This window comes from Hydra vulgaris, chromosome 14 (genome assembly GCF_038396675.1).
Source record: "Hydra vulgaris chromosome 14, alternate assembly HydraT2T_AEP".
Lineage (NCBI taxonomy): Eukaryota > Metazoa > Cnidaria > Hydrozoa > Anthoathecata > Hydridae > Hydra > Hydra vulgaris.
In genome coordinates, this window is record NC_088933.1 from 5964112 (window position 1) to 6036200 (window position 72089).

At 26.1% G+C, this 72089-nt stretch overlaps 4 protein-coding genes and 1 long non-coding RNA gene across 6 annotated transcripts; 3 read left to right on the forward strand and 2 right to left on the reverse strand.

The window, feature by feature from the left end:
* Nucleotides 1–5339: 5339 nt before the first annotated feature.
* Nucleotides 5340–6004, reverse strand: LOC136091177 (uncharacterized). The gene is made up of 2 exons (XM_065818177.1): nt 5569–6004; nt 5340–5485 (listed from the first exon to the last, which is right to left on the reverse strand). The coding sequence occupies exons 1-2, from the start codon at nt 5917–5919 to the stop codon at nt 5363–5365; spliced, it is 474 nt and encodes a 157-aa protein (XP_065674249.1). The 5' UTR covers nt 5920–6004; the 3' UTR covers nt 5340–5362.
* Nucleotides 6005–6068: 64 nt separating this feature from the next.
* LOC136090860 (uncharacterized) lies at nt 6069–17444 on the forward strand. The gene is made up of 8 exons (XM_065817836.1): nt 6069–6075; nt 6776–6843; nt 9009–9069; nt 10167–10285; nt 11156–11382; nt 11513–12436; nt 14635–14761; nt 17163–17444. Exons 1-8 carry the CDS (start codon nt 6069–6071, stop codon nt 17442–17444), a joined length of 1815 nt encoding a protein of 604 aa, XP_065673908.1.
* On the forward strand, nt 17432–24119 carry LOC136090429 (uncharacterized). 2 transcript variants are annotated; one of them, XM_065817047.1, is made up of 9 exons: nt 17433–17568; nt 17663–17713; nt 19159–19218; nt 19323–19382; nt 19513–19560; nt 19667–19738; nt 23029–23124; nt 23653–23802; nt 23893–24116. In XM_065817047.1, exons 1-8 carry the CDS (start codon nt 17469–17471, stop codon nt 23787–23789), a joined length of 624 nt encoding a protein of 207 aa, XP_065673119.1. In that variant the 5' UTR covers nt 17433–17468; the 3' UTR covers nt 23790–23802; nt 23893–24116. The 2 variants fall into 2 exon arrangements, with proteins under 2 accessions (XP_065673120.1, XP_065673119.1); XM_065817048.1 differs by lacking the exons at nt 19513–19560; nt 19667–19738 and having other exon boundaries at nt 17432–17568; nt 23893–24119.
* A 17096-nt stretch (nt 24120–41215) lies between these two features.
* LOC136090686 (uncharacterized) lies at nt 41216–44228 on the forward strand. Its single transcript, XM_065817527.1, has 3 exons — nt 41216–41468; nt 42177–42228; nt 42333–44228. The coding sequence occupies exons 2-3, from the start codon at nt 42179–42181 to the stop codon at nt 44200–44202; spliced, it is 1920 nt and encodes a 639-aa protein (XP_065673599.1). The 5' UTR covers nt 41216–41468; nt 42177–42178; the 3' UTR covers nt 44203–44228.
* A 9236-nt stretch (nt 44229–53464) lies between these two features.
* Nucleotides 53465–59940, reverse strand: LOC136090604 (uncharacterized). The gene is made up of 3 exons (XR_010643557.1): nt 59675–59940; nt 53852–57458; nt 53465–53751 (listed from the first exon to the last, which is right to left on the reverse strand). It is a non-coding gene; the product is annotated as an uncharacterized LOC136090604 (long non-coding RNA).
* Nucleotides 59941–72089: the final 12149 nt, after the last annotated feature.

Below are 72089 nucleotides of genomic sequence, written 5' to 3' on the forward strand. Positions count from 1 at the left end.
AGTCCTTTTTCAGCTCGGTAGCTGATTTAAAAGGTTCCTTTTTAGGAACCTTTTAAATGTTGTTTTAAATGTTGCAAGTGTTGGGTTTTTTTAGCTCGGTAGCTGATTTAAAAGGTTCCTTTTTAGGAACCTTTTAAATCAGCTACCGAGCTAAAAAAACCCAACACTTGCTATTTTCACAATTATTCTTACCGTTATCAGAGTATTTTACAACAAAAGAGTGTGTGGTGCTATTTTAATTTTCAATCAGAATTGGCATTTTTGATTAAAATTGAGCAACACCAAGCAGTTTTTTTTCCAAAATGAATTGCTTTAGAAAATAAACATGTTAGCTAATATTTTAAACAGCAAAGCTATAAAAAAGTTGGCTCGGTTTTTCCTCTATGAGCTCTGTAGCCATAACAGTACATCTTTTTAAAAATGTTAAAATGTAGTCTTAAAGAGTATGGATTAGGGTATCTTATAAAATTTGCATTCATTTACAAAAAAAAATTTTGGGGCCTTTCCGGACCCTCAAAAAAAAAAAATTAATAGAAATTTTTTTAAAATTAATTTTTGCAACAATTTTATCCCAAAATTTAATATTACTTTTAGCTGGTACCAAATATTAGTCGTATAAAAGCGAAACAGTAGCCCACCTTTTATTTGTGGAAAAAAAAACTAAAAAAAAAATTTTTTTCAATTTTTTTGCAAGAATAAATATTTTTAATATTGTTAAAAATTAAAAAAAAAAAATAATAATTTTATAAAAATAAATATTTTTTCCATAGTAAATGCTATGAGCCAACATACCCCGTGAAAAATTTGTCAACTTACCCCGAAAGCTTTTTTTTTAATAAACAGTCTATAAATCCTGAATAACGGCAGCTTTGAAAAAAAAGTCTGACTGGATATAGTAAACCAATTGGAACTTTTAAAATAATTTTTTTTTCATACGACTTAATATTTTCTATAATTGCTATACACAATTACTGGACATTTGGATTATAGACAACCTTCGGAATGGCCGTTTCTACCATTAGGTGAGACTAGGCAGCTGCCTAGGGCGGCAAGATTTTAGGGGCGGCATGTTTTATAATCAATTAAAATTTAGCGTTGGTAATCAAAATATATAGTAATCAAAATCATTTGAGATTTTTAAAACCTAATAAGTTAAAAACAATTTTTTTTATGCATTACTATGCGCAATAAAGTTGATTTTAGAGATCTTAAAAAACTCATAATTAGGGATTGCAAATTTACCGAACTAATTTATTACCGGTAGTTCGGTAAAAAAAAATCATTACCGGTTAACCGGTAAAATTTCAATAATTTTGCACATATTCTAATATTACTCTAAAATGCACAATACTAATTAAAATTGCAGACCATTTTAATTCAAAATTCAAAGTTGTAGAAATATTATTACAAATTTTTTTAAATTTATTTAACTAAAAAATACAACAAGAAAAAAAATAACATAAATTTTATTAAGTAATTGTATAAAAATATCAAATAAGTTATTTCTTTTTAAATTCAATTTTTAATATAAAGTATATGAAAATTAAAATGATATCTATGTGAATATGCTTGCAAGAAGCGTCTTTTATGCTCTGGTAACTTAGTAGCGATATACTTGTCATGATTAACTCGGTAGAGGAGAAAGTTTCTGATTCTACACTAATAAAAAAATAAAATAATTTGGAGCACTATATCATTTATTTTTGGTAAAAGGCAAATTATTATAACAATTATTGAAATCGTTCGACTAGCAGATCTATATTTGTGTTTTTAATAATGGAATCAACGTTTGACGCTAGGCGCAGAGCAAAGTTTGCGTTTAGTTTAAAAAGGTTTGAATCGTATATAGAGTTTTTGATTATTTGTATAATCCTGAGCACTTAACAATGTTCTGTTTGTACAAAAAGTAACAAGTGACAAACCATCTTTGGATGTTAATAGCACAACAACTACATCAATCAATTGATTAATTTAATGAAGTATTTTGATATTGTCAATGAATTATTCAAATTCGACTGAAAATGAATAATTCATCAGCATCTAGCTGTATTTTTTTTCCCAGCATGAATACGCAACATATTAGTTATTTTAGTACCTCTTCGACTGGTTTTTAGAAACTTATGTTTTTAAGATGGTCTACTTCCAAAACTATGTTTATAAACATAAAACATACGTATATACATATACGTGAACGAAACGAAAATAACTAAAAAATCCGTAAATAAATAAAAGGGACATAATATATCTCCATTTCTATTATTTATTAAATTGATGTATTATAGTTTTTTATTGAATGAATTTATGTAGTTTTCTTGTATATTTTAAACTTTTTTACCGGTCGACGGTATATTTTAAATTTTTTTACGTAGTCGACGAAATTACCGGTAAAAGAATCTTCATTTTTATTTGATTTATCGGTAAACCGGTTAACCGGTATTGCAAACTCTACCCAGAATTATATTATATCGGGGTACTTATTATTCAAAATCGCAGCACAAAAATAAGATGAGGTAGATTAAAACTAAAATTTTGCAATATTTTAAAATCTTCCGATGTAAAAATTTTTGTTACTTTTGTCGTGAAAGTTTTATTTTTATATTTGAAAAATGAAGAAAAAATGGAGTTTTTTATATTGACTGAATAGAATGAAAACACATTTTTTATTATTTAAAATATAATTTGTACTTTTATGATTTTTAATATAATTTATTATACGTGTTATAATAAATTATATTAAAAAATTAATATAATTTATTATACGTGTTATTTTACTCCCTTTCAATTCTTTGTTTGTTAAGTTAACTAACAAAGAATTGAAAAGGAGTAAACTACGCTACAAAAAAGTAGGTCAGGTGCCTTGGCTGCCTTTGGCTGCCATTACTCTCTGGAAAAAATTAAAATTTATACGTTTATCGCTAAAAAATTGTTTAAAATTATTGGGGTACAACCCCCAGCGTCTCATCTCCTTAGTCCATTGGGTTAACGGTCCTAAAAATAATTTTAACGTGCATCTTTATCTGGGCTACACAAAAGCTGAAAGTTTCAGAGCTCTAGTTAGTCTGGTAGGTAGTGAAAATTCCTTTGACAGAAGAGAAATTTATATTCTATATTTAAATTATATTTATATCGACAGGGTATAAAAAATTACAGGGAATTAACTCTAATTTTCTTTGGATTTTAGTCATTAAGATGTTTTTGTTGTTGTTGTTGTTTACTGAAGGTGTTAAGTATGCTAACATTATGATTTCTATTACGTATCACACATTTATATAACTAAATAAAAACGTCCTTGTTTTTATATTTTTCCTACTTCCTCTCTTAGTTATAAAACATATAATAGAAAAATGATTGTTATTACAAAAATAGCAAACCAAGGATTTTTTAGTATCTATTTGAAACGTTAGCAGGGCCGTTTCTACCATTAGGCGAGACTATGCGACCGCCTAGTCTCGCCTAATAGTAGTTTTAAAATCAATTTTTGTTCTAGTACTATTATTTATTCTCTACTTAGCATAAGAAATCAAAATATATAAGTATCAAAATCATTGATAACTGTAAAACTTATGGAAGGGGGAAGCTAAATTAAGTAAAGAGAATTATTTTATGAAGACAATACTTATCCTCGCACCTGTCACTTGAATATGTTGCTATTTGATTAGAAATGGACAAACTAGACGTTTTTTTTGTTTTTTATGACAAAATGGAAACATCTGGATAAAAAGTTGTAAGACTTTCCTGACCACATTTTTAAAAAGTGGTGAACTTTATGTTATTTATTATATAGAATATTTTGTTCTATCTACAATGAAGCAGCACATTTTATTACAGCACATAAAATACTATCTGGTTTACATAAATAGTCATTTACTTTCTAAGACGCTATTGGGGCAATTTTGAAAAAATATGAGAAGAGAAAAAAACGAAACCTTTGAATTTTTGTTTAAAAAGCGGCTGAAGTAAAACTTATTATTACAAAACAAGAAATTTCGAAAATTTAAGCGAAACCCTAAAAAAAAAAGCCAAACTGGTAAGAAAATAATTTAATAGATGCTGATTTTACTTTTACAAATATAATGTTCTTAAATAATAATTATGTTGATTTAAGAACATTTCTACAGTTTTTACACATTGAACTACCAATTTGACAAGAGAGAATGACTGATGTTGTGGCGCACATATAGGATGTAATGGGCGCATTACAAAAAAATAATCTGAGAATTAAAATAGTATCAAGCTAATTTAAAATAAATAAAAAATAAAATAATAAACCGGGATTACGATTTGAACTCTCGTCAACCAGGTTTTGAGACTAATTAGTTAGTCTATTAGTTAGTGAGTTAACCCACCGAGCTTACTTGCCGCTGTGTTAACAAAGAAAAATTAAGATATTTTAGCAAAGTGCTTAAACACTGAAAATAGGAAACAGAAAATAAGTTTTTTCGATAGGGTGTAAAAAATGGTTTGACTTAACAAATTATGAGTTATCCGAGGTTTTAAAAGACCAGAAAGTAAACAGTTCGAGATAAAAAAAGTTTAAGTAACCCTTTTTTTAACTTAAAAATTAAAAATGCCTAGTTTCTATTCTGTAAGCTTATACTTATGTATTTGAACTCTAATATGTATCAGTGCCGGATTAAGGAAACCTAGGGCCCGAGGCACTAATACTTTTAAGAGGCTCATTTTTGCATTAAAAAGGTTATTTACCGGGGATTATTGAGTAATCAAGTACGTACATTTAATAATGTAAATATTTACCAATGCACATTAGGGCATCCCGTACTTTTCAACATTTATTAAAAATGTCGGCCATTAGGATTTTTTTGCCATTAGGTACATACATTGAGAAAAGACAAATAAAAATTTTTACCAGAATAAATGCATCATTTGCAAAAACAGACCTTGATTTTTCAAAATTTGATTGAAATGGGGAGGGGGACCAAAAATCACATATGTCTAAGAACATCCCATAAGGACAACGAAATTTTTTTTTTTAATGTTTTAACGTTTTTTTTCATTAAAGTAAATAGAGAACAGTTTTAAAATTTAGTAAAACGCCCCCCTTCCTTTTCCTATTTATAAAAATTTCTTAAATGCTTGTTTTACACTAAAAAAGCTATACAAGTTGAAATTGGCAAAAATGAAACTCATGTCTCTATCTTTCTAATTTATTATATATATATATATATATACATATATATATATATATATATATATATATATATATATATATATATATATATATATATATATATATATATATATATATATATATATATATATATATTTATATATATATATATTAGATTTACTAAAATATATTATATTAGAGATACTAAAAATATATATAAGATAAAAATATATGCTAAACTAAAATGAGGTCCTGCTTGCTGTTAAAACGAGGAATTATTGCCCTACTTTCTGCTCTTGCACGAATAAATCCATCTTGCCTCTCAAAACCAAACACTGTTTCAGAAGCTGCAGTTACCTTAAAAAAAACATATTTTAAGAAAATTTTTTGAAAGTTTCTATTAATTAACATATTATTAAGTATAAGGAAAAGCCCTTTACCTCTTTAACTGCCCTCTTAACTCCTTGTGTGTGAACAGGGAAATATGGAACTACCATGGGACAATCCACAATCATTTCTAGCTCACTTATGTTCATTTGACTGGTTAAGATGGGTTCATAAGCCTCTTCCCATGTTATAAGCTCAGTTAATTTGGTTGCATCAAAGTTTAAATACGGAAGCTTGCATGTTCTGGAAGCTAGATTTTCCATTTCTAAATTTTTTCTATTTTCCAGAATATTATTAACAGCAAATTCTCTTTCAATTTTATTTTCGCTGCAGAGTAATGTTTGCAATAAAATTTTGAAATGAGAATTCCATGCAGAAGATCTCACATACTTTTCAATAATCATTTGTGTATTTTCATCTTGAAGTTTTATTTGGGTGAGTTGGTTCAAGATGTGTCGTGGCCCTTCTATCCAACTGTGCTTCACTTTAATTTGGATCTTTTAATTTTAATCTGTTAATCCAAGATTATAAAATTGCTTTTTTAGTAATCAGAATGGCTTGTTTTATCACGCTTACAATTTTTTCCATAAAACAATTCATTGATATTATTGGGTCCCAAATTTACATATTGTATAACTTTTAACAAACAAAAAAATGCATACTTATTTATTATATTAAGGATTGTTCTCCTACAATAAAAAACATTGCATCATATAACGAAGCTGCAGAAGGTATACTTCATTTTTCAAACAAAACTTATATAGAAAAAAAGATTAGAAAATCATACGTTTGCTACATCATAAGAAAATATTGTGTTCTAAAATTGATTTATAAGTTTAGACATTGATTTTGGTGTGGAATGCACGATATCTAACTCACCATTTCACAATTCAAGTCTTGAGGTTTGCATTTATTATGATTGAAATATGATCGGCATATGCCAAGTGCCAAAGTTAATTTTGAACCCTGTGTATATATATATATATAAATATATATAAATATATATATATATATATATATATATATATATATATATATATATATATATATATATATATATATATATAAATATATATATATATATACACACACATATATTAAGGCTTGTTCTCCTACTATCAAAAACATTCCATCAGATGGTCAAGCTGCAGAAGGTACATTTTTTTTTAAAAAAGAAAAAGCTTTCATAGAAAATAAGATAATAAAATCACACATTTATTATATCTTGGGAAAATATTGTGTTCTGAATTTGTTTTATAGATTTAGACATTGATTTTGGTGTGGAATGCACGATATCTAACTCACCATTTCACAATTCAAGTCTTGAGGTTTGCATTTATTATGATTGAAATATGATCGGCATATGCCAAGTTACAAGGTTAATTTTGAACCCTGTATATATATATATATATACATATATTAAGGCTTGTTCTCCTACTATCAAAAACATTCCATCAGATGGTCAAGCTGCAGAAGGTACATTTTTTTGTTAAAAAGAAAAAGCTTTCATAGAAAATAAGATAATAAAATCACACATTAATTATATCGTGGGAAAATATTGTGTTCTGAAACTGTTTTATAGATTTAGACATTGATTTTGGTGTGGAATGCACGATATCTAACTCACCATTTCACAATTCAAGTCTTGAGGTTTGCATTTATTATGATTGAAATATGATCGGCATATGCCAAGTTACAAGGTTAATTTTGAACCCTGTATATATATATATATATACATATATTAAGGCTTGTTCTCCTACTATCAAAAACATTCCATCAGATGGTCAAGCTGCAGAAGGTACATTTTTTTGTTAAATAGAAAAAGCTTTCATAGAAAATAAGATAATAAAATCACACATTAATTATATCGTGGGAAAATATTGTGTTCTGAAACTGTTTTATAGATTTAGACATTAATTTTGGTGTGGAATGCACAATATCTAACTCACCATTTCACAATTCAAGTTTTGAGGTTTGCATTTATTATGATTGAAATATGAAAACATTGTACTAATTTTTTTTTTAGAAAATTTTTACATGAATGATTTTATATGTTATAGTGTAATGGTTGAGCGAGAAGCTTGAACTTCTTGATCGTAAATGACCAGGGTTGATATTTGACCAAGGCCGGGTGTGATAAAAGCAATCAAATCGGAAATCCATAAAATATTTAATATAAGATAAAAACATATTTAACATTAAACATTACTAATCAGGGTGTTAACTAGTCCTGTGGAGTTCTGTTAAGCCCAGAATTCCCAAATGCTCATAAAATCAAAATTCTTAATTTGAAGTTAAAAAGTCTTATTCTCCAAATAAAGTTTCCAATATTAAATCATAAATTAAAGTTTAATCATAATTCTGAAAATTATTGAAATTAATTATTACTCCCTCCGTTCTGAAATACTGTTCTGATTTCCTGTTTTTTTTTTTGTTCCAACATATTCCGATTTGATTTTATTACTAGTTTGATGAGAAAAAAATCAAATTTTTAAATAAATTGAATTTTTTGAGAAAATAAAAATTATTTGAAAACTTGTATTATGGGTTTACATTGATAAGGGTTCGATGGGGCCATGTCCTCCTCCTCAGACTTTTTTTTGATAATGCTTTTTTTATTTTTTTTAAGTAGGTTTCTGGTAGAACATTATTTATAAATTTAGGTTTTTTTGGTGCATTGCCGCCCCCCTCTCTAAAATGTCAAGCCGTGGTGTATGTGCATACACACAATTGCCTAGCTATATACCACAATAAACCTAAACTAGGCTGTCCTTCTCTCTTATTTTTTATATATTTATTTATCTACACTTGCTTATATAATGTGCTTAAATAATGAAAAGGAAACAAATTAAACAACTGACTTTATTTGTTACAGAATAAAAAACAAAAAAGTCATCTATTGAGCATAAAGTATTTAAACTAAATGGTTTTAAGCACTATTAAATAATTTAATACTTGTTAGTAACTTTTAAAAAGCTGTTACTTATACTAATTAAGAACTTTTAAAAAGCTTTTACTATTTTTTTTTCTGACTAAAAACAATAAAATATTGTTATATTTTTAAGTTTATAGTTCATTTTTAACAAATCAGAACAGTAAATTGAATAAATTATCAAGTCTGTAGATTGCGATGTATATTGTACAGACGAAGAAAAACACCTAAAACAGAGAAAACAAGCTTAGAGTAAAATAACAAATTTAGTTTTTCTTTTGAAATTAGAACAACACTTTATTAAAAAAAAAAAAGCAACCAATAATAACAATTAAAAAAACCAGACAATAAAAAAATTTATTATTGTGATTTAATATTGGAATAGATTGAATAAAGATCAATTAAAAACTTTATAGAGATTGATTGGTCACTTAAGACCTATCAATCTCTCTGAACAATTTGTTCCTGGTTAATATCCTGCTAATGTAAACAAATCTAAATATAGAAACTATACTTATATATTTCAATACAATAAACAAATTTAGACTTACGCCTATTTAGGTTCAAGCTTGTTCTTCCATTGAAAATGAAAGAGATTTGGAAGAAGACACAGATTTGGAAGGTATTGCTTAAATATAATAAAAAATACTAACCACTAGGATTAAAATAACAAATAACCATTTTAAATGTAGAATGGATATCCGAAATACTTTTTATAAACTGACATTTGTTAAAATGGGGTGTAACTCTAACTACTTTTGATCCAAACATTTTTAGCATTTGTAAAAATCGTCTAATATATGTAAAAAACCATCTTATTTATCATAGATTGTTTCTTGACAGCAGAACCTTTGATTCGTATTTATCCACATGTTTTGAAAAAGGTTTCGAAAAATAATAAACTTTATATATTTTTAAAACTAATTTATATAAAATATTAAGATTTTAGAATCTAAAATACAAATTTCACTTGGAATGTAACTTTTTAAAAATTGTTATTGAATTTTAAAATTTTTTGAAAGAAAACAATAATTTCGATAGAAATTTATGAATTTCGTTATAAGCAAAAATATTTTGATGCAATTTTTAGAATTTAAATAACCTAAAAATATTAAAAAACAGTTTCAGTATTACTTTCAGAATTTTGATGATTAAATATATTAAGAATTTCAAAAGTGAAAAATTGTTTCTGCTCTATTTTTAGTACTGATGTAAAAATATTTTTAAAATTTGAAATGTTAAGTTTTGTGATACTTTCGAAATTTTTAACGTTGAAACTTAAAAAAACATATATATATTTTTAAAAATGAAAATATATATTTTAAAAATTCCAGGAATTTTCCATAAAAATTTTGAAATTCCAAAACATTCCAAAACACTAATCAAAATCCAGGACTGTGCAAAAAATTGTTGAAAAAGGTTTTTTTTTTAAAAAAAACACTAAATTAATTCAAAAAAAAATTAATGACAAAACAAAAAAAAATAAATATTAAAAAATTCATTTAAAATGCATGATCAGAAAAGCGCTTTATGGAAGAACTAAAGCGCATTTATTGAATTAATATTTAGTTTGATTTAAATTAATATAATATTTATTTAAAAATAGAAAAGCCGAAAGTTTATTTAAAAGTATATTAAACTGGGTCTCAAAAGAAACAAAACATTTTTATAAAAATTGACGCCATGTTGTTACATGTTTTTAAATGATATTATTTGCAGATTTCAATAAGGAGTTGGAAAATAAGGAGTTGGAAAATAAGGAGTTGGAAAATCAGGAGCTGGAAAAATCATTACAATCAATTCAATCAATTCAAGTGTCAACACATTTTCATGCAAAGGTTTGTTTCATCTTTTAAATTTTGCATTTTGCACAAACAAATATATGTTATGCGTTTACTTTCAAAATACATATACAAATATAAGAAATAAAACAATATCAAATATCTATGTTTTTTTTCATTAAGTATATAGAGAAAGTTTAAAAATAAATTAACAATTTTAAATGGGTAATTGCACATCAAATCACCCAATTTAGAAAGTGAACTCTTAAAAAAATGACACTTCAGATGAAAAAAATAAATATATAAATATATAAGTGACCTTTTTTAAAGAAAAGTTTTTTTTTTTTAGTTTCATAAACAAATGAATACTTTTTAATAAATCATTAAAATGTTAGAAAAAAACGAAAACATTAGTAATATAATATTATATTGTATATTCATATATATAAATATAAATATATATATAGGTTTCAGCAGGAGTAAACGAGTGCACCTGTGTGAAATTGAGGCGAACAGACTACGCGGGCCGCCTGGCTCAATTGTCTTGCAACGGCTTTTTTGAGAAATTAAAATTCTTTTGTTTTGATGATAATTTTTTAAATTAATTTTTATATATTTTTTTATTAATAACTAATTAATTTATTAAATAATTAATAATATAAAAACGTTATAATATAATATCATTTTAATAATATAATATCATTTTAATAATATAATATCATTTTAATAATATAATATCGTTTTAACAATATAATATAATTTTAATAATATATTATCATTTTAATAATATAATATCATTTTAATAATTTAATACCGTTATAGTATTAATCATTTTATGGATATGATAACATTTTAATAACTTTTGAAACCTCACCTTTAATAGGTTAATACTTATGTCATTAAATTATTTATTGCTAATTGGTTTAGGCCAAGTCACTGAAAAAAAAACCAAGTAGGTATTGCATATTTTGTAACAAGAAACAAACAAGACTATCAAGGCATATCCTAAAAAGACATAAAGATTTAGAGATTGTCAAAACAGCGATTAAACTTCCGGAAGGAGAAAAACATAAGATGTTTAATAAATTTAAAAAGGAAGGAATTAAAAAATATAATATAGATCAAACACAAGAAAAAAATCCTAACTTTCAAAGGTAAAATTGTTTTTATTTTATGAACTTATTTTTCATATTTGATTTTCTAAAAATTGAGTAACTAAATTAATAAAACTTCAACATTTAAAAATATAATTACATATATAAATATACATTTACAAATTAATAGAGAAAGAGAGGCAAAAAAAATTCTTAACGAGGAAGAAATTATAAATAATCTTGAAATGTGCGGATATTGCAATGGTTTTTTTTCAAAACGTTTTTTAAGCAGACACATTAAAAACTGTGATCTAAACACATTCAAACCAATCATTCATGTTCCAATCAGCTTAATTAAAAACAATTCGTCTTCATTATTTCCAAATGAATTCGTAATCAATGTCCTTAGAAATATGAGAAATGATGAAGTGGGTAAAATTTGCAAACAAGACATTATCATTTTGACTGTTGGTCTAAGATTATATGACAAAATGAAAAGAAAACTAGATAAACAATCAGAAGTTCTAAAATCTGTACGAAATGATATGAGGCGCATTGGACATTTATATTCTATATTTAAGATAAATAAAAAAGTTAAACATGTATATAATAATGCAATGGACATGTTTAACAGAATAAACTTTGATGCATTTAGAACAGCAATCGATGAATACACTATTGCAGGAGATTATTTAAAATCAGGTTTGAAAATAGTTTTATCATCATTAATTAAAAAAGCAGCAAAAATTATCAAAGGAACAGTACTGACTGAAAATGATGATAAGCTAACTTTTAAAGAAAATGACACGGTTGCAAAGAAAAAGGCACAAGAAATAGATATGTTTGTGTCCGTGTTTGAGACTTGGAAAGGTTATATATTTGGAGACGCAGAATATGACATCAACAAAAGGCGTCAACAAAAACTGAGAAAACCAAATATGTTGCCTGATGAAGAAGATGTTGAAATTCTCCAAAACTACATAATTCAACGATTAGAGAGTATAATGAAAGATAATTTTATTTTTTGGGATAACCACATATATATCGAAGTTAGAGACTTAATTTGCACTCGCCTAACATTGCTTAATGCCAGACGTGGTGGGGAACCAGCAAGGTATTTATTATTTATTTTGTATAAAACCAAAATATCTTTCAGCTTTTAATATAACTTTGATTAAAAAAAAATTAACCAAACAAATTAGCCCCAACGTAATTTTTTTAATATCTTCTTTAATATGAACACAACTTGTTTATATTAAAGTTAATCACATTGGACCTAAGGATTTCTAAGAAACCTTTTAAAGATTATATTTTTTGAAAACTTTATGAAATTTTGATTCTTTTGAAAAAAGCAATAATATACTTTGAAGAAATAGATTATACATAATACATATCACATGTAAATTACTTATAAAGGATAAAATATTGAATGTATTTAAAAAATAAGAAACTTCAGAATAAAATTTTTATTCAAGGTCATTAAATGAATGGGTCATTTTATAAAAAACCATAACAATCTTTGTTAAAAGATTTCTCTGTGCAATGAAAGTGCTGAACAGTTCAACTCAAATCAGCCTATATTTTAATAAGTCTTTTATAAAAAGTTTTTTAATAAAGTCTTATGAAAAAAAGATTTTTGCTTTGAAACCTCTGAATTCTATTGTTGCAAAAAATGCAATCGGTGACTTTAAAGCAAAACATTTTAACTTTTAAAGTGACTTCAAATTGAAACAATTAAATTGTTTCAATTTAATTGTTTCAATTTGAATTGAAATTGATAAAGTCGTTGTTGTTAATAAAATTATTCATAGTTCTAAACAATTTAAATTAGTAAAAACAATTAGGATTTAGTAAAAAATTAAAAAAAAGATATAAATATATGATTTACTGAAAAAAAGTTGTTGTTAAGGATTGACAAATTTTTTTCATGGTGCTAAATATTTAGATAAAAAAGGTAGCATAAAATAAAATAGGTTAAACATAATAGTTACAAAAAGTTACAATGATTATTTTTAAACAAACTTTTATACATAATAGCTATTCAAACTTTTAAGTGGTTTTTAAAACGTTAACTATTTCTTTTATCAAACAAAACAAGAATTCTATAAACTTGTTCAAATTAAAAAAAAAAAAATCGCCTTAACAAAATTGCTTACTGCTTATGTAAAATCGCTTACAGCTTAGGTAAATCGCTTTAACCGTAATGCTTTTAATCAAGGCCTGATATACAAAACAATTGTGGCCAAGTTGTCAATAAAAAAAACTATATGTGTGGCCTGGTGTTTGTACATATCCCCTCCCAATATCTTTACTTTTATCCCACAACCTCAATGAGTACTCAAGGAAGGAAAGATCGACATATAAAATTACAAAAAAATTTTGCAATTAGTTTAATGCTAATTCGAGCCCAGTATATTTTAAAAACACTTTAGAATAAAGTAACAAATTAATTCCACTGATTGATAATAATAAATACATTTTATTTAAATAATGTTACATATATTCATATTTTAGGTAATATAAAATTTTTTGTTTATTAAATAAATCTTTTAAGCTATTCTTATCAATTGTTAAGTGAAAAACAAATGTTAAGTAACATAACTTAAAGTAATTGTTGTTAATAAAACTGGTTTTTATCAGCATTAAAATAACTTTTAGATTAAAATCACTATAAAATTAAATTTAAAAATGTTTTAAAGGCTAAATTAATAAAATTATAATTAAATGATATAAGACAATGATAAGAAATAAAATAAATAATAAAATATTAACTTGAATTAAATATAAAAGTTTGTTACTTTATCTAGTTACTTCTGAAGTTACTGTTTTAATAGCAAAAATAAAATCAGGCTGTGTAATTAAATGATAGTTTCTGCTTTAAAGATAAGTGAAGAAAAAAAAAAAAAAAAAAAAAAAAAAGGACTCCAAAATAAAATTATTAAAATTTTTAATTTTATTATTAAGAAAGAAAATAAAGCAAAATTATTAATATATAAATAGAATAACTCAATTTAAAAAATGACAAAAAAAGCGTTTTGATTGAATTTAATTAAAATTCAGGGCGATAAACAGGGATTTAGCGTATCACGATCTTGATTACTTTTCACAACTTCACAATGAGTTTTTTCCAAAAATAATGATTTTCGAGATTTAATTATTTTTCTTATACGTATTCAAAGGAGATTTTACAAAAATGACAAAGAGGTGTTTCTGAAATGACCCGTTCAAATATTGTTTATTAGTATTTATTAAATAAAAATGAAATAATATTTGAGATTAAATTATATAAAAAACCTGAAATAATATTACTAGGTTACTTTTAATTGACTGGAAAGTTGCAGAAGAAGGTGGTTGGATCAACTCACAACACATTAAAGAACTTGATGAACTTGATGAAAAACTAGCTAACGCAATACAAGTTGCATATATGACTGGGAAGGTATATATTTGCCATATTTATGAGTTGCTACTGGTATGCTGAATGATTTAGCAGATTTGTATAGTGAAAATTCACCGCTTTGTACTTTGGCCACCACAAGCTTTTTGGTTTATAGTTTTTCTTTTTTCTTTGCATGCAAGTTGTTTTGCGTATTTCATTCAACCCACAACACTTCGTTTCCGTTTTTAACTCATAACTCTTTTTCCTAAATAGTTAATTTAATTTTGAAAAAAAGATTCTTAATCAGCTTAAAAAGTTGTATCAGTAAACATTTTAAGTTCAATGATAACGAATTTAATTTCCAAGAGTTTTAAGTTCCCTTTTCAAACAGATAAAAAAAATCTTGGTACGCATATGAAAACTTATAAATTTATAACAACATTTTTTTTATTAAAAAAAATATATATATCTTGCTCAGAAAAATATTACGATATAATCAAAAAGGTTGTCATAACTATTTCATTCTACCCGGTATTTCATTTTACCCCGTTTTATTCTATACTTTATTTTGGAATTTTATCTAAAGGGACCACCAAGTCCATGTTGTGTTTATATTAATGAGAATCATCATCATCATCATCATCATCATCATCATCATCATCATCATCATCATCATCATCATCATCATCATCATCATCATCATCATCATTATCATCATCATCATCATTCTTTTATAGTCCTTGTTTCCATGCTTGCACGGATTGGACATTACTCATAATGCTTTTTCTCAAAAATACACGGTCTTGAACATCTTCTTTCCTTAAATATAGCCTTTTTAAATCATCTGAAACACACTCTTTTAACGTTTTTCTGCTTCTCTCTACCTTTTTCTCCTGAAACTTTTAACTATCTACATGCTGATAACCAATAATCTGCGTCCTTGCGCTCTACATGCCAAAACCATTTTAATCTTCCTTGACACACTCTATCAGATATACTCACTATGTCTAATTTAATCTTGAATGAAAGTTATAAATGAATGTTATAAAAAAATATTTTTTTAAATAAAACTAAAAAATAAATGAGTACCAAGAAAAATTAATCTTCAGTCATTGCTCACCTTCACCATTTTCTGCAGTATCTAAAGTCTTTAAAATAAATACATTTTTCCAGACGAAATTTACAGACTTGATAATTTAATCAAGTTCATTTAATTGCTATAAACTTTAGTACATGACTTCATTAAAGTTTTTTTTATTGTATTTTTTTTAAATCTACAAGCAGTAAATTATATAAATTTAATTTATTACTACTTAAATCTTTTAAAACTATTTCTCTGGTTAATTTTAAAAGACTGCTTTAATCGACAAGCTGTCTTCAAACTTCAAGTTAAGTGAAACATTAATTTTCTCGCGAACGTTTCGCATTAAAGAGAGAGCAGAGCTATAGCAATGGGTGTGCGAGAGAATTTTTTACATAATGTGAAAACTATATTTGTATCTGTACATATATAATATAAATTATATATGAATATGAATAAAACTTAAAATGACATGAATAAAATAATTTAATATGACATGAATATGAATGAATATAACTTAAAATGACATTTGAAAAACGTTGAAATATTGCTATTATTAAAGTTTAATAAAAATGAAAAGTAGTTTGACCTTATATACTTTTTTTGGGGAAGAACACTAAATTTTAGTCTCGCACCTGGCGCTACAACACAGTAATTTAGTACATTAATTATATAACTTATGGATCCAAACTTTGCAAAGAAAGAAGTTCAAAATCAAAAAATTAAAAAAAAAAAAAAAACATAAAGTATAACATATGTAAAACATAATAGAACAAAATGTGTTATGTTAGAAATTTCCATTCCAGTATACATTTCCAATATATATAATATAATAATAATTTGTTTTTAGGGCCGATGCATTGGCATCCGCCTGTACCCATTGGCGTCAGTGCACCCCTAATAATAATTATAATAATAAACGTTTTAATATATAATAAAAACTGTGTAATTAAAAATAAAACTCACTCCAACATCTTAAAAAAAAGACTTCAGTTTTTCAAGTTTAATTTTTTATTTATATATTTATAAAATAAAATAAATTAATTTTTTTTTTCTATGTAAGAAGAAAAAAATTTATAAAATCTTAAGTTCTTTTGTAAAAAGTCCATAATGACATCATGTACTAAAACTTATTGGAATTAAATGCACTTGAATAAACTTTTTAAAGACTTCACATACGCAAAAAATAAAGAAAGTGAGCTTCAACTAAAACAACAAGATTAGTTTTCCTTGGTATACATTTATTATTTAGTTTTAATCAAAAAAATTGTAATCAGTTTTTATATAACACTCTCTTAAATATGAACACAACATATCTTGGGACAAGGTGATACCTTTAAGTTTTAGCCTATAGTTTAATTTATTTAGTTTATCTTTTAGGGAAACAATCATTTAGTACCAGTTTTAATACCATTAGATTCAATTCCAGTACTTAAAAAATTGTCTAATTTGAACATCAGAATCGAAGCAGGTATTTTAGAAAATAACCAATATCTTTTCCCCAGCACTCAAAAAAGTAAAAACCATGTATCAGGTTGGCATGCACTACATTTTATATGCACAAAAATTAAAGATAAATTAAAATATCCTAACAAACTTACCGCAACAGCTAACCGCAAAAGAGTAAGTACATTATTTGCAATTATGGATTTACCTCCTTAAGACAGAGAGCTGTTTTACCAACATATGGGCCATAGCAAAGATTTTAATCAAAATGTTTATCAAGTTCCACCAGCTTTACTTGAAATAACTAAAGTTGGCCGACATTTGATTGATATTGAAAAAGGTAAAGCTTCTTTATTTTCTTGATTCTAAAATAATTAAAGTCATTAAATGATTTTTTTTTGCAGATTTGAATTTAGTTTTTATATTTATTTAAGGTAAACATAAGGTTGTTAACAGAACTGTGCTTCAAGCTCCAACTTCTGATGGTTTTAATTTTTTTTTATTACATTTTTAAATTTCATTATTATAGTTTTATTAAATCAAAAAAAAATTGTTTATGATTTAAATGAACAATAACAACAAAATGAAACTGGAATGTATACTTAAATACAAGGTTATTTCATATGAAATCACTTTGCTTTTAAAAGATTTTATGGGCATCATCTCGGATCTTGCAGATTTTATGTAAAAAACAGAACCCAAAAAATTCAACTTGATTGAACAACCCATTCAAAAATTAGAATTAAATCTCAAAATCATTGAAAAGGAAATCTTCCCAAAATTCAGTTACAAAAATTAGCTCAAAATAGCTTCTTGTTACTTATTTAATATCAGAAAATATAAATAAGCTTTAAACAATTAATTGCGACACATTTCTGTATCCAAAAATTAAAATAAGAAACTTAACAAACCAAACCTATAATTGTATTTTAAACAGACATTAACTTGACCAAATCCTGGTCCAACCCATACCAACAGCTGATGTGTCTACTATTCTTTATGTGCTCTCTAATTTAGTCATGATTTTTATATTTAAAATTTTTTTGTTTAAAAAACAATTGTTTCGTTTTTAGAGATAACTTCTAGATAAGTCTCCTTATTGCCGTGTGCCTCTTTTTGAGATTATTAGATAAAGGAGATTTAATAAATTAGGATAAATTTGATTATAAAATAAAATATATAAACAACCTTTTGTAGAATGTAAGTAGTCATTTTTTTAGATTTACTCTCAAAAGCCTACAAGCCACAAAAAGCATACATCAAATACTAAAAATGGAGATTGGGTCTATAAAAGAGCATATATTATACAGACTTTGATACAATACTAAAATGGAAACTGAGAAAAAAACCTTAATGAGAAAAATGCCACAAACTAAAACTCTTAGGAATTAAATGTGCTTGAATTAATTATTATTTATAATAATTATTAATAATTATTTATAATATTTATTAATAATTATTGAATTAATTAAGTCAATTGCGTCTGTATATATTATAATATATTATAACGACTAAAATACTGTGCTAAAATGGAGAAGACGAGCTTTGACTAAAACAATGGAGTTTTAATATACATTTATTATTTATTTTTAATTTGCTATAAAACATTGCTAACATTCTCTTCAATATGAACGCAACATTTTTTACAACATGGGTTGGCAATATCTACGAAATTGCTTGTAAGCGGTCAAAAAAAAAAAAAAAAATTAAATAATGGATTATTTAGGTGAAAAACTATATATTAAATACAATTTCAAAGTTTAATATTGATTCGATTTGAATAGATTGATCAATCAAGCTAAGATTTTCAGGGTTGAGTTTTTTTTTAAATTTAATTGTTAACCCATAACACCTTGATCCATTAAATGATATAAAATGATCAATGATAGAGAATGGTTGAATTATATTTTTGTGAAATTTTATTTCAAAGGTAAACAAAAGGTTGCTAACAGCAATGTGCTTCAAACATCAACAGCAAATAATAATGATGGTTAATATTAAAAATTATTTTTATTATAATAGTTTACTGTTTTATTTGAGTATTTTACAACTATAAATAGTTTAATGAAATAAAAAATCTAAATTTAAAAATAGACTTGAAGGAAAACACAAACGACTCAATTGAGAATGGAAAAAATACTGATACTTTAAGCAGTAAGTATAATAAAAATTAAGTTCTTTCCAGATTTGTATAATATGAATAAAAAGCCTAAGAATCCTGCTCACTCTATTTTCTCTAATCCTTCTCAATCTATTTAATAAAAGTATTATTTTGCAATCTCAGGGTGGAAAACAAACAAAAGAGTCAATTTAGACGAGGAAAATGAATCGGGTAAATTAATAAATAAATAGTAACAATGGCAGTAACATTCTTGTGACTATAGAATCCCTTAAAAAATTTTTTTAACTTAATTGTATATCTTTTTTTTAAATAACAGGCTTAGATGAAAAAAAGAAAAAAAGAAAAAAAACAGATTTCCAACACAATAAAGAAGCTGAAAGCAACACTGGTATCTATAATATAACCTAAATATACTATTAAATTTATATTTTAACTTATACATTAATTTAAGTTAGTTAATATTAAAAAAAGTATTTATGTTTTTTAAAACTGCCCTAAATAATATGATTTAAATAAATTATTTAGTATATTATATTATTAAAAAATATTGTATTATAAATATTAAAAAAAAAATCATGGCATGGATAAAACATGGATTTTAATTTTATCAAAATTTTTCTATAGTTAAATAAAAAGAATATTTTGAAAAAATAAGTTAAAAACACTCTAATAATTTTTAAAATATAGATTGCAAGTAAAATTGTATATAAAAAACACACTTTTGAACATGTATATTTTAAAATGCACCAAAAACAGACACTCGGCTGGAATAAACTAACAGGAATAAACTGAAAAAAAGTTTTTTACAGCAAGTGACCTCCACCCGCATAGAGGGAGGGGTATAAAAACAGATAGAGGGAGGGTTTATTTACCAAAACTAATGTTAATACAGGCTTGGTCAGGAAAGGTGCGCAATCGCACTCTGTTCCTGACCACCATCGCACTCTGTTCCTGTTTTGTTATATTTATCAACTACTAAAGTCCAGTAAAACTGTTGGTAATGAGAGTTTTCTATACTTTGCAGCAAACTTTTTCAATAAAAGAAAAAGACTTGTTCAGCAATAACTAATATCACTAATTTATAAATATTATCACGGCATAGTCAAGCATTTGAAAAAGGGTCGGTTTTTTGTCCAACGACAAAAAGTTCTTTGATTTTAAAAAATTTAATGTATTGTAGTAAATATATTTTGATTTTACTGACACGGCATAGTTGCCCAAGTGTATATTGACTTTAAAAAAGATTAAATAATAATAATAAAAAAGTATAATAAATTTATTTTAATTTATATACTCGTGTTTTATTTCAACAATATTCTAATTAAACAAATGCTAGTTGAGTTATGTAATAGATAAAAAAAGTTGCTTTTTTTAACAATTTCATGCTTTGCGTAGCTCGCAAAATTTTTTATTAACTTATTCAAAAAAATTCTTAATAGTAAGATGAAAAAAGAAACAATTAAATTATTCAGTTACTTTGGTAATATCAAAACATTCTTTTCTTTTAGCAGTATCTTTAAAATGTTAAAAAAATACTATAAAAAACTAATATATTTTAGTTTTTTATAGGATTTTTTTTTTAACAATTTAGTATATACTAATAAAATAAAAATGTATAATAAAAACTTAACAAAACTAATAGTTTGTTTGATAATATATTTTATAACCATTTACACTAAAAATCACAACAAAAACAAAACTCATTTATAATGAAACGAATGAAACGAAATGTAAATTTAAAGATAATTTATTTACTTTAAACCATGTTTAGATTCTCAAAGTCATTGTTCACAGATTTAAAATGATTTTCAATTGATGCTCATAAATAAAACAAATTTGTGTCATCAGCAAACATTATTGCATCAAAATTTTTTAGTGATTATTGAAGATCATTAATATAAATTAAAAATAAAAGAGGACCAAGAATGGAACCTTGGGGAACTCCGCATTTAACTTTTAGTAAATTTGAATATATATTATTGTTCGAACACATTGATGTCTGTTGCACAGATAATTTTTAAACCAATCCAGGGTAATACTTTTTATTCCATATTTTTCCTTTTTTTTTTAGTATGATATCACGATTAATGACGTCAAACTCTTTTGACTTTTTTTAAGAAAGTTTCTACAGAATATTCTAGAACCTTATTTCGTTGATTTGACTGGTTTTAATGTTTGAGAATATTCTTTATACTTTTCCTTTGCACCAAGATGTTTTGAGAACATTCAAGTTTATGAATGTAGTTTATCTATGTACGAAAAGTTTTTAAATACAGGCTAAAAGAATTACCTTTAAGTTTAATCATTTTTAATCAAATATTTTTACATTAGCGAATGCTTTTAAAATATAAAATCATTTTTACATAAGCAAATGCTTTTAAAGCATTTGATAATATAAAAACATTATATTAGAAAAGATTTAAGTTATGAAGTTAATAGCGGAACTTATTTAGAACTCATCATTTTCTGGACCAACATGGAAACATACATAAACTTGAATGTTCTCAAAAAATCTAAAAAACTGTGGCCAAGTGGTACCAACTGAATATTATATGCATGGCCAGGAATAGAGTGCAATTGCATGCCTTAACTAAAAAGCCTGATTAAATACGCTTACTTTTACATAATATTTAATATCAGGTCTTATCATAAAGTGGGAAATAAAAATCATAAAAAGTCTTAGTTCAATTTCAAATAAAATGTCATATTTTTTTAACAGTTTAAACTAAAAAAAATGAAAAAATAATATTGCGGTCTAAATTAACTTTTAATGTTTTAAAGATCTTTAAAAGAAAACTGAAAGATCAGCGATGTTATTTTCAAGACCTAGTATGAACATAAAACAATTAAAATTAATTTCTTTACCTAGTCAAAGAAAGTCTGACGCAGTGAAATATAGAGTAAAATGAAATAGTTAAGGATTTTAATATATTCTTTTTTACAAGAAAAATATTTGTAGAAGTTGTAGAGAATATCAATTCTACCCTGACATTGGGGGAGATTAAAATATGCAGATCTATGTGTAATTAAAACACAATAACAATTAAAAAAACAATCAATACAAACAATTAAAAAAGCAACCAAATAAAAACACTTTTTCCTTCTTGTGATGATAGATTTAATATTAGAATAAATTGAACAAAGATTGATTTAAAATGTATACAAAAAGTCTATAGAGATTGATTGGTCACTTGAGACTTAAATAATAAAAGCAGCTTTTAAAAGTGAGCAATTTCTTCACTTATTATTGGCGTATTTCATTCAAACCCATATTCCTTTTTAACTCATAACTTTTTTTCTTAAATAGCAAATTTAATTTTGAAAAAAGATTCTTGTTTGCATAAAAAGTTGTACCAGTTAAGTTTTTAAGTTCAATAATATCAAATTTAATTTCTAAGAATTTTTTTTTAACTCTTGGAAATTCAACTTTATAACTTAAAAAAATTCACTTTTTAAAAAAATTATAAAAATCTTATTATGCATTTGAAAACTTAAAAATTTATAACAATTTTTTTTTATTTAAAAATAAAATTTGACATCATCTTACTCAAAAAAATATTCTCTACAACATGATTAATTCACTAAGAGCGAAAGAATAAACATTGTCATAACTATTTTATATTTATTATATATTTTTGGACTTGGTAGTCTCTTTAACAGAACATATTTATATTTTAGGTCGTTCATACTTTCAATGGAACACATATCAAATAAATCACTTTGACTGTGCATTTGGCTCATTTATTAATGGTGTAAACCAGAACTGTTTTCCAGGTCAATTTAAAATGCAATGTTTATATTTTAAGTTAATTGTAATATGTCTCCTAAATATGTCAACTTTTCTCAAGGTCTTTTCTATAGTGTTTATAAAGTAAAAACAAGTAGTGCAAGTGTACCAGAAACAACAGTATTCAAGAATTAAAAAAAAATCAGTTAAAAACTGGTATAGAACAATTGAAAAAATCAGCTGTAAAATATATTTTGAGTACATTATCAGCACATTTATCAGTGTTATACCGGTTCTTAACTGATTTTTTAAAACAAGTTCTCAAATCCATTTATAATAGACTTGCAAGACTTGTTTTCACATTATAAACACTTATAGAACTTAAGGAAAGGTTCAATATCCGGTGCACCTTCAACTAAAACCCTGCAAAATTTTATGAGCTTAAAAAAGTTAGAGGGTTTTCTATGAAGTTATTATCGTTTCCACAAAAAAATATCTAATCCTATCAAGGAATCACTTTCCCAATGATCACAACAATTTTATTTTAACATAATTATAAAAATTTTATTTTAAAGAATTGAAGTATATGAAAGAATTCAGCAAGCGCTACAATGTTGATCTGCACAAAATTAGAACAAGAATAAACAATGAGCGTCGAAAAACTTTAAATCTACAAAAAAAAAGAATGAAACAAATGCATATTTCAGAGTGACGAGCATATAATAGTAAGTTCTATTAACAAAAAAATTTTAAAAGAAAAATGTTTTTTACAAGTTTTGAAGAATTAAAGGGTTTCTTTACTATTTTTTTTTCAGTCTGATTCATCAAAGAATTTATCCTAATTTAGTCTGATTCATCAAAGAACCTATTTAGTCTGATTCATCAAAGAATTTATAAGAATTTATATTTTAGGAGAATGTATACAAACTTTATTGAATAAAAAGTCACTATTAGAGCATAATAGTAAAACATATAGTATATATAGTATAATAAGTAAAACATTATTTAATTAAGTAGTTTGTATAATAATTTTTGGGACTGATTAATTAAATAATGTTAATTAATATTAAGCAAAAAGTTTAATAAAACATATATTACTTGTTTCAAGAACATTTAATATATCAAGGTTTTTTTATATGTTAAATTTACGTTGATATCTACGATTTATACTTTTTAAAATAATATTATATGTTAGTTAAGTTTAATATTTGTATTTTATCTTTCTATTAATGTACTTAAATACTTCTATTTTTGCCAAAGAAAATAATTATTTTATATTACTATTAATAACTTTAATTAATCGTAAGTCCAAACATCAATAACAGGCATCAATAACAGATTGTAACACAAAAAAGACTATTGGGGAGAATTTATACTAAGAATCACGAAGCAAGCAATTTCAATTAATGATTTAATATATTATAAATAAAAGGTCTTAAATATTTTATAATTATAATGAACTTTATTATAATTTTAAAAAGTAGTTAAATACCTTCACTATAGTTATAATTTTAAAATGTTGTTAAATACCTTCATAATTTATGAAGGTATTTAACAACATTTTAAAATTATAACAATAGTGTTTCTTATACAAAAATAACCAATTTTCTGTGAAAATTTCAAAGCGGTACCTTTAATCCATTTGTCATTAAAACATTTTTTATTTAACATTGCATTTAATAATAACATTGATCACATAAAATAAAGTTTAAAATAGATTATACACAGATAGATGGCTGACACATGCATTAAATACATATATTGGGATTGCAATCACGCGGGATACCGCATTATTTCACCGCATTTAAGATTCCGCACAAAATACTACTGGGTGCGCGGGATTTTTATATTTTTGATATTTTTAAACAAAGCGACAAAAAAGATATCAAATTTATTTAATGTAAATGTGTAACAATTCCATTGTAATATTGCTGAAAATAAAATACACAATAAATTTTTTACTGAAAACCATCTATACTTTTTATTGTAAGGCGTTTTCCCCTAATCTAGAACTAAAAGTTTCTTAACAAAATAAAGGAGTTATCGGCGAACTCTAAATATAAAAAGTTACTTATTAAAAAGGAATAACTAGTACTAATAGTTTCTTTAGATTTTAGGGTATCTAGCACTAGTTTCATATAAACGAGTTGTCTGGGCGAAGGAAGCGTTATTGAATTATCAGCCCATGGGCTCCAAATTCTTTAATTAGCCTCTGTTTATTAGAAACTCTTTTAATTAATTTTAATATTTTTCCTATGCTATAGATCAGCTCCGTAACAACGAAACTTTTATTAGGGAGGAAATACTACTGGAGAAAGTTCAACCCCTTGAGAGTTAATTACCGTATAATCGTTTTCTCATGTATCCCATGTTATAAGCAAAAAATTGTCAAACCTGAAATCATTTAGCAAAGTATTAGTTAAAGAAATACAAAAAAAAAGTCTCAAGCTGCGAATGACATCGTTTGTTTCATTAATGTTGAAAAGGTGAAATGAAAAATGTACAGTAAATGTACCCGGCGTTAATTTTTTGCCAAAAAATTCCCGATTGCTAGCTTTTGCATTTGCGCGTGATTTTAGAATTAAAATTTATAGTAAGTGGAAACCATGTATAAACAACTACAAAATTTTAATTGACCAATCGATATCAAAAGTTTACTGTTAGTGGTTACCATCAGGACTAATGTTTTTGCATTAAACTTGATTAATAAGAAAACAAACATATGATTCATTAGATTAGATTAAAATTTATTAGAACAGTGATACACGCTCTAAAGGACACGCAGGTCCATAAAATATCTCTGACAACGTGCCCTACCATCATATAACACATGTGTTAGATTATTACTAAAAGTATATCTATTATATTTAATACATAATATCACAGTTATAAAACAAAAACTAGTTAGCCGGAACAGTATTTTTCGAAGTTGATGGAGTTAATTTTAAAGCTCTTTTTTTTTTGTGGCATTAACGACGTCAGACGGCAAGTTATTCCAAGTATTAACAACCCTGAGTGAGAAAGAATATTTACGGGCATCGAGTTTACACTTTAGTTTGCGTAATTTGAATTTGTGACCTCGATTGTAAATATTGTTGTTAAATAAAAACAAACTTAATATATTTAGCCAAACTAAATTATTCAGAATGTCAAGTAGTTCTAAAGCAAGCATTTTAAGTTTTGGATATGAAAAGTTATTTAAGTTAGCAATTCTTTTCGTAAAACATCTTTGCAATTTTTCCTCTGCTTTGATAAATTCGGTGCGGTTTGGCAACCAAATCGGAGAGCAATATTTTAAAATTGGTCTTATGTAGGTAGTGTAGGCTTTTACACGTGGATTACGACTTTTAAAACACTTGAGGATTAAATATCCTCGAATGTTTGATCCACGAAAGATATTTGCAATATGATTATTGTAATTTAAATAAGAGTCCATGGCCACACCAAGATCTTTTGGATTTGTATAACCAGGTTAAATTATAATCTCCTAATTGATATAGTATTGATCATATTAGGTATAAATGCCTAATCCATTTTTTTTATTATGTATTGGGAATATACACTCAAGTTGATAATGTAATATCAAATTGATATTTTCAGAAAAGTAATTATAAAAAATAAACACAGCTTTATGATTATATTCCTGAATAAAAAAAGATTTAAAAAAAACTAAAATGTATCATGTTAAATATATTTTCAACATACAATTTGATGAAAAAAAAGCAGTATTGAACCGTAATATGAGACAATTCTATAAAATATTCAAAACATTATTAATGTGGTTTACCATAAAATAATTTTATTTTGTTAAACGATTTTTTTTGCAGAATATTTAATAAAATAGTTCCAATAGCGAATTTTAGTTACATGCTTAATACATCTGCATCAACGCATCGACCTTTACTTTTAGCAGTAACTACACCGTTAAGAGAAGAATGGCCTCGTTACTGCCAGGTACCATCAAGAGAAACTAGTATTAATGGAACACCAGTAGGGAATATCTCAACAGCGTTTTCTTTAATTTCATTTGCAGCAATCTTCGAGAATCTTTAGCAGCATAATCATAGGCAACTTGAATCAATTTATGATTGCGTTGAAAATCATTAACACTCACGCAACTAGTATTTGCTATATAAGCAAAATCACTCATTGGTTCATGCCCTTGACCAATCTCACGAAACCTTGACCAACCTTATGAAAAGCAACAAATGTTCTTAAGTTATTATCAAATGCACTCCTATCTTTATTTTGTGTGTTTTTGTCCATGGTGTTACTTTTAAAAGTGCAATATTCAAATGAAGAAGATGTGCATTTGATTTTCAAACTATAAAATAAATCCAATTTCGTGAAATAATTTTTTATAGTTGGTCCACTTTGACAATCTGGACAGCTACCAACTTGCAAAATTTCTTTGAAAATAGGGAAATACATAATCATTTTAAAATCATTTGAACACTGTTTCACATTTAATTTAATTTTGCAAAGCCTCCTATCATTACATAATTGTTTTTGTAAAGTTGTTTCTACTATTTCGTTATCACTTGCTTTGAAGAACTTGTTCCCGGCAGTGGTGGATCGTGGTTTTTTGGGGCCCTAGGCTAATCGAATTTTTGGGGAACCTACCCTAGAGCCCCAGAAGCCAAATATTCTAAATATCTGAAAAAGTGCTGAGATTCTTTTTTATTGGAGGCGTCTTTTCTCTTTGGGGCCCTAGGCTTCAGCCTACTCAGCGTAATTGGAGACCCGCTTCTGGTTACCAGAGAATGTTTTCTTCACCTTTTTCGTATGATTTTTTTTATTTCCCAATACGTTTTATATTAACTAAAATAATATAAATAAACAATTAAAAATCCGTATACAATTTCATTAATAATAATACATTAACACATAAAGTTCTATCACTTATTTATTGCTTATATACAGGGCCGTACCGACGAAGGTGTGTGCACCCTCCTCCGTCTGTTTCTGTCGGTAAATTGGTAGATTTGGGACTTTTGGTTAAAACTACAATTTGGCTTCCGAAAAAACAAAAAAATCTTCGTCAGTAAAATTTGTTTTTTTCAGGTGCACCCTCCCTCCACCCCCCCCCCACACACACACACACACACACACACACAAACACGCACACGTCTTCGTCGTTCGGTAGGACCCTGCTTATATAACACAAGTAAATGTAGTTTGCTTATTTTATTGCAATCTACGATATAGAACAAACTTGGTTATCATACTGGAATTCAAGTCTTTAAATAAAATGTCTTGTATACAAAAATAAGTCCAAAACAAGAGGGAAAAGTGTGTTGTTAAGGGCCGTTGCTGTGCTAAATATATTTGACCACCTAACTTAAAACTTAAATTAAACCTTTTTTGTTCAATACACTTAAAAACCAATTTTGGAAATAAATTTAGTGGTAAAAAACTGTTCTAAAACAATCAAAAATGAAAATTTTAAATTTTTTAAAAACATTAACTTTATTTCGTGGTAAACCACCTTAAATGTAAGTAATCTAATTAGTAAATAAAAAAGACAAATTCTTCTTGGAATGTATTGCTGTTGAAATTTTTTCAAATTGGATTGTAGTTAGAGTTACGTTTAACTTTGTTGGAGGGAAGTCAAGTACGGCCTGCCAATACCTAAAAAGCAAAATTGAAAATTTTCTTGTTCCCAACCAATTTTAACGAATTTAAAAAATCAATGTATAACGCATATAACAATGTATAAACATAAAAACAATATATGATAATAACTCTATGAAATAATAATGATAAAAAGATAGCTATGAAATACTCTATCATAGAGTATTTCATAGTTTTTTTTATTATTATTTCAAAAAGTAATTCATAGTTCTTGTGTTTCTCAAATGATTGTTCTTTGTTCTTTTTTTATGCTATCTATCTAAATAGACTACTTCTAATCAGTAGCGGATCCATGTCATTGTCCTAGGGGGAGTAGAGCGACTAAAAGAAAAAACAAAGTGCCCCGTTTTCTCAAATAAAAACACTAATTCATTTCATTATTTAAAATGTTTATAAGTTAGTTTTCTAATGAGTATATTGAATGTGTGTGTGTAAATAACTTTTAAAAATCTAAATTTGCAACATAATTTTTTATATTTTCCTTTTTTTTTTAAATTTTATCAATATTATTTTGATAAAACTTTAAAAAAAAAAACAACCTCTACCCCTTTGTATTTGCCAATGCTTCTGATTTCCACTTAAAATCTTCTGTTTTTTTTTTAAATTTGCCTAATAGGGTTCGTGGAGTGTGTGGGACAACATTCTAAATAGAGTTAAAATTGTCTACTCAAGTATATATTCTCCGTAATGTATTTAGCTGACGGAGAAATAAATCATGATACCGATTCGCGCATAAACATAACATTTAGTTAATATTTGATTTTAATTTAACTCTAATATAAAGAATTTTGCAAAGAATATTTCTATTGTTGAGATATTTTAAGTTAAGTTCATCAAAAATAATAGCACATTTTGCTACTTTATTGGAGAACAAGGCATATTTTTCTTTATGCTAAGGAATAGAATTTCATAGTTTTTAGTAAATTTTTATGTAAAGAAAAATAAGTTAAGTATTTATTAGCAAAAATGTTTTAAGATATCTTTTATATAAATAGATTTATACAAGATATTTTTAGACATTAATGCGACAAAACGGCCCTGTCTAAAGTTCAAATAAACGTTTAAAATGAATTTTGGATTAAAAATTTTATGATGTTTAAATATGATTCAGTATTATAAAATTTTTATATGTTCAACTAAGATAATAAACTATATATTTTTTAACAAACCTAACTTTTTTATTTACTTTTAATCTTTACAACGATATTTGTAAACAATAGAGTTAATGTAAGTAATTGAATTCAAAATTCGAACGTAAAAATTTTCAATGAATACATAGTTCGAATAACAATGTTAATCTGGTATAATAAAGCGACAAATAAAAGTCGCCTTATTGTATAAATAGTGTTTGTAAAACGTTAAGGCGACCTTTATTACAAAATGTTCATTATGTTACAAAATTTTCAATTTAACAAGTTAAAAACATAATATTTTATTACTGAAGCTTATATTTAATAAATATAATTGTCGCTTATATATTAAAAAAAAAATTAAAAACTGTAGCCTTAGAACTACGAAATATACACTGTCGCCCTATCATCACATCTAGTGTTATATATATATATATATATATATATATATAGATATAGATATATAGATGTATATATATATATATATATATATATATATATATATATATATATATATATATATATATATATATATATATATATATATACAATGTAAACATCTATCAATTTCATTGAAAATTCATACGATAAAATTCAACTTAACTAAATAAATAGAAAATTATTTAAATTAACTATAAATTAATTTTTATAGAAATATGTTGTTTTTTTTTAACTTTATTTAAGTGCTCCAAGAAGTTAATACGGTCTTATCACATAGCACCGTAAATAAGCATTTAATTGGAAGTTCACGCCTTCTTCCTCGCCGATGTCGCAAATCTTGCACAAAGGTAGGGTTTGAACCACGAATCCTTTGTTTCTAAGGCAATTTCATGACCACTGCATCAAGGCTGCTCATTAATAAAATAAAATAATAATAAATTTTTTTTTTTAATAAAATTAGATAAAATAATTATAGCGGAATTATTATAATATCAAGTTTTGAGTCAATTTCTCAGAATATGATATTAGGTTTTAAGTTGAGAATGATATTACTGCGTAATTTCATTTTGATATCATAATGGTATCATAAACTTCTCATATTATGATAACAGAGTTTGAGTTCCAAATGACGTTAATAAGTGATTTCACATTGATATCTTATTAATATTATAAAGGCCTCATATTAGGACATCATAGTAATTTCGATTTGATATCACATTGATATCATGAACTTCTCATATTATGATATTAGGGCTTGAATTCAAAATAATATCAATGAGTGATTTTATTTTGATATCATATTGACATCATACACGCCTCAAAATATGATTATAAATTACGTCTCAAATTTGTTATCATATAGATCATATAAGTTGTTAGCATCGTTTGATTGCAATACCGATTCCATATGCTGTAACTTGTGGTGACCCCAGGTCTCTATTTTAGGACCCTTATTATTCTTAGCATATATAAATGATTTAAATTTAGCAACACACTTCCTAAACTGTATTCCTTTTGCAGATGATTCCAATCTTTTTTATTCCTATTGAGATTAAAACACTTTTTGAAACAGCTGACGAAGAGTTGGGTAAGGTTAATGAATGGTTTATAAGTAATAAACTGTCTCTAAATGTGAATAAAACCAAACTTATTTTATTTCATAAAGTAAATAAATTAGAAAATATTCCCATTAAACTGCTAAATCTAATAATCAATAACGCTAACATTTAAAGAGAAACTTCAGTTAACTTTTTGGGCGTTATATTAGATGAACATTTACGTTGGAGTGATCATATAAAAAGCATTGAAAAAATATAATCAAAAAATATTGCCATGATATATAGGGCTAAACCATTTCTAAATAATAAATCTTTAAAAAGTTTATACTTTTCTTTCATTCATTCTTATTTGGTTTATTGTAATGTTGCATGGGCAAGTACAAATCATGCAAAACTAAAAAAATTGTACATTAAATAAAAACATGCCTGCAGATTATTATTTGGAGCTGATAAATTGTACCATGCGAGCCTCTTTTTCTTATACTGGGCGCATTAAATGTTTATAAAACAAACTTACATCAAGTTTTAATGTTCATCTATAAAACAAAAATGGGACTGTCTCCTAAAATATTTCAGTCAATATTTCAAATAATAACTACATTGTCCCTAAATATAATTCTAAACAAATTACATATTCAATTCAATATCGTAGACCCTATTTGTGGAAAAAGTTTCCTAATATTGCACGAAAAAAGTTAGTATTCATCAGTTTAAAAATGAATCAAAACAGGTGTTATTACTTTTGGATTTTAACATATCCGATTTTAAATGTCTCTCTTAAACAAAAATTCAATTGTTTTAAATATGTCTCAGAATTTATCAATTTTTGTTGTTGTTGTTTTTTTTGTTTGTTTTTTCATTATTTCAGTGTTTCCTCTAATCTTGAAAGTTATTGCTGAAACCTTAGTTCTTGAACATCTTACAGTTTAACTATTAATGAATTGTTATTTATTTTACTTTTAATTTAATTGGTTTTATAATATACATAAATAAAACGGTTTTTTCAAATTAAGTACTCTTTTATTTTGAATTTTTTGTTCGTTATTTAAATATTACTTTATTACAAATTGAAATGAAAAACAGTCATAAAAAAATGAATGTAGATTTCAAATAATAGCTTAAGTAAGTGCTATAACAGAAAAAATAATTTTATAAAAAAACACATTCATAATAATAAAACAAAATCTACTATACTTTATATACTTTTTATACATTTTTATATAAGAAAAAGCAACTTTAAAGATTTTTTGTAAACATTTTAAAAGAACTTAGAAAAGTAAACATGTAATAGAGATTCAATATAAACGTATCAATATTTACCTGTTGCTTAGAAAAATTAGTTATATCATTATTATATAAAATAATACTAGAAATCAAAGAATAAAGCAAACAAAGCAACATTAGCAGGTGGCAATTTTGCAACTTCCAGTTTAATTCCCAAAAAAGATTAGTGAATAGAAACAATTTAAAAAGATAAAAAAAGAAAACAAACAACAACAGTATTTCAATAAATACTATTTACACAAATAAATTGTAAATTTAGGCATTTTTTATTGGAAGTGTTATGCTTTTTTTTTAATCAGGATAATAAAAAAAAATAGTAGAAGAAAATATTATAGATGCAATAAAAAAGAACATACAGGCTATACTTTTACTTTTGGTTTCTTCCAGTTGAATTTCTTTTGATGCAATCATTGCTGCAAGTTTCAGGTTTTGATGAGCAGCTTTTTAATGGCATCATTTCGTGGATCTTTTGGATCATTATTTGTGTTACTAGTTGATTTTTTTGCCTGCTCTGCCTGTAACATGTAATAAATTTTGTTTTCATATTTTTTAATAAATACCTCGTATAATATAAGTATATAGTGTGGCTCTTGCAAATACGTGCTCTTTAATTAATTGATATATTTTTGGTTTATTTTTTATTTACTTTTCTTTCAGTTTTTCCCGTTTACTTGATTATTCCTCTTAAAATAAATATTGTTCTTGAAGTATTTCTTAAACAAATTGTTACTTATTTTTACATTTATAATTTTTAATAAATAGTTCGTAAAGTTTAAATATATTATACGGCTACTGTAAATACGTACGATTGGGGCTCGGTGATAAGACAAAATAATGTCTTCCACTTGCCTCGCCAGTGTTTTTATTTATAAACTTTTAACTGGTAAAATCTATTAAACGGCGTAATAAATATATAAATAAATAAATGTAAATTTTTAAAAGTTGTTGTTATTAGGTAATAAATCTTCTCGCTTGACTTTGTATGTCGTATTTAAATTGTCTGGTAGTCCAACTTTATAAATTTGTACGGGTAAGTAACCTTCTACTGAAGGGTTGAAGCGTTTAAACACTTTCATGATAATTACTTTTTTGTCAGTATCTCAATACGGATGATTACGTGTACTCGATTTGCTAAATGTATCTTTGGCATCTTTTTTATATTTTTCCAACGAACATTCTGTTCCAATAGATAAAGGTTTAAAAATTTTGAGTTTTTGATTTTCGTTTTCTTTTTCTACTCAATGCAACATGTTGGAAGAAAAATTGTATTGACGTCTTTTAGTGTTGACGTATTGATCGATTAAACGAAGTGCTTTATCTTTTGCATCGTCTGCATATAAATCTTTAGGACTTATTCCACTCATTGTTTTTCTTTTTCGTTTAATTTTTGTTCAATTTCTCTATTAAAAAACTTCAATTGTGCTTTTTAAGTTCGCGTTGTTTTCTTAATTTTTTATAAAGTAATTTTAATTGTCATATAACCAACCCCGCCTAATAAGTATTTCCATAATTTTTAGAATGAAAATGTTAAATATTTTCAGATTCAAATATACTTTTTCCGAAACGCCGTCAACAACAACTAAACAAAATTCTGGGCAAAAGGAGCAAAATTAAGTTTAAAACTGTTTATATCTACTAAATTGGCTTAACGATGTTCATCAGGATTCCTAAAATGAAAATTGAAGAGTTTTGTATACGTACGGTTTTCTTGATGCTTGTTTTTAAACGTTAGCATCTGTTGTTTTTTGAAAAAATAATGTTTGATGCAACCAAGCTGTGATTATACCTTCCCATTTTGCATAACTTGAGCTTTCTAAAAGTTGTTTTAATTTATCATAAAATTTTAAATCTGCAGGATTTTTTGTTAAGTTTTAAATTTTAATAAAATTCTTTTAGTTTCTTTTAGGTATTTCTGTCAGCCCGAATAAACGACTAGATAATTTTGTGAGTTGATCTACAATATTATCGATAGCATCTTTTAAAGATTTGTCTATTTTATTTTGATAGTTTTGGTCGTATACCTTTTCTTGATTTAGGAGGAGGCATCTTTTTTGTTAATAATTTTTTAGATAATTTATTTTCCGATTTTTCTTTAGATGCAGATGCGAGTATAGGTGAAGGTTCTGGCGTAGGTAAAGCGGTAGCGCCTAACGATTTTTCTTCTTTTTCGCTTTCTATTGGAGTAGAGAACAAGATTTTACGCGTTGGTGTAAACAGTGAGGCGATAGATTCAGGAGTATACTGTGTCGAGCTACTTTTTTCTTATTTGGGAGTATCTAATAGCAATGATACCGTTGGATAAATAAACGAATTACAACTTTTTAGTTTTGTCTCAAATTTTGAAGCGGCTGCAAAATTTATGATGTTTTAACAATCAATTTCAAAGCATTTTTTATAAGATAATAAGGGACTGCTTAAACGAGCAAGTTGAGGACTACTCATTGTCCCCATTATTATTAACATTTCTATCAAAGTTTTTTGTTTAATTGTATTCTTAGTGTTTTAAAATTTATTACAATTTAATTTAATATTTTCTAAAAAAGGATATAGACCTGCTTTGATACAAGTTTGTTCTACGTTTTTTTTTAAAATCGCTTCATCAGCCATATCTCTAAATGGTAACGATGGAACGTTTCAAAAAAATTTTTTGAATGGTAAAAACACCATATTTTCCCCAACTGTACTGCTTCCTAGAGCATTTGCGTCATAATTGTCAATCATTTGATTATAAATGATTTAGTCAAATAAGAAATAATTGCTATTTTGAATATATTCTTTTAAAAGTTTAAATTTTTTTCCTAGGAACATCTTTCTGTAACTTATGCAACGTTGATTGACAATATCTTAAATTTCTGACAATAGCTCACAAGCTCTTTCTTCTGCATAACTTTTATCTGTTAAAGACTCGCGTTCTATAAAAGCTGAAGTCATTACAGTATAGGAATGTTTAGATAATGTGGTAATGTAAGAACCTTTTGACCTTTATTTGGTTTCGTTACGAAAAGGAATGTTACATTTTTTTTAAAGTTCCATAGTATTGCAAAAGTAAGTTGTCTTATTTGATAATCATCGGCTACCATTCTCATACTACTTAAACTGTTAGAGGATGAATGTAGAGCTAAAAGTTTATTAGCGTAATAGGAATACTGTTTGGGATCGTTTATTTTTTGAAACGCCGTGTTAGACACGGTTATAATAATACCAGCTAAAGATTCTTCCATGTCCACAACGTTGGATAAATATAAAATATATTTTTTAATTTGTTTAAAATTGCTTTTTCGTTTCTTAGTTTATAAACGCGAAAGAAATTTGATGAGAACCAAATCGATTATTGACTTGATTTAGGCACTTGTCTATTAATTGGTTTGGTAAATTTGTTTTTTGTTTTTTCTTCGTTGTTATTTAAATAAACTAGTGACTTCGGCAATATTGGGTGCTTCGTAAAAAATGAAAAAATATGCTTATGGGTGTTAAAACATAAACTTTTTTAACAGGAGGGTTTATGTTATTTAAAGTCGTAGAACGTGGTAAAGAGTTTAAAGTTGTTTCTATTGGTGTTGAAGGAACTGGATTAAGAGGATTGCCGTTATCTTGCGGAGTATATTTTCTTAAATTTCTTTTTTTTTTAATGTTTCGCTTATATTGTTTTGATCAATTGGAGAGTTAAATTCGTTTTGTCTGTTTAAATTTAAAATTTTTTTAAAGGCGTAAGAGTCGCCTCCAAGGTTGAGATAAGTTTTCAATTTTTCTTGATTAGTAATTAATGTATAGACAAACCGCTATTAAGCATAGTAACGAGAGGTAATAGATTATTTAACTGTTGTTGAAAAAAAATTTCGCCTTCTATTTGACTGTGAATAATAATGAAATCTGCATAAATAAGAGAGGAAGGTAAATCATATCTCTCGATTAAATTAGAAATATCTGTTTTATTTGTCTCCTTGGATTCTAGCTTGCTTTCTTTGTTTTGTTCTTTGTCCATTTGTAACAATTTGTTATTATAAATATCCATATAATGAGCATTTTGCGCTAAGTTTTCGCAAAAGTTAATAAAGGAGAATATTTTAAATCATAAGGTTTATATCTTCTCATATTTCATAAAAATAAAATCTTTTTGACAATAAAACTCTTATTGACAATAATCAATATCAAATTGATTTCTGAACAAAACAATAACACTTTTTGATGATTACAACGTATCAAATTAGACTAATTTATAAAAAATAATAACTTTTAGTTTTGTAATAAAATTTAAAACGAGTAGAGTTGAAATATTCTTTTAAAACGTGGTAATTATTTTAAACAAAGTCTGATATAGCTTAATTTTTATCTTTCATTTTTTCTTTTTTTATAATAACTCTTCCCTTTTTGGTATGTTTTGAATAAAGATTAAAATATTCCTTATCAAACAACTTAATTTCTATGCAAACATAATCTTGAAAAGCGTTTTTAATTTGTAATCTTTCGTGGTCAGACAACAGTTCGCATTTTAATATTTTGACAGCGTTAAAACGAGTTAAAGTTTCTTTAATCCATATTTTTATTTTGTTTTCATCGATGTGATTCCGTCTGTTTGTTTTTGGTATAAAAATTTGACTACATACGGCTAACTTTTGCTTATAGCTTGTCGTTTACTCGCTTTTTGATTATGCAATTTGTAATCGTTTTGTAAAAGCTGTAAAAATTCTTCGCTTTCCCAATCATTCAGAATCTGAACTTGATCCTCTCCCAAAATCAGAAGAGTCGTCTAATGATTCGCACAATCCATATTGTTTTTTTCTTTTAATTTCTTCGAGTAAAAGTGCAGTTCTTTTGCTTTCACTCTATTTTCTTTTCTTTAATAGTTTCTCATTTTCAGTATTTATATCGTTTTTATCTTCTTCGTTTGATAAGTTCTCTTTCTCTTTTTCTTGATTATAATTGTGGTGATGGGATTTCAGAAAATAATAATTTTTAAAATTTTGTGCTTTGACATACGGAAATGATTGGAAACTGACAAATTTTTGCCCAGTGGGCACAAGAACGTTTTGCAAACGTTTAGTAAACGTTTAATGGTCTGTTTAACGACGAATATATTGGTAAAACGTTTTCAAAATGTTTGATAAATGCTTTGATAAATATTTTTTTATTATTTGATTTATAATTTTGCGGGACCTTAAAAAAACCTTTAAAAAACGCTTTTTTAAACTGTAAACGCCTAACTGCGCATGCGTAATATTAGACGAAAATGAACAACAAAGATGTAAACATATATGTACATATATCTATATATATACATATATATATATATATATATATATATATATATATATATATATATATATATATATATATATATATATATATATATATATATATATATATATATATATATAGATAAATATGCAAAATAAGGAGGTTAAACTACCGTTTTCAATTATGAGCAACAAGGAAGCAATTCTAGTTACAAGGATATGATCATAAAATTATACAAGTTATCAGGGTTGTTATCTGTCAAATATGTCTGAGACATATTTTCTGCCGACATAAAATATGTCCTACATATTTTCTATCGACATATTTTGACATAATTTTATGTCTGAATTATTTTCTGCTGACATAAAATATGTCAGACATATTTTCTATCGACATATTTTGACATAATTTTTTATCTGAATTATTTGCTTGTTGATATTCTTGAAGAAAAAATCAATCTAACGAATTTATTGCGCATTTCAACTTAATTTACGGAGTTAAGTAAAAATAGTTTAACAAATTTGTTGCTTTTTTGCAATCAATTATGCTTTATAAAACTTTTACTTTAAACCCTATAAGCAAACATCAGTTGTTTCATAAAGCTCTTTTTCTGCCTTTTTTAGCGATGTATCATTTGATAGTATTGACTAATATTTTTATTTATTGACTTATTAATTGATTATGACTTATTTATTGATTATGACTAATATTGACATTGATAGTATTGACTAATATTGACATTTGATAGTATTGACTAATATTGACTAGTATTGAGGCATCATTTGATAGTATTTGATAGTATTGATTAGTATTGATTAGTATTGGCGCTTTCCCTTATTAGAATGTAAAAACCATCTCAAGCTGAGTTTTTATTACTGAAAGTGGTTTTTATAAAATAATAATAAAAAAAAAACTTCACAGAATTTCAAAAAATTTGTGCCAAATTAAATTCATTTAAGCTGAAGAATTTGAAATATTTCACAAGAGTTATATTCAGCTCATTAAATTCATATTAAGAAGACTAACCGGTAATAATTTATAACTAGTTACGAATAATATACTTTTAGTTATAATAGTTATGATTTATTTAACAATAAAATAATTGACAATTGCATTAAAACACCATAATTAACTGCCATAAACTTGCATAAAATGTTTTGAGTGAAATATATATTGGAATAATTATTTTTTTCGTTTTCCTTACGATTTAAAGTCAAAAATGGAGAATAATTTATTGAATTTAAAAGTAACTAAAAATGTTTTTTTCAAATATTATTTTAATCAAGAGAATAATTTTAAGTTTAGTCATATTAATAAAAACCATTTTCAGTAATAAAAACTCAGCTTGAGATGGTTTTTACATTCTAATAAGGGAAATCGCCAATACTAATCCATACTAATCAATACTATCAAATACTATCAAATACTATCAAATGATGCATCAATACTAGTCGATACTCTCAAATGATACATCGCTAAAAATACTTTGTCAATACTATCAAATGATACATCGCTAAAAAGGGCAGAAAAAGACCTTTATGAAACAAAAACAAAATTTTTTTCTGGTGCCAAGAAAACAATTTGTTTTTTATGTAGAATTTCTTATTTTGATTTCAAATATGCAACTCATTTTTTACCATGACGTCAAGTTGTAAAGATATTTGTGTTCAAATCTTTAGAATTTGGGGTAAAGTCCCTAATATCGTCGAAAAAAAAGTTGTTCAAAAGTATGTCAACCTAAGTCTCAAAAGAAGCGTATTTTCATAGAGATTTTAAAGATGTTATTCGTCTGTAATAAAAATAAGTATTTTTTGTATTATTGCTGAAAAAACATTTTGTTGACATTTTTTTAAGTCTTTAGCATTTTTTCAAATAATTTTTTTGCCAAAAAATATTAAGGAAAAATTTTTATGTTTTCTAAAATATCAATACTATCTTCTAAAATACGCTATTTTTGATACCCAAGTTGACATACTTTTGAAAAACTTTTTTTTTGACAATATTAGGGACTTTACTCCAAATATTAAAGATCTGAACCCAAATATCATTACAACTTGACGTGATGGTAAAAAATGAGTTGCATATTTAAAATCAAAATTTGAAATGCAATCCAAAAAACCAATTGTTTGCTCGGCACCAGAAAAAACATTTTTTTTGTTGACCTTCAATTACAATTGATTGCAAAAAAGCAACAAATTTGTTAAACTATTTTTACTTAACTCCGTAAATTAAGTTGAAATGCGCAATAAACTCGTTAGATTGATTTTTTCTTCAAGAATATCAAACAGCAAATAATTCAGATATAAAATTATGTCAAAATATGTCCGTAGAAAATATATCTTACATATTTTATGTCAGCAGAAAATAATTCAAACATAAAATTATGTCAAAATATGTCGACAGAAAATATGTCTGACATATTTTATGTCAGCAGAAAATAATTCAGACATACAATTATGTCAAAATATGTCCATAGAAAATATATCTTACATATTTTATCTCAGCAGAAAATAATTCAGACATAAAAATATGTCAAATTATGTTGATAGAAAATATGTCTGACATATTTTATCTCAGCAGAAAATAATTCAGACATAAAAATATGTCAAATTATGTTGATAGAAAATATGTCTGACATATTTTATGTCAACAGAAAATAATTCAGACATAAAAATATGTCAAAATATGTCAATGGAAAATATGTCTGACATATTTTATGTCAGCAGAAAATAATTCAAACATAAAATTATGTCAAAATATGTCGACAGAAAATATGTCTGACATATTTTATGTCAGCAGAAAATAATTCAGACATAAAATTATGTCAAAATATGTCAATGGAAAATATGTGGGACATATTTTATGTCGGCAGAAAATATGTCTGAAAATATGTCGACAGATCTGCAAGACATATAATGTCGTAACAACTCTGCAAGGTATGTTGGAATTGAAAACAATTTATAAATAAACTATTTTTTGAGGTTTTTTACATAGTATAAATTATTGCATAAAGCATCTCCAGGTTACAGTGGATGAGATTTTACTAATTAGAGTTATATATATTATATATATTATATATATATATATATATATATATATATTTATATATATATATATATATATATATATATATATATATATATATATATATATATATATATATATATATATATATATATATATATATATATATATATATATAAGTATCTAAATATGTATATATATATATATATATATTTACATATACATATATATTTATATATATATATATATATATATATATATATATATATATATATATATATATATATATATATATGTATATATATATGTATGTATGTATGTATGTATGTATGTATGTATGTATGTATGTATGTATGTATGTATGTATGTATGTATGTATGTATGTATGTATGTATGTATGTATGTATGTATGTATGTATGTATGTATGTATGTATGTATGTATGTATGTATGTATGTATGTATGTGTGTATCTATATATGTATGTATATACTAAGCACCATAACTAAAGTTAAACTCCCATCCTCAAGAAAAAGCAACAAGGAAGCATTCCTAGTTTCAAGGAAATAGTCAGAACTTATTACAAGGTAAGTTTGAATTATAAAATTTTTTTTTTTTTATTTTGATTATGTATGTTGCTATTTTTAGCCGGACTGTTTCTACTCCTGCTAGAAACGGTTCTACAACCTTTGCACAAACAAAAACATTTTTTTCCCCTCATGACATTCATAGGATAATATTTCTATAAAGTTATTGAGTGATTACATGTTTTAAGCTTAATGAGAATTCTTCATTACGAAGTATCAATTATTGAGGAATAAAAGTTTCAAAAATGACTTCAAATTTAGTAGACTTACACAAAAAATTTATTTCACCTTTAAAAATTTAGTAGGAAAATATATTGACAAAGAAAAATCTCTTATATATATATATATATATATATATATATATATATATATATATATACACATATATATATATATATATATATATTTATATATATATATATATATATATATATATATATATATATATATATATATATATATATATATATATATATATATATTTATATAAAAGCAGTTTCTTTGTTTTTTTTATTTAGTGTATAAATATTTAAATTTTTTAGTATTTGTAATACGCACTTTATTATAAAGTATTAAAATAAAATTATTCAATTTTAGCAACAATTTAGAACATTTCTAACTATTAGTTTCTAATTTGTAGTTTTTATATTTGTTAATGTAATTTATTGATATAATGTAATACAAAGATTTTTGTGTATATGTTCTTAGAAATGAGTAGCAAAGGAAAAGTTGCAAGAAAACAATCTCAACCAAGTTCAAGGTATTTTTAAAGAGCATGTTTTATATTATGCTGTTTAATTTTTCTAAATGAATTAAGTTTTTTAACTATATATATATGAAATGAGATAAAAATTACTATTTTAGTATATGGAGAAAAAAAAGAAACGCAGTTCTAAAAAAGTTTGAAAATAATCATCAAAGTTTTTTTGTTTCCCAAAGCGATAATTATCCGACGAAGTCACCAAAATCTCAGGGTGATGATCTTAAATATCATAATTCAGCACTTGAGGAAAGTAGTAGCAGTCTTTCTGACTCTAGATATGTGATACCTGATAATAAAATAGAACATGATCTAGTGTTATGCTCAAAAATTAAGGAATGGTCACTTAAAAACAACTGTACGCGACGATGCACTAATGAAATTTTAGCTATATTTTTTGAATATAAGTTTAATGTGCCTTTGGATTGTAGAACCTTATTAAAAACAAAAAGAAGTATTTGTTTCAAAAATGTTGATGGTGGAAAATATATATATCTTGGATTAAAAAAACAGATCACTAATCAAATAATTTATCATTCAATTCTTGATGTTAACATTTCTTTAAGCTTTAATATAGATGGTTTACCACTGTACAAATCCAGCTCTACAAAGCTGTGGCCCATTGTTGGTCTTATTAAAGGTTACAATCCGTTTTTGATTGGAATGTATTGTGGATCAATTAAACCTAAATGTCATTTATTTTTAAAGGATTTTTCAGATGAATTAAAAATGCTAACAAGCTCTCTATTTGTAGTGAATGACAAAAGTTACATGGTTCAAATTTATGCTTTTATTTGTGATGCCCCTGCTCGCTCCTTATTAAAAGGTATAGTTAATCATACTGGTTATCATTCTTGTGAACAATGTACTATTGTTGGAAGATGTATATTAAATCGAATTGTTTTTTCTCATATAGAAGTAAATGTAGATTTGCGTAGAAATATTGAGTTTCTTGATTATACTTATGCTAACAGAGATCACAATAGAAGATGTTACCAACATGAAAAGTCTATATTCAGTGAGATAAACTCCCTTGATTTTATAAACATGTTTACTTTGGACTATATGCACCTTGTTTGTTTAGGAGCTACTCGGAAAATTCTATATTTTTTTAAGGGTGGGATTAAAGGAACTAATCATGGAAAAATTTCTTTAAACATGTTAGACCAAATTTCAAACAGTTTATTGCAACTAAACGGAAAATTGCCCAGTGATTTTGCCAGACAGCCTAGGTCTCTCTCTTATTTAGATAGATGGAAAGCAACAGAATTACGTTCTTTTTTAGTATATTACGGCATGATAGTGTTAAAAGACATTATTGATTTGCGTACATATAAACATTTCTTAAGTTTATCAATATCAATACGGATTTTATGTGATAGTAATGCTGAGTTTCGAAGATCAAATTTAGAGATTGCTCGTCGGTTGATTAAATACTTTGTTATAAACTCAACCGAAACATTTGGTCAACTATTTTGTGTTTATAACATACATAGTCTTCTGCATATATGTGATGATGTTGCGTTTTACAATGCTCCGCTTGACAGTTTATCTGCTTTTCCGTTTGAAAATTTTTTGCAGCAGATTAAAAGATTAGTTCGATCTAAACATAATCCTATATCACAAATATGTAAAAGGCTTGATGAAATCAGTTTTTTTAATAGGTTTGAGCAAAAAAAAACCAAAAATAATACCAACTTAAGAGACGGTTGCTTCTTAACCAAACATGGTGTGGTTTTCATAAAAGTTAATTTAGGGAATGATCAATACTCGTGCTTCTATTATAGAAAAGATTGTTTGGATAATTATTTTACACACTTTTTAAACTCAAAGGATATAGATGTATGTTTCTTAAGAAGTAATGTTCGACATGTTGTCAGAGTTAAACATAAAGATACTTTGGTTAACAAATGTGTTTGTTTACCAATAAAAGATGGCTTTGTTATTAGTAAACTGTTGCACAACATATGCTAAGCTAAACTTTTTATTTATCTATATCTACATAAGTATATAAAAAATTATATATATATATATATATATATATATATATATATATACTTTTAATGTTCAATACACTAGAGTTGTGTTAATTAATTAAAGGAATTTATATATATGTTTATATTTTTATATAAATATATATATATACATATATATATATATATATATATATATATATATATATATATATATATATATATATATATATATATATATATATATATATATATATATATATATATATATATCTATATATATATATATATATATATATATATATATATATATATATATATATATATATATATATATATATATATATATATATACATATATATTACTATTATTGTTATTATTATTATTATTATTATTGTTATTATAGTTATAATTGCTTTTACTTTTTTTACTCTTTATTATAGCCATATAAGTATTTTCTTATATCTTTTGTGGCCCACACACACGCACACATACACACGCACACACATACACAGATATATATATATATATATATATATATATATATATATATATATATATATATATATATATATATATATATATATATATATATATATGTCTTTCACAATTTACTTTGAAAGTTAAGGAGCTGCTCTCAATTATGAATATTAAAGAAGCAAGAACAGTCACAAGGAAGCGATCACAACCCAATACAAGGTAAGTTTGATAAGAAAACACTTTTAAAATAAATTCTTTATTATAAATGTTGCTAATAATTTTTTTTTTATATTTTATTATATAAAGTCTGTTTCTTTATATTAACTGTAATAATAAACAATCTTATATGTTGACATCAGAAAATCAATGGGATCATTTTTTCATTTTTTTGGTTTGATTTTAGCCCAATAAAAAGACTTTATTCTGTAGTGACTATCATTGAAGATGAAAAACAAAAGAAAATGACTGTACCTGTGCATTGGGTAGATGAACTCAAAAGTGTTGTATATTGGCCTCCGAAAGACAAAAAACAAATAAACTACTATATTAGTAATTGGGTTTCACCTGATAAAGGGTGGGGAGAATATATATTGTTAAAAATAAATCTTGACAAGGGAACAAAGGAGATGTGTGATATTTGCATGAAGTTTGATTCTGAATCTTCAAATTCTGATTTTCAAGAAACAGGTGTTTTGGTAAATTTAATACACATGCTTTTTAACTTTAAAATGTTTTTTTAAAATTAGTTTTGTCAGTTTTCTTTTTTTAAGTAATTTATTGCAAGTACCTTATTAAAATAATACAGTCTTATGTTTTTTTTTTAATATCAGTTTTAGAATGTAATAGTGAAACATATTGCAATCGTCTTTGGGTTAGAGAAAATAGTCCTGACATTACAGTTGAAAAGGTTGCTGAATTGCCATTATTTTCTTCAATATCATTTTGTAAATATCCTAGCAAACATCCTAAGATAGTATCTACTCAGAAATATTAAGAAGAGAACGTTTCGAATTCAAAATCATATCAAATCAATAAAAGTCAATCTAGTTTGTCCTCTGTTTGTCAAAATGATTTGTTTTTGGAACCAGTTCAAAAAACCATTCCAAGAGGCATTGGTGGTACTTTTTTTTATGATGAATCACCAGTTAGCTTTAAAGCAATAGATGAAAGGCGTATGTTAATATTTATTGAACCTTGTTTTGAAACTATGATTCTATTGAGTATATATAAAATATTTATTAAATTAGTTCTAAATTATTTATATTAGGTTTTCAATATGCAATACTTATGGAGTTAGCAAGTTTAAAATTCAAAATAAAAAAATCTTTCTGTTCAATCGAAAAGCTGGGAAGAAGAACTGAGCCTGAAGAAACCTTACTTTATATTTGTAAATCAAATGATATAAGAGAGTTTGATGAAAGAGAAACATTTTTAAATCATAAAGAAAAGTTTCATTTGTTGGTATGGTTTTTGTATATAATAATATATGGTGCTTTTCTAAATAAATCTAATTGGTATTGTTAATTTTATAATTTTTTTTGTCAATTAAAAAAATAGTAGTGATATTGATAATGATATTCTATAACTTTTGTAGGTCCGTCAATTTTAGCAAATAGGCGGTAGTTCAATTTCAGCCTCAGTTAACAAAGTTTTAGATGAAACTATGTCTAAAAGTGTTCAATCGCTATTTAACAAAGCAGGGAGACATGGCAAAAGATCATTTAGAAAAACATTATTGTATATAGCAATTATTGGTAATTTTTGAATATTGATATAAAATTTTTTTCTTGTGGAAGTGTGTGTTTATGTAACCGCTTATGTATGTGCTTTAAAATGCATAAATTTATTTTATATTTTAGAAACATTAGTGTCACATTCAACAAAATCTGTTTTGGTTGATAAGTTGATAGGTGACCATTTGAAAAGAGCTCCAGATCGAATAGAATAACAAATAGTTTACTAAGTATTTTTATGTTCACATTATAAATGAATACAAAATAAATAAACTTTAAAAGTATTAGTGTTACAGCTAAGTTTCTTTTTGTTAAGGATTTTTTTTTTGGATAACATAACCTATTTACTTAACTTATAGATACAAAATGTTTTTACTCAATGGGCACTAGAATGTTTTGCAAATGTTTAGTAAATGATTAATGGTCGCTTGAGCAAGATTTATGTTTAAAAACGTTAATAAATGTTTTAATAGTAGTTTTTTTCTCAATTGGTTTATTATTTTACAAGTTCTTTCACGTTTCAAGTGTTTTCACGTTTTACCACGACTGTTTTTTTTTTACAAAAAAATTTACATAAAGAGACAAAAATTTTATATGCCCACAAAAATGTCCCAAATAATCTGTTTGTACCAGAGGTATAACTTTTTTGTAAATTTGTAAGTGATATATATATATATAAATATGTGTGTGTCTGTGTCTGTGTGTGTGTGTGTGTGAGTGTGGTTGGGTGTGGGTGTGGGTGTCTGTGGGTGTGCGTGTATGCATATATATATATATATATATATATATATATATATATATATATATAATTTATATATATATATTTATAAATATATATATATTTATATATATATATACATATATATATATATATATATATATATATATATATATATATATATATATATATATATTTATATATATATTTATATATATATATATATATATATATTTATATATATATTTATATATATATATATATATATATATTTATATATATATATATGTATATATATATTTATATATATATATATATATATATATATTTATATATATATAACGCTATTTGATCGCAAAGCAGACAGTATTAAAAAGTTGACCTAAAGCAGACACTTGAAATCTTAGTCCTAAAAACAAAATATTAATGAAGCTCCTAGTAAAAACATATTATTTTTGCTTTAGAAAACAAATTCCGTAAATAAAATTACCTAAAATACAAAAAAAGTAAATAAAAAATTTAATGTCTGCTTTACGTAATATGAAGGATAATTTTCATACTACAGGTCTGCTTTACGTAAAATTTTACGCTATCTTAACGTAAAACGTACTTTCATTCAGTGTAGCGTTTTCTTATATTTTAGATCTCATTAATGGTATCTTGCTTGTGATTTTAATGCATTTGTAAAATTGTTTAATCAAATCACGAAGTTTTAAAGCTGCTTATAAATAAATATTTAAAATTAAGTCACTAATTTTTCCTTAACAGTTCGTGCAATAATTTATTTAAAAGCTTTGTAACTATTATGTAAATGCTACAAATTAAAATGGTTTTATTTCTATATTTTAATAATATTCAAATTTACAAAAGCCATTTAAAACAAAGATTCTTTTAAATAGTTTGATATTTAATAACATAAAACATAGCTACTAATTAAAAATAATCACCGTCCTAGGGAGTTTTAATTTTAATTATGCAATATTTTAATATAATTGGGTCAGACCGTCATCAGACATGATATAAGTATTAAAAAGAAGATTTTGTAATTAAGAAATGTGCCCGTAAGAACTCGTTCCTATTTTAATGAGAAATCGTTCCTGTTTCTAGAAAATAGTTCCTGATGAAATAGTTCCAGTTTTTGAGAAAACGGTCCGATTTTTCCAGTTGATAATTAGTAGAGCCCTAATAGGAACGATTTTATTTTGGTACCAATATATATTTCGGTACTATTGTGTATATTTTGGTATATTGTGGTATATTTCAAATTTTACGCAAACAGCTAAGCCGGTTTAGCTATTTGTTTACAACTTACGTTAATAAATAGCAAAGTTTGAAAATATGATATTTGATTTCAAAACATCATAAGTGTAGTTTTTATGTACTGGAACTATTTTAAAACGAATGTCTATTAATAACTTTATTTTATATTGATCAATATTTATTTGGAAAAGTTAAAATTTTAATTTATTCGAAATGAAAATGTAGGTTTATTTAATAGAGAATTTCCAACATGCAAAACTGTCAAAAATGATGTTGTTAGTTCTTTGTAACAATTATAACGTTTTTATGATCATAAAAGTTTCATATGATACTTGTAAAGGAAAAATACTAGTTTGCATATCAATAAAATACAGTGGCGGACTGGGGCCTTGACGAGGGGAGGGAAAAATTCGAATAAGTAGGGCATAATTTAGAAGATAGGGCTCGTCGGGAGAAGCAATCGTTGTCAACTATCGTGCAGGACAAGGCAAGGGCTAAGAATTTCCCGTGTCTCTCAAGTGTTCAGCCGGTTTATGATTAAAAAAATGATGTTTTAATGAACATTTGGAAATTCAAACCAATCGCTTAGTATCATAAACTTAATATACTTATAAAACAATAAAAAAATTTGTTTCAAATGATTTAACTTTTTATTTGAACACTTAATGCTTAACCTGATTTTATGAGCCTATAAAAAATGATGTTAATCAAAGTAAAGTAAATTCAGGAATTCAGTTCAAATAAAGAAAATACTGTTTACGGAATGCTATTTTTGTTAATATTACTTTTTTAATAGTACAATTACCATCATATATTACTGATGTACAATACTTTTCAAATGTTTATTCCATATATCACTAATGTATTCCATATATCACTATATATCACTAATGTATAATAACATATTATTTTGATGTAAATACAATTACACTGTAAGCACAAAATGATAACTTCGTGTAGAGATAAAATGCTGAAGGATGGTTTTAAAAAAACTTATAAACAGCATATAAATATTAATTTAACTTTTGTCTTATTTATCAGCAATTGTAGTTAATGTAAACAATTTTAAAAGAATTTGTTTGAACACTAAATCTCAATTAAGTTTCAGTCTAGTAAATAATAAACTGCTAAGGTATTAATTTTTTGGTTCATCAGTTTCTCAACTAAGATAATAAGCTCCATATGATGTAAATAGACAAGAATTCAGTATAATAGAAATAGTTCTATTTATCTCAAAGCAGGCTGTGTGCTGTCGTATCATTATTTTCACTTCGTATTTTTTTACCTCAAATTAAAATTTAATTTTTGGGATTTCGGAAAGTTGACAATGCACAGCCACAATCTTTTTAAATAAATTTGCTCATTAAAAGATCCTTTGTTTACCGTCGTCATTAGTTGGGCAGAATTTGTGACGACTTTTCGATTTAAGAAAAAATCTCCTTCATTGCTAATAAAATAAAAAAGGCTCTGGAGAAAAAAGTGAGGGCATGAGCATTTATAGTGACCTTCTTCAAAATTTTAGTTTTTTAACATGTTGTTATTATTCATACTAGAATCAATATTCCAAACTTTTTTCAAAATATTCTTTTTGGTTCTCAAGATACTGAGTTTTGACTAAATTTAAAAAAAAATTAAATAAATAATCAAGTCTCAAAATCTAACTCAAGAACGGAGTTTCAGACAATCAGCGCCATCTGTGTGACGTCATAAAACTGTCCCTGCCCTAGGTTTACGGTAAAAATTTATTTTTTCAAATGGGTATCGATCTTTCATTTACTATATTTATAAAAAATACCAGAGGTAATTTTAATACCATAAAAAAAAACCACATATTTTTAAAATATATAATTTCAAAATTGATTAAGAGCTGCCTTTTAAGAAGACCTCTCCTGTAAGAATCAAGCAGAGCTCGATAGTAACTAATTTTAGGTTTAAAAATTAGATAAAAGAAAGAAAGCATTTTTGCATAGTTATTTCATTTTATTATTTTATATTAGCTATTTGAGACTTAATAAACAAAAAAACGTATATTGTAGACATAAGGCTTGTCTAAATGGCATACTCAAAAACTAATTTTTCTTTTCTTTTAATATTCAATTTTATCGAAACACTTTAGTAGTCTATACTTTTTTTAAACTATAAATCTTAATTTGGTAAAATACCTCAAAATATAAAATTAATTACATTATTTACGCAAAATAGATACATCTTCAACCTCACTTCGACAACACAATCTAATTTATAAATAGCCTTTTCTTCCCAATGGGTATTTTTATATTTTAAGATAGTTGAACAAATGAAGATTATATATTAAAAAATAATAGACTAACAAAATCTTCTTTTTGATGAAAATTAAGATTGAAAAAAATCATTTTTTGCGTACTTTTGAATCATGACGTTTAGACAAGCCATATGTCTACCAAACTTTTAAAGTCCAATATTTAGAGAATGTATAATTTTTTTTTTAAATTATTTCTGAATCGACTTTCTAAAATAAAAAGCAAAACCATAATAAATATATAACAGTTGTAAAGAGTTATTATCGAAATCTGAAACATAAGTTGTTGTTTTTATAACATTTAAATAGTATATAAATTTTATAATATATTAAAAAAATCCATATCTATTTTTTATAAATATGCCGATTTTCAAAAATAAAATTTTACTGTAAACCCTGGTCTTTAGCTATTTTTTATAAGATTAAAAATTAGTCATCAACAACAAAACGTTTCATTTCCAGAAAATTTAAAAAAAGTAAAAAAACTACCCCATGGTCATGCCATGAGGAACTCTGAAAGTTTATGTTGATATTGTTATTTCTGCTGTTTGATATTATATGCACTGCTTTCTGCTCGATAAATTATCTCTAAACTAAAGCAAGTTAATGTTTTTTACTACATACAGAAGGAGTTTTCTTTGTATTATTTAAATGTAATAATTTATGATTTTAAAAGCCTTAAAAAACTAATCATAACTCCTAATATTAGGAGTTTATTACTACTATAAACTTATCTTCAACTATACAGTTAGACATTTTTCATTATTTAAAAGTGTTATCGAGGCAGCTCATGTTCAGATGTTTCTCAATATTAGGATTATTGGTTCTAACATTTTATGCAAACAAGTGATTTTTTAACAACCTAACAAATTCAAAGGTTTTATGGATAAAATACGTTTCCAAACAAGATTTCTTCAACATTTCAGTTTCTTATATATTAAAATTGTGTCCTTATGCCTTCTACTCTAAAGAAATTGTTTATATATTTTCATAAAAGCAATGATTTGCTTTACTTCTAACCTAGTAAGGTAGCGATATCACTACAGCACCACGATGCTTTGATAAGTGATTGAGAAGGTGGGGGAGGGAGGGAAGGGGAGAGGATAACGTTCGGTTGCCTTATCCACTTTTGAAATCGCTCCGACCCCGCTGAAATATGCTATTTTTTAAGTTTTCATTAAATACAAAAATAGAGATAGTTTTTAAATAAAAAAAACTTTTTATATTTCAAACAAAAAATCCAATCGCGAAAAATGTGTGATTTTTGACTATTTTCGAAACAATATTCCGTAATAAAACAAAAACAAAAAATTGTAATAGTATATTATACTCCGGGTTTGAGCGATAGAATTTGCATAAATCATTTAAATCTAATAGCTAATACAGTTTTTCCACTATCATTATATTTTACAATAAATTTTGATATAAATTAGCACTTTAACTGGATTTCTGCAGATATTAAAATCTCTCATGTAAAATGTATCGGTCGTCCAGAGTAAGAAACACCACAAGTCAGTGACTTAAGGTGTTTCAATACAACGCACGCTGTAAGGCCTGTTATTATTTTTTTTTTTTCTGGCTGCAAGCAACCACTAATTAGTTGGGAGTTACTAGAAAAAAGAAAGGAGTTATAGACCAAGAAAACGGTTGACAGAAGACTTAAAATGTTGAAGGTTGTATAGGAAAACATAAAGGTGGGAGATTCCAAAGGGGTAAGGTGTGCGGTAAAAAACTAGACGAATAAAAGTTTTTTGTCGAGTCAAACAACAATGAATTTTAGCTAATAGAATTAGGGATAGTAGCTCCTTTGAGTATCAACCATGATAGTATTTGTTAAAAAGAGAAAGAGATACAACTTTAAAACAATGGAAAAATAGTTCAAGCTTAGTGGATAGGGCTGTTCCAACTACGTTTACAATGCGTTTTTGGACCTTGCCTAGAATAATATAGGAATGTCGAAAGTACTACGATAGTTGTTTGCAGTAAATAACTGAGTTTTTTTGGAGTTAAAATTTACAAGTCACTGTAAGCTTAAATCTGTTACAGAAGTGAAATTAGATTCAAGATCGGCTGCCGGTTCTATACGATCGAAAAGAAAAGATTTTTTGTCAGTACAGGAGTATAAAGTTGAGTCATTAGCAAAAGTTTATTTGATTTATTAAAAGAACTTTTACCTAACCAAAAAAAATAATCGGTGGTTGACTTATTTTAGTAATAAAGTGGCTTAAGGTTTTTCTGAAATGACCTGTTCATTTGTTTTATCGCTACGCCGCTTAAGCCGAACGTGCTTTTTTATTGTAACTAAATTAGCTCAATATTGTTTCTAGTTTTGATTTAAATATGATTCTATTTAAATAATTGCCTATTGAAACAAGATAATTTTTTGTAGCGCTCTTTATTCAGAGTTATAAACTTATGTTTACAGAAAGAAAAATTTAGTTCGAAGCCACAAACTTCAAGGTGGTGGTAGTGTAATAATTTTCAAGGCAGTTGCCCCTCATGTTTAAATTGGGTGAGTCGTTCGTAAACTTAACGAGGCATTACATAAGAAGTACAGAGTAAGTCCGGTAAATTATTTTTACGGATTATATATTATTATTTAAATTATACGTACGGATTAAATTATCTTAACAAAGTTTGCCACCAGACCAGTCCGGTATAATATTAAAAAAAAATACTTTTCAAGATGCTTTGTCAAATTTGTATTTTTAATGCTTTTAATAATTTTTTTTAAATTAAAGGCTAATTTTCAAAAATAATAATATACAAAAATAACAAAAGAAAAAAGCCAGGTTTATTTTCACAAAATAAATTTTACTTAATAGAGATAATATAACCAGACTAAATTATATATAATAAAATAATATGGGTTGCAATATTAAGTTGATTTCTGGATTTACAATAACACAATCGAAAAAAAGAAAGTTTAAAAAAGAGGTAAAAATAAGAGCAACAATTTGCTATTTAAAACGAAACTACTTTAGTATAAGCATTATAATTGTCTGTTTCTTAAGTACCTTCAACCATAGCATAAAGAAGACAAACAGATGCTGATTGCGACTGTCGAGGTGGTAGATGAACTGCAAAAATTAAAAAATAAAATCACATTTTTTAAAATAATTTGTAAAATTTCAATATATTAGTTGAAACACTTAAAGACTTAAAATAAACGTTACATACCCTCTTCAATTAATGACCCAGACCAATAAGGACTTCTAAGCAGCAATTTTACCAAGAAAACATTGCAACTAATATTACCTTGTATAAAAAGCATTGAGAACGGCTTCAAGAAATTTTTAAAACGTTCAGTTAGTAGCTAAATAAGAGTTCATGGCATGTAATAACTTTAAAATCCATCGCATTGTTCTAAAAATATGAGCTAGCTAAAATAAACATAAACTAGTTATGCACTAGTTATACTACATTTGAAACAAAAAAATACAAAAAAGCAAGACACTTTTTGTGTTTTTTTTTGGTGCCATATCAGGTCAAGGTTATCAAAACAGCTCCATGTATGTTTAAAATTTATAATCTAATTAATAATAATACAAATAAAAGTATTAGTAATACAAATAAAATTTCGTGTTGAAATAGGAATATAAAAAACACCCTAAAATCCTTATTAAATGGTCTTTAGTCATGAAAAGTAGAGAATTTAAAAGTTAAAAGTCATCAACAGCACAAAGAATCGTAGTAGTTCAATAAATACTTAGTTAAAATTGTAGCAAAAATCAACAAATTTTATACAATGTTGTAAGAGTCTGTGAATGCAGAAGACAGGTTCTTGCATTGTAAGTCTAAGCGCAAGGCAAAACAAGATGTATACAAAGTTCAATCAAACAAACAGAAGGTATAAAATGAATGGAGAATTCAGAGTTGTGAAGCAAATAGTTACAAAATATATAGATTTTGTTAAAGGGTGTAGTAAAGGGCTATGGAAAAATATATAGAAATAAAGTTTAAGTAAAAACAAGTTGGATGGCTCATTTTGAAAAATTGCTAAATGAAGAGTTTGAAATGATCAAGGAAGGCAAATAAGATTAGAGGACCAGAAGATAACAAGCAGTGAAGGAAAATGAAGGATATTCAAAAGGTTCAGTTAGACAAGGCTGATAATCCTTCCAGTAAATTGAGGTAGGTTTTGAAAGCTTCAGGGATGTGGATGTTCATTATGTGTTAGATCTTTGCAATAAAATTGTTAAAATATAAATCCGGAATGATTTGAAGCATAAAATCAAGCCATGGCTGTTCTAATTATTAAATTTTAAAGGTTGGCAAACATATCATGCTTGGAAAACTTTTTCACTGTTGTACAGAACAACTGCAAAAAAGATGTTGGATAAAAAAAATTAATGTTGGATGGCAAAGATTTGTAAATGTAGGGTGGTTTATATCAAGTAATAAACCTGCTTGAACAAGTGATGAAGGTTTTAGAAAGAACTATTGCAAGAACATATAACAATATAAGAAGCAGTGTGTGTACAGTAGCGTGCAAAAGTTTAGAAACACCAACTTTTTTTTAATTTTTACTGCATAACTTTTCACAAACTTTCATAAATAAGCTGAAATTTTAACCAAATGTGCTCTATATTATTTCAATTTAAAATACAAACCACAAAAGTTTTAAATTGAAAATTTAATTAACTTTTAATTATTTTTTTGAAAAAGCTTCCACACAAAAGTTAAGATACAGTATCATACCCCGCAAATTAATCATGTTTTTGTAAACAAAAGCAAAAATTAAGGTCAAAATATTGGTGAAATTTAATAACTTAATTACTTCGAGATATTTCAAAGGTATTAAAATATAACTAATTGCCAAAATAATGGTAAAATTTTATAATACAATTACTTAGCAATATTTTAAAAGCATCGGAAAAGCTAAGGAAGTTTCAAAGGAAATAAAGGAATTAATTATAAAAGCTGTGGGAAATAAAATGACTTACAGGCAGATTTCTGATATCGCAAGTACCTGCAAGAATCCTGCTAAATGACTTACAGACAGAGTTAAGATATCGCAAATACCTGCAAGAATTTTAAAAACCAGAACAAAATTTGCAAAAGATCATATTAGTTGGTCAGTTAATGACTGGTCAAAAGTCTTTTTTTTTTTTGATGAATCAAAGTTTATGCTATAAAGTAGTGACAGAACTAAGTATGTTAGGGGCCCAGTAGGAGACAAATTAATCCAAAATATCAGTTACCCACTGTTAATCATGAAGTAGGAAATGTTATGGCTTAGGTATGTTTAGTCATGACAATGTGGGTTCCATTTATCACTTAGAAGGTTTATGGTCCTGAGAGTTTATTTAGACTAATGTCTATATAAAGCCTCTGGTCAATGAGAATGTTATGCTGCCGATGCAAAGCATAAAATGACTTGCAAATGGATCTTACAACAAGATAATGATCCAAAGCATTGTGCCAGATTTGTTAAAGAATAATTTAAATCACAAAAAATCAAAGCTCTTAAATGGCCCTCACAAAGCCCAGATCTCAATCCTATTGAGCATCTTTGGGAGTACATTAACCAGCAATTAGTTGGTAGAAAAACAACTAACAAAGACCATTTATTTGCATTGATTAAAGAATATTGGTATAATATTCCTCAGGATGTACTCATTAAATAAGTAGATTCAATGCCTCGTTGTTGTGATGGTGATTTAAAGGCAAATGGATATGTCACCAAGTACATAGAGTTTTAGTAAAACTATTTTATTGTTAAAAAAATTTCTATTTTGTGAATTTTAGTAAAAATTTCAGCTTTTTTGAAATAAATATTAATCAAATTTAGTTGTTTCTAAACTTTTGCGCGGTAGCTTTCTCGAGAAAAAAACTAAATGTTAATTAACCGTTTAATTTTGCAACTTGTGTGGCTTGTATTTTAAATTAAAATAATATAGAGCACATTTGGTAAAAATTTCAGCCTATTTATGAAAGTTTGTGAAAAGTTATGCAGTAAAAGATGAAAAAAAGTTGGTGTTTCTAAACTTTTGCACACTACTGTATCAGTAAAATGCTGTTTGTTTTTAGGTCAGAGAAGGGGACAATAGGTGCAATTTCTATTATTAGGCAAGTTCAAGTTAGATTTTTAGTAAAGAAAACGGATTTGAGGATGAAATTTGTTAACCTCAAGCTTTGGACAGATTACTAAATGGTGGTCTTAAAGGCATTTAGATATTGGAGGAATGGCATTATAAGAAACATGCAACCTGTAGAAGTGAAGAAACAAGGACGCTAAAATAATGATGAGGACTATCATTATAATTGATTTCTAAAAATTATATATAAATGCTGATAACTTTTTGCAAAAAACTTTGTAAATAATCAAATAAAAGTATTTTGTGTTAGTATTCCTAAGAATACTAATACAGGTATGGAAATTTAAATGTTGTACAGAAGCAAAGCAGCTTAGGTATTTATGCTAAAAAAACACAACATAAAGACCAAAAAAATAACTTATATTCAGAGTAATAAAGAATAAAACCTTAACATTTATAAAATTCTGTTTATTCATATTGATAAAACAAATAAACTTTTGCCAACATAAAAAAAACATTAAGCACCTTCCTACAAACTAATCCTCCAAATATATAAAGTTAATTTTTTCCTTTAGTTTTACATCAACATTTCCAAACTTGTGTGGTTCCGATGGTTGTCTACAGCAACAATTTAATGCCATTATGAATTATTTGAAACAATTTTATTACAACTACATGCTCTTCCTGACGTTAATATGAAGCAGGTTGTACTAGTTTACATGTTATTAGTAGCAGAGTGACCTGCTCTGAAAAATAGAAAGTGTATTAGGGATCGTATTATTTCTTTTGTTTGTGATATTGATTTAACAAATTGAATAGGAAAAGGAAAAATACTTCAAGCTAAAAACAAACTTAACCAAACAAATATTAGTCAAAAAAACATTCAAACAAGTGAGATTAATAAATACAAGAACAAGTGAGATTAAGAAATACAAGAAAAACATTTGACCATCTATGGTTTGATCATCTATGTGCTTGATCACCAACGCCAAAACTATGAGAAGCATAAACTAATAATGTAAAAAAATTAACAAAATAACTTAAAAGAATATATAGGTGGGTGATTTTTTTAAATAGAACACCCAGCATATTTTATTAAAAAGCTGAAAACGTGAAAATTCATAAAAAAAATCTAAATTAAAAAAAAATCATATTTTTTCAGAACCTTTTTATTTTATGTCTTTTTATCTCCATTATTAGGGATTGCAATAATAGTTAACTAGTTTACAGGTAAATCAAACTGAAAATATATAATTTTGCTACTGGTAATTTTACCCTTAATTGCTGGTAAATTTAAAGGAAAAATATTATAAAATTCTAAGAAACAAAATACATTTATTCAATAAAAAACTACATGACTCATCTTTTCAATATATAGTAAAAAAGTTATTATTTTTTTTTTCTTCTGTTTCTAGTATTTTGCTGATTTGATATATACTGAATGTGCACATAATTTATTTGTACGTAGCTCATATCATAAACAAAATCTTTTCAAAATAAATTAAAAATGTAATAAAAATAACAAAGTGCCTGTTTCATAAGAGAAAAAAATACATCTAGTTGCTGATAAATTATTCATTTTCAGTCTATTTTGTATAATAATTTAACATTTTTTTAAATATTTTATTAAATCATTTGTTTGGTGAGTTGTTACACTATCAACAGCCATAGTTGGTTTTTTACTTGTTACATATTTGTTTGTACACCTTATAATTTAAGAGCACTGTATAGCGCTAAGGGTTATACAAATATTCTCAAGTCTCTACATGATTCAATACATTTAGTACATCTATATACTGATAGATATACTTTTAGCATGTGTAAATTTACACACTCAGTGTGTCAATCTACAGCGTGACACTGCATCATGAAGTGTCCACCCCAATGTACCAACAACAACAACAAAACAACAACAACAACCAATGGCAATATATTTACTAGAAATATATATGTTTTACATAAGAATGTTATAAGTTGCAAAATATATGTACAGTCTACATTCTGGATGGTTCACTCTCATATAGCTCAGCTTAATTGAGCGGAGCAACCATAAACAAAACAAAACAAAAACAATGCAAATAAAATAAACAATACACTCAGTAAGATGCTATTAGTCAACATTCATATTTATATCTTATATACCTTCTATAGTGAGATATCTTTTATCACCAGTGATAGAAGTGTTATTTCTATTTATCTTAATGTAACAAGTAGTATTTTAATTTGGCTTTGAGGACATATTTTTTAATGTTGTTAAATGGGATTGATTTTAATTTATTTTGAAATCAATTTCAGTACATTAATGCAGAGTATTTAAAGGAATGTTTACCTTAGGATATTGTATTATATGTTTGCACACTAAGTGCACCTCTACAAAAATTTCTTGTAAGTTGACAGCTAATTGCACTGCCTAGAGTAAACCATTTATTAAATATAGGAGTTAGCTTTTTGTTTAGGCAGCTGTGAATATATAAACAATTTTTAATTTTCATTATATCATGCACTTTTAAAATTTGTAATGCGTTAAAAGATGTGAATGTATGTGAATTTTTTGGTAGAAATTTGATAAACCTGACTTCTTGTTTCTGAAAAATAAATAAGCGAAATACAATTATGTTTATGATAAAAGGCAATATGACTATTCCTATCAGTCAATATTATATATGATAGAAAGTCAATATAATATATGATAGAAAGCAATATATCCAACCAATCAGTCAATATTGACTGATAGGTTGGGGTGGAGCAAGAAGTCTTAATTTTATTTATTTATAATTTTATTTAGGAAGTCTTACACTCTTTATTTACATTATATATATATATATATATATATATATATATATATATATATATATATATATATATATATATATATATATATATATATATATATATATATATATATATATATATTAAATTACTGTAAAAAAAACAATTCATCATGTTATAATAAACAACTTACCGACTACATTATCTTTAAAGAATTTCTTTGAAAATGTGTATGCTTTATTAAACATTAACATAAGGATATGTTTTAAGACAATTGTTAAACACTTTATTAAATCATTTAAATTATAGTATGCATTATTCTATACTTTAACTTTATATTTGGAACAAGATGGCGGCTTTAATTTTTTTTTAGCTAGAATTTGTGCAAGAAATCGTTCCTGTTTTAAAAGAAATCGTTCATGTTTTTAAGGAAATCGTTCCTGTTTTTGTCCGAGTCATCGTTCCTTCGGGTTTTTTTTTCGGGAAATCGTTCCGGCTTTTTAGAAATCGTTCCGCTTTTTTCAGTATTCGTTCATAGGAACGATTTCTTTGGGGATATCCTTCCTACGTTTTGAGAAATCGTTCTATAAACATACTTATTATTATTGTTTTTATTATTATTATTATTATTGTTATTATTAAAACTATTGTAAAAACGATTTACGGAAAATAAATAGCTTGTTTTTTTGTGTTGTTGTTGTTCGTCAAGGTTTGTTCCACATTAAAAAAAAATTAAAAATTAAGCTCCTGGAATTTATTGGCTGTCTCAACATTATGGATGTGAATAAAATTGCAAAAAAAAAACATTTTTCTTTTGAAAAAGTATAGTTTTTTAAGCAATGCGATAAATTCATACTCATAAAATCTCCTTAAGGAGCAACGACCCTCAAATTTCAAAACTACACATAAAAAGTAACTTTTTCTTTAGTCACATAGGAAATATTATACTGACATTAAAAATACCAAAAAACACATAAAATGGTAGCTCGTTGCTATGGTAACCAAAAAAATAGCTGAAAATACCACGAAAACTGTCTTTACGCCGTAAAAAAATAAAGACTTGTGAGTAAAGGAGTGTCAATGAAGTTTTGCAGAACTGTTCTAAATATCTAAATTTGTGATATGAACGAAGCAGATTTTTGAATAAATATTTTTTTCCATAAAAAGCTACAGACAAATTACGTTTTTTATAAAAAGGTCAAAATGCAAAGAAAAAAACTTATTAACTCAAAATCTTAAGTCATATTAGAAATTCTACTCCGATCATATTATAAATATTGGCAAAATGAACATTCCCTGAAAAATTCATAATGATAGCATGTATACTTTTCAAGATTTTTTTACCGGCGTGTTTAAAAAGCAAACTCTCAGAAAACGCAAAACAAAAAATAAAATCATAAATTATTGTTCATTTCATAAATATTTCTTTAAAAAAATTACTTTTTAAAAGAATGTTTTTAAAACTACCAGATTCATAATATTTCTTGGCCTTTTCTATTGACTTTTAGTGATCATTCTTTGACAATATTTGACGTCGTAACAACTTTCGTTTAATCTTAAAACTTTCACTCGATTTAAATGATGATAGATTTATTCGTTTTTTGTTTACGAGCTAAAGTAAAATGTCCTGGTTTCATATTTAGTTTTTCATAAATTAAAATAACAGACTTCATACCAATGTTATAGTTTGCAACAGCATCGTTCACTCCGAACTCTAAACTGGCTAAACCAACATAATTACTTTAATTTTTCCCATATTCAATTATCAAAACTCTCATTACAATTCTGGGTTTTGCCATGCAGACACTTTACTAATTCAGAATCTTTACTTAAATCAGCATATATTAAATCAGCATATATTGGTTTGATTTTGTGAATAATATCAACAGGAATTCCTGGTCCAGTTTTTGTTGCTATTTTTGTATAATTTTTGGGTGTCATGGGTTAAGGTATATTCGTAAGCTGAGTAAATTTTTCAATTCCAGTATGACCATGTCCTAAAACTCTCATTGCATATATTGCCCTGTTTTAATATCAAACTCTTTAACACAATTATCTGATGTATAAAATTCATATTTATAATCACAAGATAGTTTAGTACACTTCAAATATAGCAACGATGCTAGTCCTTTCTTTTTTTCATGGTAATAACCTAGGTACAGTGCACAGTTTTCACGTTCAGGACAAATTAACAATTAAAGAACTTTAGATAAAATTTCGGTATCTATAATACTGTAACCACTAATTTTTTTAATGTTTTTACTTGGTTCATTTGTAATGAATTTATTTTTTTCTTATCAGATGCGCCTAAAATATTACTGCCATTTAACTCACATCCACTTACATTACATGCATTTTTATCTTTCTGCACATTAAATACTCTTCTTTTTTTGTGGTAATTTGTTCTCTGCTTTACTCTATCATTCATTTTTGTGTTCTTAATAACATCCAAATCATCCAAAAAATCAAAAGGATTTTATCATATTTTTTTGTTTCTGCTGTTAGATAAATTAGCTTTAATAACTTGATAAAATCGCAATTGTAAATGGCCTAATTTTGAGTATAATAAGGAACAGAATATTATTTAGCAAAGAAGATATAAATCAAAACATATATTTGAAACAGTACTCCAGAATAAGTTCACCAACAAAATACTCACCCCATAGCAACGCGTTGCTATGCAAATATTTTTTTACTTGGGTTCAAAAAACATAAATTAAGCAAAAACTTATAAATAAATCTATAATTTTTTTTTTTAGATTCAAAATCTACATAAAACTTTGGTCAACAATTACTAGAAAAAAAAAATTTAATTTTTGAAAAAATTTGAGGGTAGTTGCCCCTTAAAAACGCAGAAACTAAATGGGAAGAATACAGATATATGATTAGATTATTGTATTGTCGTATTTGATAGCAACATCAAAGTTATATAAAAATATTAGTATCAAGTTAAAAAACAAACTACTTATCGTAATGCCAACGAGCCTCTCATCACAAATACAAAGATCACAAATACAAAAGAACCTCTTTTAAGGAAGCTTGGTGCCCTAAGTATCTATAAACTTAATATACACCAGGTTCTACAATTCATGTTTAAAATAAAACGTGGGCTTTCTCCTATTGTGTTTCAGTCTTACTTTAGTGAAATCTCGCACAAGTATCCTACTAAATTTTCAATTAACAACTTCATTGTACCAAAAACTAATTTAAAACTAGGTTCTTACCAAATTCAATATCGTGGACCGTTTCTGTGGAAACATTTTTTAAAATGTATTACAAAAAAAAATAATATTCAAAACATCTCTTTTGAACAATTCAGGAAAGAATCTAAGAGTCTCTTATTGCAAAATGACCTTGATTTAAAAATATCTCTTTTAAAATAAATAATATAAATTATCTAAAAAATAGTTATTGACACTACTTCTCTTTTGTTGCTGTTTTATTTATATTTAACTTTTGTTAATTTTTGATATAATGCATTATATTTCAACACTTATATTTATATTGTAACTAACGTGTAAAATGCTTATTATGTACTTTGCTACTTTTCTTTTTTTTATATATAAGCTGACGATTTTTTTTTCAATGTAAATGGGGCTCGATGATAAGACAGTTTATGTCTTCTGCTTGCTCCAGCTCTCTTATTTATTAACACGATTTATTTCATTGTGAATTTTAATATACGGCAAATATATATTAAAAAAAAAAAAATAAATAAATAAATAAATAAAAAAAAGATATTACATCAGTACAAAAAGATTTATGTTCAATTTGAATTCTGACCATCAAAACCAAGACATTCTTTGATGAAGTCTGAATTCTATTATTGAATTGTAATTTGTAAATTTAAGATAGCGTTGAAAAGATTTTTTATCCCCCTCTCTGGTGTCTTGTGGTAAAAAAGTTTCCAATCTCTAAATATATCTCTAATATATTTACACTTCGCAAAAGTGCAAAAAAAAACTACTATTCAAACTTGCTTAATAAATATAAGCACAACTCAAAACGCGTCTGGCAAATCATGAAGGAGGTGTCTGGAAAACTTAAACCAAATAAAAATTTACTTCCAAATTTTATACAAATTGATAACAAATTAATAAATGACTCAAATGATATTGCATTTGAATTTAATAAGCTTTTCACCACTATCGGTACAAAATTAAGCGATAGTATTTCGTTCGTTAAAGATAAATCTGTTGATGAGTTCGAAACATCAATAAGTTCTAATCTAAATTATACTGAGTTAACTTTTAATGAATTTGAGGTTGCTTTTAAGTCATTAAAACGTAATAAAGCTACTGGGTATGATGATATTAACACAAATATTGTGATTGATTCCTACGATGTTATAAAAGATATTCTTTATAAAATCTTCAGAGCATCGATTGCACAAGGGTCTTTTCCAGATAAACTAAAAATAGCAAAAGTAACTCCAATCTTTAAGACGGGGGATCGTACAAATATAACAAACTATCGCCCTATTTCAGTTCTTCCAGTTTTTTCAAAAATTTTAGAAAGAATAATGTACAACCGAATCTACTCTTATCTTGTTGAAAATAAAATTCTATACGAAAACCAATTTGGTTTCAAAAAAAATAATTCAACCGAGCATGCCATTCTTCAACTAACGCGCAATATAACTGACTCTTTTAAAGACTCTTGTTTTACACTAGGAGTGTTTCTTGATTTGTCTAAGGCATTTGATACTGTCAATCATCAAATTCTGTTAAAAAAACTAATATCATATGGTATTAAAGATAAAACCCTATTATGGTTTGAAAGTTATCTTACTAACCGTAAACAGTTTGTTTACAATAAAGATTCTATATCTCATCTATTAATGAATATAACATGTGGTGTTCCACAAGGATCCATACTTGGTCCACTTATTTTTTTAATATACATAAATGATCTTCATAAATCATCAAACTTAACAACAATAAATTTTGCAGATGACACTAACTTGTTTTTGTCTCATAAAGATATTAATATGCTTTTTACTAATATGACAAATGAATTAAAAAAAGTATCTGTTTGGTTTAAACAAAATAGATTGTCTCTAAATATAGAAAAAACTAAATGGACACTTTTTTATCCACCTTCAAAAAAACAGAAACTGCCTCATATCATGCCAGACCTTTTAATTGATAATATAATAATAAAAAGAGAAAAAGTTACTAAGTTTCTTGGAGTATATATTGATGAGAATCTATCTTGGAGAAATCATATTGATAATACCTCCAATAAAATCGCTAAATGCATAGGAATTCTCTATAAAGCAAGAAATGTATTATGTAAACACCAGTTAACACAATTATATTATTCATTTATACATTGTCATATAAACTACGCGAATATTATATGGGGAAGCACTCATAGAACAAAACTAAAATCTCTTTACCTTCATCAGAAACACGCAGCTCGCGCAATAAATTTTAAAAATCGGTTTTTTCATACGAAACAACTTTTTAAAGAAATGAATATTTTAAATGTATATCAACAAAATGTCTTTAACATTTTATGTTTCATGTTTAAATGTAGAGAAAATTTGTTGCCAAACGTATTACAAAATCTTTATTGTATGAAACCTAAAAACAAATATAATCTTCGAATTAATAACAATCTTATTGCCCCTTTTTGCCATAAAAGCAAAGACCAGTTTTTTGTTTCTTATCGAGGTCCTTATCTCTGGAACAAAATAGTCTTACCAAATTTTGATTTTTCTACCCAACTGACTTTTGCCTCATTCAAACAAAAACTTAAAAAAATTATATTTTTAATTGAAAATATTTTGATTTACTTTTAATTGTTTTTTTATTTTGTTTGTTTGTTTATTCGTTGTTGTTCTATTTTGTATATTTTATTTATTTTTTAATCTTGGCTTTTTAAAATTTTATCTTGGTTTTTACATGTTTTTGCATAAAGTTGTATTATTATTATTATTTCACTTAAGACATTGTATTTTTATCAAAAATTAACCATATATTGTAAAGGGCTTCATGACAAGATCCACATGATCTTCTAGAAGTCCTGTCGTTACTAATGTAAAAATTGTAAAATATAATTGGTTATTGTAATATTTTTAAACGGCAAAAAATTTAAAAAAAAAAAAAAAAAAAAAAAAAAAAAAAAAAAAAAACACTTCATTACGTTACAATTCTTTTACTTAATATAATGCAATGTATAATATACAAAATGTAACATTATATAACGTTGTTTAACAAGTTTAACAAAGTATAACGTAATTTAACAAATAATGCTTCTTATCAAAAAAACTCAACATTGCATTTTTAAAGTAAAATAAAACAATTGTTTTTTTAAATATAAACATGTTATTGTCAAGGAAACTCTTAGAACGCTATGAAATTTTATCGATAAATGGTATATTATAGTTTCAGTGATATATCAAGTTTTATATAATATATCTTTGTTTTAGTGATATCAGTGGCGGATCCAGGTCCTTGTCCTAGGGGGGAAATTTGACCACCAACAACAAAAATCCGCATTTTTTTCTTTCAGATTTTTTATTTGATTATTTAGAATAATTTAAGAAAAGTTTGCTTATAAGTATTTTGAATGTTTCTGTATATGAATATCTTGAAAAAATCAAAAAATGAAAGTAATTATTTAGTCTGTTATAAGGGACGGATTCATATCCTCGATTGCCTTAGAAAGAAAAAGTTTTGGGGCCCTAAACACTTCTAAATACCACAATTTTTTTTCAACGATATCCCATTAAAAAATTGAGCCCGCTAAAATCATAGTACACAGGCTGCAGTCCTGTCTGCCTCTAGGTAAATCTGTAATGTGCAACAAAATAATATCTTTAGTATATTTTTTTTATTAATAAAGACTTTTATAAATTTAACAAACAACAATATAAAGTTGAGCTTTCTAGTTTTCGAAGATGCAAAACTCTCAATAATCTTTTCGACATTTATGATACAATCTCTATGGATATGCATCCTTGCTTATCCTTTTAATCGTTCTTATCCTATATTGGATCTCAACCAAGTTTTAAGTCTTTTTAAAACCGAGAAACTCCGTACTCCCAAAGAAATGCTAAGAGGAAGGGTGCAAAACAGCTGCAAAATAATTTAATTAAGAGGAAGACATTACCATCACATTGCTTGTATGCTTCCAGTGCAAATTCAGGTAGGTCTTGTTGCTTTTTGATTGCGCCTTTCCATTTTAGCTCCCAAAATTCAAACTCTGAAAAAACTTTCATTAGTTAGACATTCTCATCAACAGTGTTTATGTTGGGCAGCCCTTTCATAAAACTCAGTATATTAGTTATGGATGCTGTTAACTCTGTCTTTGTTTTATTTAATAAATTTCTTGGTATTGCTACATTTAATTCAAAAAAGTTTAAGGTTTCATCAGAAAATCTGAAATGTAAATCTAGAAGTATGCTATCAAGTAACGGTAAATAAACATTGACTCTATAGTAAGTTAGAGGATCATTGGTATTGAGGTTTGCGCGATTAGTTTGTTTTCCTGTAATTCGTGGAATCTTGATTTTTTAACCTAAATCTTCTAGTAACTTTGATGTAGTCATAAATATTGCATAAGTTTTCTTCTGACGTCTTTTACTTAATATCTTTATAGTATGTTTAAGAATAGTTTAGCATATTCATCACCTATATAAATTATACGACAAATTAAAATTAAATTATTAAAGACAAAATTTACTATTAAAACCAAACCTATAAAATATTTTTCGTAAGTTTTTCAAAACTGTTTTAGAAAATTTTCAAAATAGAACGATAGTAATTTACAGTTTTTTATTGTTATCTAATTATATAATAGAATGAATTAATGATGATAACATTAAAATGTTTCGAAACTTTCATCGTTTTTCTTCGATATAGTAAAAATGTTAAAAATGCAACAATTTTTTTGTAATGTAATAATTTTAGTTTTGCTTTAGTTTTAGTTTTTGTTTTAGTTTAAAAAAAGTAAATAGTTTGCTGCAGAATAATTTTTTGTATTTTGTTTTTTCTTTTAAAAATTTTTCAATAATATTTTGATGTTTGATATTTCTTATTGGGGTTTTATTACCCCACCACCATACTCTTTGTATCCCCCACCACCTTACTCTTTGTATCCGCCACTGAGTGATATATCATAGTTTTAAATGATAAATCAAGTTTTATCGATATATGATATATCATAGGGTACCACTTTAAATAAGGCTGTTAACGGGTACCCGGTTATTGCCCGGGCACCATTATCAAATAACGGTTATTGCCCGGGCACCATTATCAAATAACGGTTATTGCCCGGTAACCATTATCAAATAACGGGTAACCGTTGTTAATGCAAAAAAGCAAAAAGTTTCAATTTACAAATTATTAATTCTAATTTTTTTTTAAGCTTTTAACCATTAATTGAAATAAAACAATTTAACAATATAAAATTGATATGTAAAATAAGATCTTGAAGAAAAAGTTCTGATTTCTTTATCATCGTTAGCATTTCTGAAAAATTTAATAAAAACGTTCGGAAAGTTGTTTGATTTTCTGATCGGAAACCCACTTTTTATTCTTAACTTTATGTAAAATGTTTTTTTCTAAGTAAATGAGAACTCCTCCAACTAGCATGTCTCTAAAGCAAAATTTTATGAAAATATCGAGGATGGAGAGTAGAATTCTCTCGAAGATCTTTCAAAGAATTCCAAGTTTCAGTTAAGTTAATTATATATAAAATGTTTTCAGTTTCTTATTAAAAAGGTATGCAGTTTTTCGAAAAAAAATTTGTAAAATAAGTTTAAGTGCGCGTATTTAGTTTATTGTAAATAAATAGAATGTTAAACAAAAAATTTGTAACCAATTAAAGTTTTGTAAAAGCTAGTTGTTGGTTTTTTTTCTTCATGCTTACTTTTAAAAACATTAATTATGTTTTAAAAACATTTTAAAACACTAATTTTATAGAAAAAATATGGGTAAAGTATCAAAAGTATGGTCTTATGCAGACCGATTCGATAAAAACAGGGTGAAGTGCAAGCAATGTGAGGCGATTTTGACAGCGAAAGGTGGCAACACAAGCACTATCCGACACCATCTTACTAGAACACATCAAATGGATATTGATGGCATAGGCAGTTTGGGCACACCAAACATTTTGTCTTTCATTACAGCTTTGCGGCCTAAAATGACGAAAGAAAGAGAACTACTTTTGGATCAGAAAATAGCAGACTTCATTGCTCGTGATGCACACCCGATAAGTTTAGTTGAAGGTGATAGATTTCTTAGTTTGTTGAACCAGACTATGTTGTTAAAACTCGTTCGACTACCACAAAGCTGAAAAAAAAAGATACAACGAGACGGTCAAGTCACTGAAACTGAAATTAGGGAAGACACAGTTTGTCGCTTTTACAACGGACATGTCAAAACATTGCATATATGTGTGTATATGCGCTTTGGGTTAACACGGAATGGGAGCTGGAATTTGCAATCTTGCAGACACGAGAATGTCCTGAACGGCAAACTGGAGAAAATATCAGTATTTGTTTGCAGGATGCTGCTGACGAGTGGCAAATTCCTGTTTAGAAAATCACTGCTACAGTCCATGATAACGGCTCAAATATAAACAGAGCAATGGACTTTCTTGATGAATGGCCGGATCAGCGCTGTTTTGCTCACACGCTACAGTTAGCCATTGGAGCTAGTCTGAAACTTTCAGCAATTGCGAATATGATTCGGGCTGCAAGGCAATTGGCTGCACACTTCAAGCGAAGTAATTTAGCAATGCAGGAATTGCGTAACAAACAAGTAGCACTGAGATCTAAGGATGATAAAAAACATTCAAAGTCATCATAGACTGCTCTACTTGATAGAATCCCACGTTGGACATGTTAGAACGATTAGTGAAGCTACGTTGGGTGATTGGAGCCGTGCTGTCTGCCCGAAATTTTACAACAAAAAGAAACGCATCGACTCTACAAATGACGGATGAAAACTGATTGGTTACGCAAGCCATTATACCCATTCTGAAACCATTAAAGCAGGTAACAGCTATGTCATCTGGTCAGAAATATCCTTCGTAGTCATTAATTTATCCACTACTGTCTATTGTTCTAAAAAATGTTCGAGCAGCAAAACCAGACGAATGCACTGCTGCCAATAATTGCAGAAATGTCATTGCTACTGAAATAACAAAGCGATATTATCCGGAAGGATTCAGTGTACTACCTGGACCAAGAGCGTCTGTATTAAATCCACGTTATAAACTTTTAAAATTTTTTGAAGTCCCTATTCGAAATGAAACATACTCCGCCATTAGAGCTGAAATGGAAGCTATTGTTATGCCAGTATTAGAAGAAAATTTAGAAATTGTAGCGGAAGAACCGATGCCAAAGCGAGCACGGAATCATTTAGAACCGGACTTACCAAAGGATAATGTTTTTGATGAACTAGCATTGCTGTGCACAGCCAACGAAGAGTTTGGACAAAGGATGAATTGGCGTCTTATCTTTCGGAAACGCCATTGACTGTCAGCGGAAATATCTTAACGTTTTGGCAAAATAACACCAAACGTTACTCAAAGCTTTCTATTTTGGCTCGCAAGTACATGTGCGTACCTACAACTTCGGTGCAGAATGCGCTTTTTCAACTGCTGGACATGTAGTCAATTGACGGCGTGCGTCATTGGCACCCGAAACAGTAGACATTTTAGTTTTTCTTAACCGTAATTGGAAGTTGAGTAATCTGGACACCTAATGTAAAATAAATTTTAGATTTAAATGAAATTTTAAATAAGTGACATCATTGATTGAGACGTTTTATTGCTTTTTATTATTTATAAGTACAACTTTTATTAAAAAACATTGTTTTTTAACGGGTACCCGGGTACTCGCCCGATCGTTCAACGGGTACCCGGGCAAGCATTTTTGCAATTTTTGACAGGCTTAACTTTAAATAGTAAAATTAAGTCTTATATATAAACATATATAGTCAAAAGTGCTTAAACAATATAAAGTCACATAATTTTATCAGTATAAATTATATTTATAAGTTTAATAGATCGCGACGTTAGAATTATCTTATTCTATTTCCACATTTTTGACTTTTGAAATAAAACGATTAAATGGAAGGACTTCAGGAGACGGTATATAATTTTTTTTTATAACTATTTATAATAAATTTTTTCCGCAACTTTTTTACTTATAACTTAGGTTTTAATACAATGGAAAAACATTATTCTGAGGTAGGCAACACTTTCAATAACTCAAATTTTTCAAAAAGTGGAGATAGAACAAGACAGTTATAACAATGCGACATGTCGATATAATTGTCGATATGATTGTTGATAATTACGAGTATAGACGTCCAATCAATGTTTGTCGGATGTCTTGAGATGTCCAATACCCATTATCTAGATGCAAAATTATAAAGTTTTAAAAGCGACATATTTAAAATTTCTATGCTATATCAATGTTTAATGTTTAAAGCTATTTCCAAAAAAAGAATGCTTTGGAGGTATCAATACACATATATGTTTAAATTCATACCTCCAATATTTTTAAGGTTTTAAGTTTAGAAAAATTATCTAAATGCTTTTTATAAAACCGTTTTTAAATTGTGGTCTATTTATAGTCATTTTCAACAACTAGAAATAAATCTAAACTACAATGTTTTAGCAAACCAGGTGTTTATTAAGTCGGTTTATTAAGTTTATTTTTATTTATTATTTTTTTTTATTTATTATTATTTATTTATTTTTTATTATTATTATTGTTTATTAAGCTGCGGAAAACCTTATTTAGGTAAAACAGCTTTAAATTTTATCAAGAATACTTTATCATGTAAAATAAGTTAAGATTGAAAATGTGGTTCCTCTAAAATATTTAATCATAAAAAATTCTACCAAGGAACAATAAAATAGGATACATCATAATTAATATTTGTCTTTCAACAAACTAAAACGTTAGAGAGGTCTCAGAAATATTGAATATGTTTTAAATAACTTAAGAAATTTAAGAAACCATTGATGCGTTTTTAAGCAATCTTAAAAACGATACTAATGCAGTGTTTTTTCTATTTAATGCTTTTTGTAAATATGTCCATTAGTGTTAAAATATAACAAATATACATAAATATAAGTATTGAATATTCTTTGTAAAAAGAAGACAAACTAATATATTTAAACTCGTTTATACAAAACATTAAAAAGTATTTTGAGTTTCTTATAAAAACTCATATTTTTTTAAATAAATTAAAAAAAAAATTAACAAAAATAAAAATAATAATATTAACAATAATAATAATAGTAATAATAATAGTAATAAACACTGGAGAACCCAAAGTTTTTTTGAATAGAATCTGAAATAAGTTATTGATTAATTTATAGGTGCTAAATTAAAAAATGATTTTAATTTTTCTTTATCACGTTAAGTTTTTAAATTATAGGGTTTTTAATTTTTTTAAAAATGTAATAAAATGTAAATTATAAAGTACTTAGCCGATATAAGCTTATTTTATCCAAATATTACCGTACAAACGAAAATAAACAATTGGGCTAGACTGCAATGTTTATGTAACACAAACAATATTTTGACAAATAATACGGCTACTGAATACATCAATTTTAAAAATAGTAAAGGTAAA

Bases quoted from the DNA above. Each gene is read 5' to 3' on its own strand.
- LOC136091177 (XM_065818177.1), bottom strand. From the start codon at position 5,919: ATGATTATTGAAAAGTATGTGAGATCTTCTGCATGGAATTCTCATTTC. The intron at 5,486-5,568 runs GTAAAGGGCTTT...GTTTTTTTTAAG, and splicing joins TTAAGAGGGCAGTTAAAGAG to GTAACTGCAGCTTCTGAAAC.
- LOC136090860 (XM_065817836.1), top strand. The intron at 10,286-11,155 runs GTTTGTTTCATC...TAATTGGTTTAG, and splicing joins CAACACATTTTCATGCAAAG to GCCAAGTCACTGAAAAAAAA. The intron at 12,437-14,634 runs GTATTTATTATT...TAATATTACTAG, and splicing joins CGTGGTGGGGAACCAGCAAG to GTTACTTTTAATTGACTGGA.
- LOC136090429 (XM_065817047.1), top strand. From the start codon at position 17,469: ATGGGCCATAGCAAAGATTTTAATCAAAATGTTTATCAAGTTCCACCA. The intron at 17,714-19,158 runs GTTTTAATTTTT...TTTATTTCAAAG, and splicing joins TCAAGCTCCAACTTCTGATG to GTAAACAAAAGGTTGCTAAC. The intron at 23,125-23,652 runs GTCAATTTAAAA...TTTATTTTAAAG, and splicing joins AAACCAGAACTGTTTTCCAG to AATTGAAGTATATGAAAGAA.
- LOC136090686 (XM_065817527.1), top strand. From the start codon at position 42,179: ATGAGTAGCAAAGGAAAAGTTGCAAGAAAACAATCTCAACCAAGTTCA. The intron at 42,229-42,332 runs GTATTTTTAAAG...TTACTATTTTAG, and splicing joins CAATCTCAACCAAGTTCAAG to TATATGGAGAAAAAAAAGAA.